General features: G+C 43.2%; 1 protein-coding gene across 1 annotated transcript; it reads right to left on the minus strand.

The window, feature by feature from the left end:
• Positions 1–9,113: 9,113 nt before the first annotated feature.
• Positions 9,114–40,925, minus strand: LOC124788734. Its single transcript, XM_047256017.1, has 2 exons — positions 40,871–40,925; positions 9,114–10,157 (listed from the first exon to the last, which is right to left on the minus strand). Exons 1-2 carry the CDS (start codon positions 40,907–40,909, stop codon positions 9,114–9,116), a joined length of 1,083 nt encoding a protein of 360 aa, XP_047111973.1. The 5' UTR covers positions 40,910–40,925.
• Between the last annotated feature and the right edge of the window lie 31,164 nt (positions 40,926–72,089).

The raw sequence follows: 72,089 nt of genomic DNA on the forward strand, positions 1-72,089 counted from the left end.
GGAGATCCAGGCCTGACAAAACTCTACCATCTGGTGAGCAAGATGTATGAGACAGGCGAAATACCCGCAGACTTCAAGAAGAATATAATAATTCCAATCCAAACGAAAGCAAGTGTTGACAGATGTAAAAATTACCGAACTATCAGTTTAGTAAGCCACGGCTGCTAAATGCTAACACGAATTCTTTACAGACGAATGGAAAAACTGACTGAAGCCGACCTCGGGGAAGATCAGTTTGGATTCCGTAGAAATGCTGGAACACGTGAGGCAATACTTAACCTACGACTTATATTAGAAGATAGATTAAGGAAAGGCAACCGTACGTTTCTAGCATTTGTAGACTTAGAGAAAGCTTTTGACAATTTGGACTGTTATACTCTCTTCCAAATTCTGAAGGTGGTAGGGTCAAAATACAGGTAGCGAAAGGCTATTTACAATTTGCACAGAAACCAGATGGCAGTTATAAGAGTCGAGGGACATGAAAGGGAAGCGGTGGTTGTGAAGGGAGTGAGACAGGGTTGTAGCCTATCCCCGATGTTATTCAACCTGTATATTGAGCAACCAGTAAAGGAAACAGAAGAAAAATTCGCAGTAGGAGTTAAAATCCATGGAGAAGAAATAAAAACTTTGAGGTTCGCCTATGACATTGTAACTCTGTCAGAGACAGCAAAGGACCTGGAAGAGCAACTGAGCGGACTGGACAGTGTCTTGAAATGAGGATATAAGATGAACATCAACAAAAGCAAAACGAGGATAATGGACTGTAGTCGAATTAAATCGGGTGATGCTGCGGCAATTAGATTAGGAAATGAGACGCTTAAAGTAGTAAATGAGTTTTGCTATTTGGGGAGCAAAATAACTGATGATGGTCGAAGTAGAGAGGATATAAAATGTAGACTATCAATGACAAGGAAAGCGTTTCTGAAGAAGCGAAATTTTTTAACATCGTTCATAGATTTAAGTGTCAGGAACTCGTTTCTGAAAGTGTTTGTATGAAGTGTAGCAATGTATGGAAGTGAAACTAGGACGATAACTAGTTTAGTCAAGAAGGGAATAGAAGCTTTCGAAATGTGGTGCTACAGAAGAATGCTGAAGATTAGATGGGTAGATCACATAACTAAAGAGGAGCTATTGAATAGAACTGGAGAGAAGAGAAATTTGTTCAAATGGTTCAAATGTCTCTGAGCACTATGGGATTTAACTTCTGAGGTCATCAGTCCCCTAGAACTTAGAACTACTTAAACCTAAGTAACCTAAGGACATCACACACATCCATGCCCGAGGCAGGATTCGAACCTGCGACCGTAGTGGTCACGCGGTTCCAGAGTGAAGCGCCTAGAACCGCTCGGCCACTCCGGCCGGCAGAGAAATTTGTGGCGCAACTTGAGTAGAAGAAGGGATCGGTTGTTAGGGCATAGTCTGAGGCATCAAGGGATCATTTTTGGAGGGCAGCGTGGAGGATAAAAAACCTAGAGGGAAACCAAGAGATGAAACACTAAACAGTTTCGGAAGGATGTAGGTTGCAGTACGTACTGGGAGATGAAGAAGCTTGTACAGGATAGAGTAGCATTGAGAGCTGCATCAAACCAGTCTCAGGACTGAAGACCACAACAGCAACAAACAATAACTGAGAAGCGTTTATCTATAGAGTGATTTTAGTGACCTATGCAATGTTCGCGAGGAAGGAATATGCGGATCGGTAAATGCCAGTTATTGGAAAAGATGGGAACAACCAGCATGTGTGATTCATGCATCTTGCAGAAATGAGTAAACAGAGGTATTTGAATTAAAAGATTATCAAGAGACGCTCTTTTCAGAGGAGCAGCCTTCAACATTAGCTGGAGTGAAATGTATGCGTTCAGTTTAAGAGAAATTTAATTCTAAAACTAGCTCTCTGTTTTGTGCGGAAGCTATTGATGATGAATTATTTTATAAACAAAAGATAAAACACCATAAATAGGGGCGAAAGGTTTACGGGTTCGATACTTCAGCTGTGTAGTTTGTGTAGTGGAAAGGAGGCTGAATGGGGAGACACCATCCGAACACGTATCTGCTTTCTTGAGAATCTACGTGCTGCAGATGCAAGACATGACGAGGACTGCTATAGAAAGTTCTTTCTAGGCTCAGCGCCTAAATATAGAAAGAAAAGGACGGCTTGCAAGTGAAGGAATTAATGCATTAATGGAGGAAATATTTAATTACACGCAGGGGAATGACGACTATCAGTTCGTGTTAGACAAATTGTTGGAGCAAGTTTCGAGTACATTAACTGATATATATATATATATATATATATATATATATATATATATATATATATATATATATATACAGTCAATGCTAGACCGAGAAAAAGTATGCTGTTTTCAGCACAATCTACACCAGAAAAGATTGTTGTGTGATTTCGTAGTTTGAATGATGCATGGTATTCTTCGAAGTGTGAAGACAAACGAGTAGAACGGGAAAGAATTGCAAAAACAGCTGCCATTATAATCTTGGAAGATATTGAGTCAATGGCAATGATAGTTCTGGTTTCCCATCTTATGACAAATTTTGCAGTAGGACTGAGGAAATTGTATCTCGTACACTCAGTGTCTTCACGGATTGCACTTCAACGCAGAAAAGAGTAAAACAGAAAATTGAAAAGAAGCTGACAACTATATCCCACTCCCTTATTCCTGCCATCGACCGTCGATCATTCATAGCACCTACACTACATGCTGTCACAGTCTTCATCCACAGGAAGTTTGGATCAGAAAATGTGATAGATCTACTTGCTGGTTTAGGATCAGTGGAACGTATTACGAACCACAACAACTGGAGCTACCAATTGTCTGCCACATTAAACAGCCTGCCCCAAGTGGAATATTGTGTCACTATATAATCGATATTGTCGATTTCAACGTCTGCACCATCGATAGCTGGAATACTTTTCACGACATGGAAGGCATCAAATGCATCACCTCAGTTTCATGTCTCCCATCACCTGAAGAGATACAGAAGCTTGAATCGGCTCCCTCTGCCATAGAAGTAGGCCACCTGGGTGTTACGGAATTTCAGGTATTTGAATATCAGCAAGGTCTGAACAAACTCCAGTATACTGCATTCTTAAAAGCTGACGAAGTCAAATCCGGATCTTGCCTCACCGCTTCCAACGACAGTAGCTCCGCTCCAGCAGTCTCTTAGAATTTATTTAAGTCAATATTAATTTTTTGCTTTTATATAAAGCTTCATACAACACTATTTCTTGTTGCTTACTCTACATCTACATCTACATTGATACTCCGCAAGCCACCCAACGGTGTGTGGCGGAGGGCACTTTACGTGCCACTGTCATTACCTCCCTTTCCTGTTCCAGTCGCGTATGGTTCGCGGGAAGAACGACTGTCTGAAAGCCTCCGTGCGCGCTCTAATCTCTCTAATTTTACATTCGTGATCTCCTCGGGAGGTATAAGTAGGGGGAAGCAATATATTCGATACCTCATCCAGAAACGCACCCTCTCGAAACCTGGCGAGCAATCTACACCGCGATGCAGAGCGCCTCTCTTGCAGAGTCTGCCACTTGAGTTTATTAAACATCTCCGTAACGCTTTCACGGTTACCAAATAACCCTGTGACGAAACGCGCCGCTCTTCTTTGGATCTTCTCTATCTCCTCCGTCAGACCGATCTGGTACGGATCCCACACTGATGAGCAATACTCAAGTATAGGTCGAACGAGTGTTTTGTAAGCCACCTCCTTTGTTGATGGACTACATTTTCTAAGGACTCTCCCAATGAATCTCAACCTGGTACCCGCCTTACCAACAATTAATTTTATATGATCATTCCACTTCAAATCGTTCCGCACGCATACTCCCAGATATTTTACAGAAGTAACTGCTACCAGTGTTTGTTCCGCTATCATATAATCACACAATAAAGGATCCTTCTTTCTATGTATTCGCAATACATTACATTTGTCTATGTTAAGGGTCAGTTGCCACTCCCTGCACCAAGTGCCTATCCGCTGCAGATCTTCCTGCATTTCGCTACAATTTTCTAATGCTGCAACTTCTCTGTATACTACAGCATCATCCGCGAAAAGCCGCATGGAACTTCCCACACTATATACTAAGTCATTTATATATATTGTGAAAAGCAATGGTCCCATAACACTCCCCTGTGGCACGCCAGAGGTTACTTTAACGTCTGTAGACGTCTCTCCATTGATAACAACATGCTGTGTTCTGTTTGCTAAAAACTCTTCAATCCAGCCACACAGCTGGTCTGATATTCCGTAGGCTCTTACTTTGTTTATCAGGCGACAGTGCGGAACTGTATCGAACGCCTTCCGGAAGTCAAGAAAAATAGCATCTACCTGGGAGCCTGTATCTAATATTTTCTGGGTCTCATGAACAAATAAAGCGAGTTGGGTCTCACACGATCGCTGTTTCCGGAATCCATGTTGATTCCTACATAGTAGATTCTGGGTTTCCAGAAATGACATGATACGCGAGCAAAAAACCTGTTCTAAAATTCTGCAAGAGGTCGACGTAAGAGATATAGGTCTATAGTTTTGCGCATCTGCTCGACGACCCTTCTTGAAGACTGGGACTATCTGTGCTCTTTTCCAATCATTTGGAACTCTCCGTTCCTCTAGAGACTTGCGGTACACGGCTGTTAGAAGGGGGGCAAGTTCTTTCGCGTACTCTGTGTAGAATCGAATTGGTATCCCGTCAGGTCCAGTGGATTTTCCTCTATTGAGTGATTCCAGTTGCTTTTCTATTCCTTGGACACTTATTTCGATGTCAGCCATTTTTTCGTTTGTGCGAGGATTTAGAGAAGGAACTGCAGTGCGGTCTTCCTCTGTGAAACAGCTTTGGAAAAAGGTGTTTAGTATTTCAGCTTTACGCGTGTCATCCTCTGTTTCAATGCCATCATCATCCCGTAGTGTCTGGATATGCTGTTTCGAGCCACTTACTGATTTAACGTAAGACCAGAACTTCCTAGGATTTTCTGTCAAGTCGGTACATAGAATTTTACTTTCGAATTCAATGAACGCTTCACGCATAGCCCTCCTTACGCTAACTTTGACATCGTTTAGCTTCTGTTTGTCTGAGAGGTTTTGGCTGCGTTTAAACTTGGAGTGGAGCTCTCTTTGCTTTCGCAGTAGTTTCCTAACATTGTTGTTGTACCACGGTGGGTTTTTCCCGTCCCTCACAGTTTTACTCGGCACGTACCTGTCTAAAACGCATTTTACGATTGCCTTGAACTTTTTCCATAAACACTCAACATTGTCAGTGTCGGAACAGAAATTTTCGTTTTGATCTGTTAGGTAGTCTGAAATCTGCCTTCTATTACTCTTGCTAAACAGATAAACCTTCCTCCCTTTTTTTATATTCCTATTAACTTCCATATTCAGGGATGCTGCAACGGCCTTATGATCACTGATTCCCTGTTTGGTTACTTATTTACGGATACAACAATGAATCAATAACTACCTACTGCAGACCGAATGGGACAGAACCGAGGGGAGGGTGGATTGCCCTACCGATGACAACCAAAGATCTAGTACCACCTGTACTGAACAATATCTTTTGCCTATGTTCTGCCGGGTATGGGGGACGCTATGGAGGCCGAAAATCCAGCATTACGTGTTTCATGGTTTGGGGAAAGTGCCGCGGTATTAGTATGAATGATGTACTGTTTCTCGATCTGCAAGATGATGACGATGATGATACAGTTGTTAGCTTTTGACGTGTACCCATTCAAGATATGATGTTACTTCATAATAATTAACGCCGATTTTCTGATATTTGTAAGTTCAATGGGCATTAAACATTTGTTTTATGCCATTAAAACACTGTTTTTACTAATTTGTTATGTTTCTACTCCCTGCAACGCGGAAACTATTAGTTCCAAAGGAAAAAATAGGACCTTTTTTGTAGAAAATTTAATGTAGTACAATTTTTACCTAGAAATGTTTTCGATAGAAGCCACGGTTTCCTGGTAGTTCAAGAAAATCGTAAAAATATAACTTTTAAAGGCACTCCCCACCACCACCCCAACGTTGCACCCCACAGGTGGAGATTTTCAGTATGTTCTTCACGACACTCTCCCCCATCACTGTGCAAAAATTTTCGACTACATGAGGTTTTTTCCCTAATTCTCTTTCCTTGACTTAACTAGCGTGCAACTGTGACAGTTTTTGAAGTAGTACATGCATGTTACAACAGGTGCACGCGAGTGTTTTCAACAAGTGTTTGCATTACGAGTTATTTCGCGCCAGTTTGTGTGTATCCGCTGTATGAGTGCGCTGATAAATGACGTAATTGAACTGAAGCAAATACAAACAGCGACATTTGAGCTTTAGTTTGATATAACAAGTGCTGTTGATACTAAATTCCAGTTGCCACTTGGCATTACGTAACAGGTATTACACGTATTTTCTTTCCTTTTCCAAGTGATTTGTTGTAGTCATATAAAGCATTAATGTCGGTGTAAATCAATGATGCCAGCAGAAGACACGCGACTGGTTGATCTATGCCCAAGGAGGAAGAGAAAAGCCATCAAGAGCTCCAGAAACAGACGAGCAACCGGGAATCAAGACTGCAAACCATTTGGTTGTGTATTGCTTAAGCCTCTTCCTCTGAAACCGTCATGCAACGCCGAAGCAAGACTGGATACTGTTTGAGTATGCGCTGCTCGATTCAGACGAACACTGCACTCTGATTTACACCTAGGTATATTCCATTATATCGAGAAATATGGGAGTGTTACAGAAATTATATAGGATTTGGGCTGGAAATCATTAAAAGACAGGCGTTTTTCGTTGCGACGGAATCTTCTCACGAAATTCCAATCACCAACTTCCTCCTGCGAATGTGAAAATATTTTGTTGGCACCGACCTACATAGGGAGGAACGATCACCGCGATAAAGTAAGGGAAATCAGAGCTCGTACGGAAAGATATAAGTGTTCATTCTTTCCGCGCGCTATACGAGATTGGAATAACAGAGAATTGTGAAGGTGGTTCGATGAACCCTCTGTCAGGCACTCAAATGTGATTTGCAGAGTATCCATGTAGATGTAGATTATGACGCTAATTACTATTATGCTCATGTAAGAGTGGGTACTGAGAAAATGGATAAATTATGTATGTATTGCAATGTCCTCATTTGAGAACGAAACGCCAGGAATGTGCTGTACGGGAGGTAACCTGAAACTGCCACTATTACATTCACCACACTAGCCATTAACAATGTACGTATCAGATGACGAGAGCCCACCAAAATTGTTCTCGGCGAACATGCCCAAGAACAATTGATGTTTTGAAATGACATCGATCGATGTTCGCAATATTGCATACGAGAATCGAGTGACAACATTCAAAGTACAAGAGAAAATTTATCATCGTACAGGATTACCACTCGCACTGACGAACGCGCAGATCTCAAATTCCTTCAAATTTATGTAACGGGGAACACTGATGAATAAATCGATCAACATTATCCGTTCAAAATGGGCAAAAATTTATTATGTACGCACCGGATGGAAAAAAGTATTGTGTATCCAAAAGCACATCATAAACAAAATTTAATTACAAACACTTTCTTCCTGTGAGTGGCATTGCAATACATGCCGGGTATTAGCTGCTCAAATATAAAAGCAAATTTTATGAGAAGTTTAACAATTATTAAAAATAAAATGCAAATGAAACAAAAGAGCTTTAATTCTGTATTTTGTGATTTTATTTGGCATACAAATCAATGAACAGAGGTAAATGGACCATGTATGTACCAGTATGAGTGGACATGAAGACAACGGATTTCGCTGGGAAACGACACTACGATCCAGTTTTTCCAAGCAGATGTGGGATAGAGACTCCTTGCATATTTTCTTCGTTGATCAGAACGGTATTTGCACAACTGGTGAGCCACTGTAACGAACTCAGTAGATTTATGACTTAATATAACACAAAATGTCCGATATATATTGTTATCGGTAAACTAAACAGTAGTCAGGAGATGAATACTTTTATAAACTTGACCATAGTGAGGTTTTAGCATTGGAAAAGAGGTCATTGGACAACAGGAACGAAAGTTGCCAGCAAATTATTCATACTGCGAGACCTGACCGATTGGGTTCAGTGATAAACATAGAGCTAAGTCTACTGAATATGGATGGAGGGTCGCATAATGTGTCAGACTTTGGTTTGAGACTCTATGTGAGGTATCTCAGTGTCTGCTGGTTTGTCACACAGTGCCAGTACAAGGACTATGGCTACCACTTGCAATCATTGCCTCTAATGCCTGCCCGTTATAGATTTGTGCCTTTACACACTAATAAGCCAGTGGCTTGACATGCCTCCTGTGCAAAATGCGCAGCAGTGAACATCGTCAACTACAACATGCATTGTCTAGTAGTCAAACGCACCAATTGTCTCGAACTAATAGCTGAGAGAGATGACCTTGAGATTATTTTGTTTTCTTAATCTTAATATATGACGAAAATACGTTAACTGTTTGGGAATAGGTTTCTTAAAAGGTAAGACCAGCTATCTATCTGTCGTTCAAGCTAGATACTTTTTGTGGAAAGAAAAACTGTTTTAATTACATTGCTAGTGCTGTTGTCTGATTGTCATTACAAATTTCATACTTAGGTACGGGTTTTACAGTTAATGAATGTAATTCATATAAATTAGCTTTTATTGATTGACAGAAAAGCACATCGTTACAAGAAAACACGGCCTTCGTCTTGTTAGTAATTCAGAGTATTGTTACATATATGGCTGCCAACGTGTAGGTATTAACAACTTCATCACTAGAGTGTTATCGATACTGAACTACTAGTAGTGGTAATGAAAGGACGTGCGGAGGTAACAGAGATTATACATGTGGCAAATAGAAATTAATGGTAATTAATATGAACGTATACATTAGAAAGGCCAGCTTGTAAATAGGATCTTCAGAAGAAGCCAGTCTTGAGAAATAGAGCAGAGGGTGATTTGTTTGCTCCAGTGCGATAAATTTGACAAACATATCGCGATAGTAACATTAATCTTATAGCTGTCACAAAAACTATTGTTACTCCACTTGTAATGAAAACTATCCTGCAGGTACGACTTAATGTCTATGGACTTGGCATCTGCAATGTCTCCTTGCGAGAATTCCAGAATGGAATCTGGGCTTCCTCACGTCGTAATGAAAGGCTAGAAACAGAGCGCAGAGGTCGCACTCCAACTTCCCGGTCCATACCGACCAGCCTGCTAGGACACTCGCCCATCAAGCAGCTACCCACGGTGCTATCGAAGTGGCTTCCGTCTGGACACTGACTGTGCGATGCTTGCAGCGTGCTGTCGCAGTAGTAGTACCAGTTGCAGTTCAACGGATCTGCGAAAAAGCCGATGGACGGGCACGTGAAGTGCGAGCTGCTTCCGGGGCAGACTGTTGTGCACTCTCCCTGTAAACACTCTCCAACCGAGCTGTCGAAATGAGTACCACTCGCACACGTAAGCTGCGTCGCTTCCGAAGCATCGCCAACGCAGTAATAGAAAGAGGCACAATCGGCTGGATCTGCAAAAAAGCCCTGCGACGTGCACTGAAACTTGGTGCAGCTGTGGTTGTAACTGATGAAGTATTCGTCAGCGTTGCAGTACGTCGCTTCTGGTGTCGCTCCTGGGCCACTGCAGTAGTAGTAAACGGAACAGTTATTCGTATGTCCGTAATAATAAGTTCCGTTGCATGTAGAGGGCCCAGGCGACTCATTATTGACTGGACAGTCGGGGGCAATACCTATGCAACTGGTCATGTCAACACCGATTGCAGTACCACTAGGACACTTAGTAACAGTTAAGGTCGGTACACTACCAGCGGTACACACAAAGTACACAGACGGATTTTCAGGTGGAAATCCGGCAATGCCATCATTATCACAGGCAAAGGAACAGACGGATGGTTGCTGAGTTTTGCTGCAGTCGCCCTGGCAGGAATCGTAGTAGGTGCCGGCGGGACACGGGCTGACGGTCGACGTGTAGCTGCCGTCGCTGTTCTTCGTGCAGTCCACGTAGTAGCCGCAGTCCGTGGGGTCTGGCAGCCGGCCCTCGGCCCCGCAGATGACTCTCGGTGCAGCCAGTTGGCAGCAGGCGAGCTCTGGAAGTGCCGCCAGCGCCAATAGCTGTTTACGACAGAGAATCTCTTTAGGGACAGCAGGAAATTTCGGAAAAATAAAAGTGCACGGTGACTGGTAAAAGAAGCACAACAACCAATATCACTGTAAGACAAAATTAGCCAAATAACTAAGAATCAACGTAATGGAAGATATAAGGTGCCACTGGAAGCCCAAAGCTCGAACTGCCGTAGCTAAAGTAACTGTCAACAGAAAGAGGAAATTACTATCTGTAAAAGGCAGAAAGAGAACACAGGAGAAAAATACAGAAGTATTTCATCTGGAAGTGGCACTATATCGAGCTGTAAACTGGACATGTGGACAACGAGTAGAAAAAAAGAAAGGAGGTTGGAAGCATTTGAGATGTAGATGTAGAGGAGGCTGGAAAGATTTAGGTAGCTATAAGAGCAAATAAAGACTTACTGGAGAGAGTAGGGGAGAAAAGAAGGCTAATGGAATTTATAAGAGAAAGGAAGAAGAAATCGATTGGTCATGTGTTGCGGTAGGACTGATTCATGGATAAAGCGTTGGAATGATTAATGTGCGGGAGAAGAACGAAAGGACGGAAGGAGATCATACACGATGATAGATGAAATGAAAGGAAATGTAAGCTATGTGGAAATGAGAAGAATAGCAGAAGGCAGAGGAAACCGTGTAAAGACTTCCTTCAGCCAGAACACATTATACTGTTTTACTGTTTATGCTAACAAAAATAAATCATTATTCTCTGGTCTCTAGAATTCATGGAACGAACAGAAAATTGTTTGTACACACATCAAAAAAAGTTCTGCGTCACCTCGGTTCCGAGAGTTCCGGAACCTGTACAGAGATCAACATCATCTCAGCCCTTTTTATTGCTCTTGAATCCCACACATTGCACGGTGTACCACCATACAGCGAGACCTTCAGAGGTGGTGACCCAGACTGCTGTACACACCGGCACCTCTAATACCCAGTAGCACGTTAAGCGCTGTCGGGCTAGGCTAGCACTTGGATGGGTGACCATCCGGTCTGCCGAGCGCTGTTGGCAAGCGGGGTGCACTCAGCTGTTGTGAGGCAGACTGAGGAGCTACTTGATTGAGAAGTAGCGGCTCCAGTCCCGGAAACTGACATATGGCCGGGAGAGTGGTGTGCCGACCACTCCTCCATATCCGCATTCAGTCACGCCTGTGGGCTGGGGATGACACGGCGGCCGGTCGGCGCCTTTGGGCCTTCATGGCCTGTTCGGGAGGAGTTTAGTTTTTTTAATACTTTTTTAAATACGTCAGTGTACCAGACCATAGTATTCTCCCCACTTAAACATAAAATGAACGCATCATGACTTTCCTTGTACTTTTCTCTATGTTCCTTAGTACATACATGTAGATTATTAAATTATTTCTAGCTTTTCAATTAAGCATTAAATTTGTCCTTTAAAAAAGATTCTTGTCGGCAACGGTCTTGCCGCTGTGGATTCACCGGTTCCAGTGAGGTCACCGAAGTTAAGCGCTGTCGGGCGTGGTCGGCACTTGGATGGGAAATCATCCAGGCCGACATGCTCTGTTGCCATTTTTTCGGGGTGGACTCAGCCTCGTGATGCCAATTGAGGATCTACTGACCGAATAGTAGCGGCTTCGGTCAAGAATACCATCATAACGACCAGGAGAGCGGTGTGCTGACCCCACGCCCGTCCTATCCGCATCCTCGACTGAGGATGACACGGCGGTCGGATGGTCCCGGTAGGCCACTCGTGGCCTAAAGACGGGAGTTCTTTAAAGATTCTTGTCAGTTTAATTTTAATATATCAGTGGGTACTCCCATTGAAGTGAGTGCAAAGAGACGTGTCTATTCGACAGGTTGCTTTTATTTTTCAGCATGTTTTAACAAGAGTATCTTGGTCAAGCAAGTGTGCATAAATTTCATATTTTATTTAACTCTGCATAAATTACTAGACATAGAGCAATGTATACGGTCTCAGGGACCCGGGAGCAGTGAGCAACCATGAATCGCTTTAGAGTAGCTCATGGATACGTTTCCTGCAAAGTTTATTTTTAAAACTGATGTATTAATGAGAACTAACACCGAAATTGAACATCCCTTTAAATATTTTGATGATACGAAGAACGGGAAGCGGCTAAGGATGAAACGTGGTATTTCTTGCAACTGCTGCAGCCTTATGATGACCGCCTTTTTAGGACGAAATTTAAATAGACAAATTTATATGTCGTTACCATTTTATTGAAAAATTAAACACAAAAACACAGCATGTCAAATTTACATTGAGGATACAGAAGTCTACAAGACCAATTTTTCTATGAAACTAATCATGCAAACGTCACGCTATAGGTGTATGACTTCTGTCTGCAGCCGCGTTTCCGAACTGTCAACAAAGCCGGAAAATCAACTCAACTGCGCAACTCTTTACAAGCTGAATAGCAGTGTCACAACTTGATTTAACTGCAGTTTCATTAACTGAGTGTCTCTCCTGAAAACAAAAATTTATTTTCATAGTCAAAATGTTGGGAAAATTATTGAGACGTTTATTTCTCTGCTCCCATATGATGAATAATTTCTTCTGTCTTATCGCTTAAAAGCGGACCTTTTTTTTCTTTAAAATAATACTTCTGCATCGGCTACTCGCTGTTCACCTTCCGAATGACAGTAATCTTTGCATAGAATCTATTGTAATGTTGGTGTAAACTGAATTTTTTTCGTTGTGTGCACAATTTTCAAGCATATTAATAGATCACTAAGAATAACAAGACACCACGGCATACAACAAACATATGAACCTGGAATCCTGCGCTGATACGTTGATGTTGACGTGTCTGACCGCTCTGAAACTCGTAACCCGACCATTATATTGGTTTTGATCCTTTTCAAAATAAGTACTCAAAACCGGGGGTGTGGGTCACCAAAAGATGCCAAAGATAATTTATGATTTTATCATCATCATGAAGAACCATCTTTACCTTGGCGTAAACTTAAACTGAGAAAAACAAGTTGCAGGATTTCAAAGAAAATCAACGATATAATTCTCAGCCAGTCGTTGGAAATTTAGTTAATACAATGAAGCCCTGTTCAGTACGATCAAGCCGGCCGGAGTGGCCGAGTGATTCTAGGCGCTACAGTCTGGAACCGCGAGACCACTATGGTTGCAGGTTCGACTCCTGCCTCGGGTATGGATGTGCGTGATGTCCTTAGGTTAGTTAGGCTTAAGTAGTTCTAAGTTCTGTTGGACTGATGACCTCAGAGGTTAAGCCCTGTAGTACTCAGAGCCATTTGAAACATTTTGAGAGTACGATCAACAAGCTCCAAGGAAATAGGCACTGGCTTACAATCAGATAACCCTACCACTGCACCTCCTCAAGAAGACTGTGAGTAGATTTCTATTCAGAAAATTCAAGACTGGCGCGGGGACAGGGAAATAGGCTTTAGCCTTCCCAAGAATACGTTGCACGTAGCGACGGACAGGTCGGAGTATCCTACTTCTGTCCATTGCCTACAGTGTCCCACGCTCCGTGCAAATGTCAACACATTTGCCCTCCGTACAAGTGTCACACCTTGAAAGTGTCACAAACTCGTGTGCACAGGATGACGACTCTCCTACTGGTGATGGGCTGCCCTCTGACGCCACCAGACGAAGCTACGTCTCTCCCCTTCTCTACTTCCCGTCAGCATCTACCCACGGATAACGAACGACTTTCACCCACCTGCGTCTGATGCACTTGCCTCCCTTTCTGTGTCTGACGCTACCTGTGAGCGCACCCCTGATAGTGTTCAACCGAACCGGCCTGGTGAGACGCCTGTCTCGTGGGCGGACTTTCAATGGGGAGCAAGTATACCTTCACGAGATTCACCTTGTATGCATCCCATTCTTTTTCGCCTGTGATGTTATGGACTCAAACGAGCATCGCTTGGTGTGTGATGGTATATACAGCGATGCAAGCCCCTTGATGGAGTCGACTCCCTCCATGTCACAATTATGTGCCCTTCCGAGGATGGCTCCCTGTGCTTCTCTCATGTTTGCATCACCTGTTCTCCTGGTGATGGCAGCGTTCCAGACTTCTCTCATAGCCACGGTCAATGTTAGTATCAGTCAACCCACTTCACAATCTGACCTTACTCTGTGAAATGCTGTATTCTGCGGACGTCAACATCCTCCTTCAGGAGATGGACATTGCAACCTGTTGTGCTCCCCATGGATTTACGGCACACATGTCCCATGCTTCCGCTACAGGTAGTGGGGTGGCGATCCTCTTACATGACAGTATTCATGCTGGTACAGTTGCCTATCTCCCTCATCCGAGAGGTATAGCTCTCACGTTTAGTGGCATCAGGACCACAAAACCTATGCACCATCTGGTTCGGGTCGCTGCTGACTCTCTTCCTGGATCAGCAGGTTGCATTGATCATGCGAGGCGACTTTAACTACACCCAGGCGCCCAAAGACCAGCTGCTGCATCACTCTCTATACGTAGCGCTAACGGCAATTCTCCAGCACCTCAACCTTGTGGACCCTTGAGAGCATTTTCATTGTGATCGTCAAGGGTTTACACGTTTCTCTAGCCACTCTTCCACTAGTCTCGACGAGTTCATATTTCCTGCTGGAGTCTGGCCTGTTGCATTCTCTGACCATGATCCATGTATCTGTACCATGAGTTTCTGTCACCAAAGGGTGTTGCGCGGACAGGACTGTGGAAATTGGACGTGGTTCGTCTTACTTCACTCGAGTGCTGGCAGCTCATCGAGGCCACGTGGATAGCGCGTCGTCTGTCCTGGCGCGGTGGGTCATCTATGCAAAGCCTGCCGTCTGCAAGGTCTTGTTTGGTTACAGAAGGGAGGCCGCGGCGTGGCGGCGACGAACCCAGGATTTCTGCTTGAGGATTTCTACTTCGCCATTCTCTGGGAATGTACTGTGATTCCTTATTAGCTAGAGCGTCAGGCGATGGTGAATTGTGCGAAGGCACAGCTCACGTCCCTCTCTCGACGTCATTTTGAAGGAGCTTTGAGCTTTGGTCAGAATGGGCACACATGATTGGTTAACACAGGGGCGTCCGTCTGTGTACCGTGTGATAGCAGAATGGCGCCACCATCGGTGGACTTTGATTAATGTTCTTACGGTGGCGATTAGATACCCAACGTGGTTTAGGTTCTGCCCTCCATGAACCTTAGGTTATGATGTACTCTGCACTTCATCACCACCATCCCACCATAACGGTACTCTCTCAACTCTCATTTGGGTCGGTTCCTGACGATGAAATGATGAATCTGCTTGCCAGCGTCACAGAGGACGAAATCCATGATGCTATCCAAGCGGCCTTGACGGCCTCGCACTAAATTTTTCCCGTATGTTTCGTACTCTAACTGCTCCATTGGGATCGGAAATTTGTTGGGACCTTACGTCACCTCTGTTGCAGATCTCGACGGTTTCCTTGACGGTATTCCCATCCATAAGTCTCAGGGTACATCAGGGTATATGCGGTTCCCGCCTTGCCGTTATTCGTCAGCGACACGAAGATCTTTACCCCGCTATTGGCCTCACGGCTTAAACGGACGGCCCGGTACGTGGTTTCCCTTGATCAAACTTCTTTAGGAGGTGACAATAACATACGCACTGTTCTCTGTCGCTATCGGGACTGATTCTTATTCACGCTCGTTGTGGGCGTGGACTTGACTTCAGCGAGGCTTTCGATCGGGTCGATCACGACTACTTGGAAGGGGCGCTCCGGATCATAACACCGTCAACGTCGCGATGCGTCTCCTTCGTGGAGCTGCGTCCTGTGTACTCTATGAAGGCCGTCTCACACCTCCCATCTAGATCCGTCGTTCGATGCGTCAAGGCTGCCGGTGCTCTGCACTGTTGTATGTTTTCAGCATGGAACCATTGCTCATCAGTCTCTGTCAACGCCTGTCGGGGACGTCTCTCGGTGGCCATGTAATCAGCTGTACTGCTCATGGAGACGATCTCGTCTTCGTTCTTCATAGTGGTGCTGATTCAGGGAGTGATTGCATAAGTTACCACCAACGGCGAAGTTTCTGGTAGCTGTCTAAACGTCTTAAAATCAAGCGCAATGTCATACTGACGGCGCTGCTCCAATGCGTGTAGCCTCTACTATCTGATGATTAGGACCCGATTTCGCAAGTCACTTGCTGCGCACGATTCCCTTCAGCTTCCGACGCCTACTCAACGTTCACTAGCACTGTGTCTTCTTCAACTGATGCAATATGTAAATGTATATTTGACGTCACGTATTCCCCACGTGGTACAGACACTTCCTGTTCCACCTTTCGTGGCCCACGTCATGAAAGCAGCATTCGTACATATCTTTGCCACGGCTTGCTGTTCAAGATAAAGTACTAGATCCTCACCTCCAACATTGCATGGGCGGTTTAGGTCTCTATTATGTCCCTGACAGAGTAATAGCCCTTTTCGTCAGCTCTGAAATGGTGCTGTGGCGCCGTTCTCTACAGACCTTACCAGCCTGTTGCTGGAGGCCCTTGCAGCACGCTCTCTCTCAGCCCCTGTGAACTTTCAGAGTTCCTTTTACTTCCACCTTTTTTTCCTCGAACTGAGCTACGTCCATACTGTAATATCGCCAATGTGCTTGGCATCCACGAAGGCGATCTATGGCTTCCTTCAGCATCACAGGTTACCGAATCTGTTATAGGGGAAGCATCCTCAGGTCGACTGGCGTGCCGTCTGGCGATCAATATCTGCTCTTATCTTGTCACTGGGGTCCAGTCTGCGTGGTACCTTTCTGACAGTGGGAAATAAGTATGCCGGTCGTGCCTTTACGGGATTCACTTTGTCGCCTGCGATGTTCTGGACACAGACGAGCATCGCCTGGCGTGCGGATCAGCGATAGGTGTCTAGTGTCTAGTTCGTGGGTACGACAGATGCAGGCCCTAGTTACCAGTATGCCACCTACCTCCTCACCTGATCCTCTTTCCGCGGATTTGTGGATACGCAACTCACTACTTGTTTGCTGACGGCGAGAAAAGTCTTTGATTGTTGGCATTTCCTCAATTAACGCCACTGTCTAGTTGTCCGCAATCCCAAATACAGACAATTTTTCTCCAATTTTCGCAGTAGTGCAATAGAGCTGGTATGTTTCAGCAATGAGCAGTTGATGGTGATGATGTTTAGTTTGTGGGGAGCTCAAATGCGCGCTCATCAAAGGCCGTACAAAGCCCCAATTTTTACACAGTCCCTTTTTTCCAAATACAATCTAGTCGCTGTCACGAATGATGATGATGATGATGAAATGGTGAGGGCAACACAAACACCTTGTCCCCGGGCAGAGAAATCCCCAATGCGGCCGAGAATCGAACCCGGGACCCCGTGATCCAGAGACAGTAACATTAGCCACTAGACCACCAACTGCGGACGAGGATTTGACCCATGGCTTTTCCACTCTTAGAACCGCTCAGGTTTCGGGATGTTCTCCCTTGAAACACTATACGTCGTTAGTCTCACCCAGCCGGCAACTTGCCGCGGCCTCCTCATCGCGACGTCGGTTTCCTGCTGTTCGCTGTGCTTTTAATAACAATTAAAAAAGGGAAAAATAAATAAAAAAGCATTGATGTTCTTTGTACCTCCATTCTACATTCCCTACTCTGTCCTTGGTTCCTGGGTGGTGGGAACGGGGAATGGTGACTAGGCCTCGGGTTGCGACTCCTACCCACTTTGCCGCCACCCATCCCTTTGAGCGCCAGGACGGTTCCTTTGACAAAAAAAAAAATCCCAGTTTCGAACTCACCACTGCTCAAATTTCGATTATAAATGATCATCTTTGACGGACGAAGACTTCCGGCATAAGAAGACACACTCACTCTACCAATGGTCTTGTAAAGAGGGCGAAGGAGCGGACAGCGGTTCAGAGCACTCTCTTGCCCTTACGGTGGGAAACTGCATCTAAAGGCGGAAGAATCAGCAATGTTCAACGTCATGAGGATGCAGAAGGAAATGGACACAACTGCTTTCAGGAAACATAATGTGTATCCATAGGACATGCGGCCTGTAGATGAAAAAGTGTTATGATGATCTCTCCTTTGACAAAAGATTCCGGGATAGTGCTCCATTCGGATGTCCTGGACGGGACTGCCAAGGGATAGGTGACCAGGAGGAAAAGGTTGAACGCCAACGAAAGGAAAATGGTCTACGCGGTAGATAATATGAAACGGGAAATGCAAAGATTCAATCTAGATGCAACTGCAGTAGAAGATGATATTACGAGAGTAGTGTTCGTTACGAATAGGAAGGTAGGGCAGAGAGTGTGTTACTATGAACACATTAGTGATAATGTTGATCTCATCATATCAACAGCAGACGAACACCGACAACGACAGTTCAGATACACATTCCGAAGTCGTAAGTTGAAAATGAGGAGACACAGAAAGTATATGAGGATATTTAATGGGTAATTCAAGCTGAAGTTTAAGACATTAGTGTGAAAGAATCGGTACGCAATGAAGTGGGACACCGAAGTATTAAGGAATTACGAGATACGCTTGAAGTTTTCTAATGCCATACATACAGCAATAAGGAATAGCTCAGGAGGCAGTACAGTTGAAGAGGAATGGAAATCTCTGAAAAGGGCAATGCAGAAGTTGGAAGGAAAACGTAGGTACAAAGAAGGTAACTGCGAAGAAACCACTGGTATCAGGAGAAATACTTGAGTTGATCGTTGAACGAAGGAAGTACAAAAATGTTCAGGGAAATTCAGAAGTACAGAAATACAAGTCACTGAGGAAAGACATAAACAGAAAGTGCAGAGACCTTAAGATGGAATGGCCGCATGAAAAATGTGAAGAAATAGAAGAATAATGATTGTTGGAAGGACTGTCTCAGCATACGAGAAAGTCAAAACAGCCTTTGGTGAAACTAAAAGCAAGGGTGGTAACATTAAGAGTGCAACCGGACTTCCACTGTTAAATGCGGAAGAGAGAGTGGATAGGTGGAAAGATTACAGCGAAGGCCTGTATGAGGCGGAAGATTTGTCAGATGTGACAGAAGAAGAAACAGGAGTCGATTTAGAAGAGATGAGGGCTCCAGAATTAGAATCATAATTTAAGAGAGCATTGGAGGACTTAGGATCAAAGAAGGCAGAATTTCTAATATCATTGGAGGAAGTGGAAACAAAACGACTACTCACGTTGATTTATAGAATGTGTGAATCTGGCGCCATGCCAACTGACTTTCGGTAAAATATCATCCACGCAATTCCGAAGTGTGCAAGAGCTGACAGATGCGAGAATTATCGCACACTCAGCTTAACAGCTCATGCATCCAAGTTGCTCACAAGAATAATATACAGAAGAATGGAAAAGAATATTGAGGATGTGCTAGATGACGATCAGTTTGGCTTTAGGAAAGGAAAAGGCACCAGAGAGGCAATTCTGACATTGCGACTGATAACGGAAGCAAGAGTAAAGAAAAATCAAGACACGTTCATAAGATTTGTTTACCGGAGAAGCGTTTGATAATGTAAAATGGTGCAAGATGTTAAATTCGGAGAAAGTTACAGGGCGAGACGGATAATAAACAATATGTACAAGTGTCAAGATGGAATAATAACAGTGGACGACCAAGAACGATTTGCTCGGATTAAAAGGATGTTAGACAGGGATGTAGTCATCCACCCCTATTTTCAATCTGCGTGTAGAAGAAGCAATGAAGAAAATAAAAGAAAGGTTCAGGAGTGGTATTACAATTGAAGGTGAAGGTTCTCTGATGGCATTGCTATCCCGAGTGAAAGTGAAGAATTACAGTATTTGCTGAATGTAGTGATCAGTCTAATGAGTACAGAATACGGATTGAGATTAAATCGAAGGAAGACGAAGGCAATTAGAAGTAGCGGAAATGAGAACAGCGAAAAATTTATGAGGATTCATGCTCACGAAGTGGATGAAGTTAGAGAATTCTGCAGCCAGGCAGCGAAATAATCAACGATAGACGGAGCAAGGAGGACATCAAAAGCAGACTAGCACTAGCCAAAAGGAAATGTCTTGCCAAGAGAAATCTACTAGTACCAAAACGTAGGCCTTAAGTTGAGGAAGAAACTTCTGAGAATGTACTGCTGGAGCACAACATTATATGATTGTGAAACATAGACTGTGGGAAAACTGGAACAGAAGAGAATCGAAGTATTGGGATATGGTGCTACAGGCGAATGTAGAAAATTAAGTGGATTGACAAGGTAAGGGATGAGGAAGTTTTGCGCAGAATCAGAGAGGAAAGGAATATGTGGGAAACACTGACAACGAGAAGGGACAGGATTATAGGACATCTGTTAAGACATCACGGGATTACTGCCATGGTACTAGAGGGAGTTGTAGAGGACTAAAACAGTAGACGAAGACAGAGATTGGAACACATCCAAGAAATATCTGAGGACGTAAGTTGCAAGTGCTACTCTGGGATGAAGAGGTAAACACAGTAGAGGAATTCGTGAACGGCCGCATCAAACCAGTTAGAATACTGATGTCCCCCCCCCCCCCTCCCAAAAAAGAAAAACTCAGTACGTAAACGGGCATGAAAATGTAACAGTCACTCGGGACTGGAATGTGGTTGTGGGGAAGGAGTGAAAGAAAGACTTACGGGAGAACAATGGCTTGGTACAAGCAACGAGAGAGGAGAAAGAATGATCGAGTTCTGCAATAAATTTCAGCTTCTAATAGCGAATACACTGTTCAAGAATCACAAGAGGGTGAGGTATACATGGAAAATGTCGGGAGATACGGGAAGATTTTAGTTAGATTACATCATGATCAGCAGAGACTCCGAAACCAGATACGCGTACACAGGAGCAGATATAGACTCAGATCACAATGTAGTGGTGATGAAGATTAGGCTCCAGTTTAAGACAATAAACAGGAAGAATCAATGCGCAAAGAAATGGGATACCAAGGTCTGAGGAATGAAGAGATACGCTTGAAGTTATCTAAGGCTGTAGATACTGAGATAAGGAATAGCTCAAGAGGCAGTTCAGTTGAAGAGGAATGGACATCATTAAAAAGGGCACTTGCTGACATTGCAGAGAAATACGTAGGTTCGTGGAAGGTAACTGCGAAGAAACCATGGGTTAACAGAAGAAATACTTCAGCTGATGAAAGAATGAAGTACAAAAAAATGTTTTGGGAAACTCAGGAATACAGAAATACAAGTTTATGAATGAAATAAATGGAAAATGCAAGGAAGATAAGGCGAAATAACTACATGAAAAATGTGAAGAAATCGCAAAGGAAATGATTGTTGGAAAAACTGACTCAGCATACAGTAAGGTCAAGTCACCTGTCAAATTAATTAAAAGCAAAGGTGGTAGGTAACATAAGGGATCCAGTATTAGAATTTAAATGAGCGTTGGAAGACTTCACATCGAATAGGGCAGAAGGGAAGGATAACATTCCATCAGAATTTATAGAAGTGGCAATAAAACGACTATTCACGTTGGTGTGTACAGTGTATGAGTCTCGCAATATACTACGTGTCTCACTTTCGAAATATATCATCCATACAGTTCCGAAATGCGCAAGAGCTGACAAGCGCCAGAATTATCGCACCATTAGCTTAACAGTTCATGCATTCAAGTTGCTGACAAGAGTACTGATCAGAAGAATGGAAAAGAAAGTTCAGGATGTGCTAGACGACGATCAGTGTGGTTTTAGGGAAGATTAAGGGACAAGAGAGGCAGTTCTGACGTTGCGTTTGATAATGGAAGCAAGACTAAAGAAAAGTCAACTCACGTTGATAGGATCTGGCGACCTGGTCATATGTGCAAAATGTTTGAAATTCTGAGGAAAATAGGCATGAACTATAGGGAGAGATGGGTAATATACAACATATACAAGAGGGAACAATGAGAGTGGAAGACCAAGAACGAAGTGCTTGGATTAAAAAGCGTGCAACACAGGGACGCAGTCTTTCACCCCAACAGTTCTGTCTATACTCGAAGAAGCCAGTTGGAAATAGAAGAGAGGTTCAAGAGTGGAACTAAAATTGAAGTTGAAAAGATATCAATAAGATTCGTTGACGACATCGCTACCTCCAGTGAAAGTGAAGAAGAATTACAGGATCTGTTGACTGGAATGAACATTCTGATGAGTACAGACTATGGATTGACAGTAAATCGAAGAAAGACGAAAGTAATGAGAAGTAGAAGATACGAGAACAACGAGAAACTTAACATTAGGGTTGACGGTCACGAAGTAGATGATGTGGAGAAATTCTGCGACCTAGGCAGCAAAATAACGTATGATGGACGGAGCAAGGAGGAAATAAAAGGCGGACTAGCACTGACAAAGAGGGAATTCCTGTCAAAGAAAATACTACTAGTATCAAACATAGGCCTTAATTTGAGGAAGAAATTCCTGAGGTTATACGCTTGGAGCAGAGGAACATGGACAGTGGGGAAACCGGATCAGAAGAGAATCGAAGCATTGAGGTGTGGCGCTACAGACGAATGTTGAAAATTAAGTGGACTGGTAAGGAATGAGGAGGTTCTGGGCCGAATCGGAGAGGGAAGGAATGTGTGGAAAACACTGACAAGGAGAAGGGACAGGATGACGGGACTTCTGTTAAGACATCAGGGAATAACTTCCATGGTACTAGACGGAGTTGTAGGGGATAAAAACTATAGAGGAATTCAGAGACTCGAATACATCCAGCAAATAATTTAGGACGTAGGTTGCAAGTGCTACTGTGATGAAGTGGTTGGCACAGGAGAGAAATTTGCAGCAATCCAAATCAGACTAGCAGTGAGACTTACTGTGGTCGCGCTTGCACAGAGCCCTCGGCGTTGTCGGCGTTATCAGCCATATCCATTTTGGTAAATTTGCCTGTCGCGCCAAGTAAAACTAGAGGTGCGGCAGGCGGGCACACGGGTTTACTCTCTCGGATCTCACGTCATTAAAGCTCTGTGTTGTGCATTCATGCAATGGAGAGCTACATACCAAGGAAATTTTGGGAAGATCATTGGGTTTTGGTTAGATCATGGCGGAGGTAAAGGGTTGAACGTCACCTTTATTGATAAAAATAAACACCACCTAGGGAGTGCGGTCGGCAGGCGGGATTTGTGTCAGGTTCTTGTTTCAGTAGACCAGGCAGACAGATGTTTCAGGTTTTAGGTGTAGGATTCGGTGTTGTTTTATTGCGTAATTAGAAAATTTCTTGCTGTTGGCGTGTATGTACTCACCTAGACACGGCTGGCACATTTACTGATCATGAGGTGCGTAATATAGCGATAAGAGTGTGGTCCATTGTCACGTTGACGATTGTATAGAGCCACAGTGGAATTACACTGACCAGCCAGAACATTATGACGACCGACCTACTACAGATATAAAGCCGTCTAGGCGATAGCAGCCTCAACTGGCGAGGAATGACTTCTGGTCAGACACACGCACGGCGTATGTAGAGTCAGTGAGCGTGCTGTCCGTGAGTAGAATGGGGAAGCGCGCTATCTCTCTGAGTTTGACCGAGAGCTGATTGTGATGGCCCGGAGGCTCGGCACGAGCATTTCGGAAACTGCAAGACTTGTCCGGTGTTCGAGAAGTTCTGTGGTGGGTGTGTTTAACACGTGGCGAAACGAAGGTGAAACACGTTAAAATGTCGTGGGATTGGGCGGCCAGCCCTCATTTCTGATGATGGATGTCATAGGCAGACTGGTAAAACGGGACTGGCGGTGAGCTGTAGCAGAAAAAGCATCAGACTTAAATGCTGGGCAGAGTACAAGTGTGTTTGAACACTCAATGCACCGAACTCTCCTTACGTTGGGCCATCGCAGCCGACGACCCATGCATGTGGCCATGTTAACACCGCGATATCGGCATCAACAACTGAAATGCTCACGTGAACATTGCCACTGGACGTTGGCGCAGTGACAGAATGTTGCGTGGTGTGATGAATCCCGACGCCTTCTTCGTCTTTGAGGGGGGCAATTCTTTGACACCTCTACTGCGGGACAAGCTGGCGGCGAATCCATTAGGCTCTAGTGACCATTCATGGGGGCATCCAAGGAGCCAATGGAGCTCGTGCAAGGCCATATGGCGGACAAGAAGTATCATACCCTGGCTGCAGACCACGCGCACCCCTTCATGACTATCATGCTTCCCGGCAGCAGTGGCGTATTTCAGCGAGGTAAGTGCCATGTCACAAAGTAAAGAGTGTGATGGAGTGTTTGAAGGAACAGTTCCAACTGATGCACTGGCGCCCCAACTCGGCAAATCTGATACATATCGAACATACCTTTTATGTGATTAAACGTGGCGTCAGAGCTCATCGCCACCCTTCCCGAAATTTATGGGAATTAGATGACTTGTGAGAGCAGATGTGGTGCCAACTCTCTGCAACGACTTGCCAAGGCATCACTGCTTCCGCGCCACAATCCATCGCCTTGTTACCCGTGCCAAAGATGGACTTACCGCTTGTTAGGCAAGTGGTCGTAATTGTCTAGTTAATAGTTGTAAATAAAGTCCTGCTCATGCAATTTAGAAAGTCTAGTGTTAGTAGTGAAGACACTTTTATTCAAGTTAATGGTTGATTGACTGTAGCTACTGTAAGAGCAGGTAGTGCTTCTGCTGCTCAAGGCTTGAATTTCGATTCTCGTAATGTGACTGGTTATCGAAATTATCATATTAGCGAGGTAGCGGATGAAGATTTTGCTTGCACTGCCAGAAGCAATTATCGCTCCTGCAGACTCATACCGGATGCCAACTTCCTGTGCGCTTAACGTTATCAGCGTTGCACAACGGCAACCGGTTTAGTGAATGTGCCTGCCACGTCTAGTAGAATATATACAGGCCGACAACGAGAAACGTTCTATGTCCGAATGGCGCTGAGACACGACCGGCTCCAGACCTCAAAAATGGAACATTCTTTGAGACGCGTAACTGATACAGTAAATGGCTCACAATAATGTCATGTAGCGCGAGACACGTCCGCCGACCCTACTCCTTATACTCCTTACGTGAGACACCCAGTTCCGTTGAATGATTTCTTTAGTCGATCGTCTACTAATCGTATCAATTCTATCCCGAAAAAGATGCCACGTTTACCAAGAGACAACTTCCTAGGATGTCTACGACTGTGTGCATGAGCAGGACTTTATTTCATTCCATTACGACTCTAGAAATATACCAACATGACAATGGATCCCATCCTTACCTCTGTCCTATTTCAACTCACGATCAACAAATGTACCTGCTGTGTCTATTAAAATATATCCACTCCAGCACCCAATTTTCTAAACACGATAAACGATAAAGAAGCACAGAATTCTACACCTAAAAAATGAAACATCTCCCTGCTGCGTATAGTAAAACTAGAGAAGTGGCAGATCACACGGATCATCGAGTGTTCTTGGGGTGGGCTCAGAAAAATTTTTTCGCAAGGTCCCCCTATCCATTCTCAATGCGCTGAGGTCTGGTGCTGGAAGCCAGTCGAGAAAAAAAATTCCATTCCGTTCTGCAAACCACTTTCGAATATGATATGTTCGCTGGACACATGCTACTGTAAACAGATGCACCCCTTAGGATATTCACTGCCTGAGAAGAAGAGTGAAGTAACCAGAAGACACGGTCGCATGTCATTGTGGCTTCGCGTACCTAAACACCTACGTAAACGGTTAGAGTTACAGTTCTCTGTCATAGATATAATGGCCACCAGAGTACATTAGTGCTGTTCATTTTAAATGGATCCTGGTAGGATGTATAAGGGGCGTGAAGAGGATGAAATGTTGAGTGATCACACTGTAGGACGCGAAGAAGCCACGTACCCGTGTGAGAACGTGTATCAGTCTTAAAAGCGGCTCGGGATGGGTATCCCTTTGGCTGACTGGTCGAAACGTACAGTATCCAGATTTTTGGGGCACAGGGATGTGACAGTGGCCCAGTAAGGACCACATAGGAACGCGAGGGCAAGCATACTCGTCGCCAAAGTACCGGTCGTCCGTGTCTGCCCACCGCAATGGAGGCTCGCCATATTGGGCACCAAGCACAGACGGATGCCATAATCCTTGACTTCCGGCAAGCGTTTGACTCGGTGCCTCACTGCAGACTCCTAACTAAGGTACGAGCATCTGGGATTGGTTCCCAAACATGTGAGTGGCTCGAAGACTTCTGAAGTAACAGAACCCAGTCCGTTGTCCTCGATGGTGAGTGTTCATCGGAGGTGAGGGTATCATTTGGAGTGCCTCAGGGAAGTGTGGTAGGTCCGCTCTTGTTTTCTATCTACATAAATGAGTGAATAGCAATGTGCGGCTGTTTGCTGATGATGCTGTGGTGTACGGGAAGGTACGGCGTTGAGTGACTGTAGGAGGATACGAGATGACTTGGACAGTATTCGTGATTGGTGTAAACAATGGCAGCTAACTCTAAATATAGATAAATGTAAATTAATGCAGATGAATAGGAAAAAGAATCCCGTAATGTTTGAATACTCCATTAGTAGCGTAGCGCTTGACACAGTCACGTAGTCACGTCGGTTAAATATTTGGGCGTAACATTGCAGAGCGATATGAAGTGGGACAAGCATGTAATTGCAGTTGTGGGGAAGGCGGATAGTCGTCTTCGGTTCATTGGTAGAATTTTGGGAAGATGTGGTTCATCTATAAAGGAGACCGCTTATAAAACACTAATACGACCGATTCTTGAATACTGCTCGAGCGTTTGGGATCCCTATCAGGTCGGATTGAGGGAGGACATAGAAGCAATTCAGAGGCGGGCTGCTAGATTTGTTACTGGTAGGTTTGATCATCACGCGAGTGTTACGGAAATGCTTCAGGAACTCGGGTGGGAGTCTCTGGAGGAAAGGAGGCGTTCTTTTCGTGAATCGCTACTGAGGAAATTTAGAGAACCAGCATTTGAGGCTGACTGCAGTATAGTTTTACTGCCGCCAACTTATATTTCGCGGAAAGACCACAAAGATAAGAGAGATTAGGGCTCGTACAGAGTCATATAGGCAGTCATTTTTCCCTCGTTCTGTTTGGGAGTGGAACAGGGAGAGGAGATGCTAGTTGTGGTACGAGGTACCCTCCGCCACGCACCGTATGGTGGAATGCGGAGTATGTATGTAGATGTAGATGTAGATGCACATCATAACCTCTTCACATGTGCACCTGCCATCCGAGAACCAAGTAATGAACTCCCTGGAACTTAGTGTGTCAGCCTGAAACATTGGTCAGAAACTAGCAGCAGCCATATCGCGAAATGCATAGGCTGATGTTAAGTCCACAACGCAAACAGATGCTTGGAGAGTGGTGTCACGACTGGGAACCATGGACTTCTCAAGAGTGACATCGCACTGTGTTCAACAATGAATTGCGGTTCTGTGCTAATCCGATGACCATCGTCGACGGGTATGACGGTGACCTGGGGAAAAATCTCGTCCTTCCAATGTTTTGAAGAGGCAGAGCAGGTATTACTTCACGTCACGGTTGGTAGTGACCGAGGGAACTCTGATGGCAAAACAATACGTAACGGATATCCTGCATCCTGACGTGTTACCTCTCATGTGACAGTATGGTAGTGTCATTTTTCAACAGGATAATGTTCATCCACATACAGTACGTGTTTCCATGAAATATCTGTGTGAAGCCGAGGTACTAAACTTGTCATTAGCAAGATTGCCAGAAATGTTCCCGACAGAGCATGTGTGAGACCAACTCGGACGTCAGCGCCGGTATCCAGACATCAAGGAACGAATTACAACAGTTGTGAGCGGGCCAGCTTGCCTCAGAACTATAAACCGAAACAGTGCATGCATCCAGGCCAGAGGTGGTGCATCGACATAATGATAATTGTTCTAATACGGCCAAGCTCTTCGTAATTTTGTCTCGATTTTGTAATCACTGGTATAACATAACATACCCTCTCAGTACATGAAGTTTCAGTTCTTTTCTTTCTTCCCTTCTCGTTGTTTTACTTTTTTTGTCAAGAAGCGTAGTTGGGGAACAGATGGAAGCATAACATTACCAATTACGTGAGTATAATAACCAGCTGCACTTGAACCCAACCAGCCCGAAGGTATCACCGACACACGGCCACTGAGATATGTTACACGGGGGTACTGGAGGTCGAAACAGACAGCCTGCGGCCTAGATACATGTGCTGAACATTAAATTCTCTGTGTAAAACAGTGATTAGTCAGGAAATATTACTTTCGCCCAGTCGTGATGTATATTTCACTCAGAAAAAGTTAATCGGTAGAGTCTATAATCATCATGAAACTTCCCGTTGACAGTCGCGCATTTGCTCTATAGTGAAGCCTTCTGAAATTCGGGCTGAACTGTGTCCACCGACCTGGGAAACGCAAAAGTATGGTTCAACTGCAATGTGTTAAAAAGTTTCTGCAGTGGTGTATTCACAAGTTCAATATCGTGTACTGGTGTTGTTACACGCCAGCTTCAAGTTTCCGCAATCCTACTTTTTTCTGCAGTATTCGTCTTTTCAGAGTGTAATCAGGAAGGTATGCTCCAGCCCCCAACACTGTCACATTATCTACTTGCACAAGAACAATGACACTGTCACGAATAGCCCGTTGACGATGAAACATCGCTCATGAACAAAAAGGTAGGACTCAGAGTGAAGTGGTCGAGTATCTCAGTTCGAAGCGTGTACCGTCGTTGTCTGTTATATAATAATTATAATAGCCTTCCGGTGTGGCCGAGCGGTTCTAGGCGCTTCGGTCTGGAACCGCGAGACCGCTACGGTCGTAGGTCCGAATCCTGCCTCGGGTATGGGTGTGTGTGAAGTCCTTAGGTTAGTTATGTTTAAGTAGTTCTAAGTTCTACGGGACTGATGACCTCCGGTGATAAGTCCTATAGTGCTCAGAGCCATTTGAACCATTTGAATAATTATAATATCATTACAGTAATACAGGTCAGATAAAGCAAATTCATAAAGCATTTCATTTGTTACTATCACTCAGGCATTAACTAATTACGTATAGATGCTTTTTCATAAATATAATCCAAGTACTTACAGTCTAACGTAGAAGTGAATCTTTTCCCTTTACAAAGAAAGCCTACAGATTGATCATTCAGCTACAAATTGTGAGCTATATTTCAAATGGTTCAAATGGCTCTAAGCACCTTGGGACTTAACATGTGATGTCATCAGTCCCCTAGTCTTAGAACTACTTAAACCTAACTAACCTAAAAACATCACACACATCCATGCCCGAGGCAGGATTCGAACCTACGACCATAGCAGCTGCGGTGTTCCGGACTGAAGAGCAATATTTCAAGAAGTCACTTCTCTTCCTTGTGTTTTCAATTTTATCCGGAAAAATTACATATTGCATTTCATTCTCACGTGTGCTGTGCCGCATTGCCTGCGATTTTGCACCTCTACATTTCGTACTGGCAAGTGTACATATGGCGGAAAGTTACGTGGCTTAGGAGCAGAAAATATGTTCACGATACGGAAGACAGAGTAACAGATTTGATAGAACCCTCAATAAATTTAATTTGATCTCACTTGTTATTATCTCTACGTTAAAGTTAATCTTCTCATGATCTCACGATATAATGCGGATGATAAAATCTTAATCGTAGAAGAGCTGACGGGTAATCAGCGAAGCAAAGTTACACAAACATCCCATCGAGTTCAGCAGTAAAGGTCAGAAAATGACGAATACACTGAGGTGACAAACGTCATGGGATGCCTCCTGATATAGTACCGGACCTCCTTTTGTCTGGCATAGTGAAGCAACTCAACGTGGGATGGACTCAACAAGTCGTTCGAAATTCCGTGTAGAAAAACTGAGCCATGCTGCCTCTATAGCCGTCCATAAGTGCGAAAGTGTTGTAAGGATTTTGTACAGGATTTTGTGCACGAACTGACCTCTTGATCATGCCGCGAAAATATTCGATGAGAGGCACGTCGGACGCTCTGGGTGGCCAGATAATTTACTCGAAGTGTCCACAATGTTGTGACATGGCACTTTGTGATCCATAAAATTTCCATCGTTTTTTGGGAACATGAAGTGCGTAAATGGCTGCAGATGGTCTCCGAGTGTAATCACTCCCAGTCAAAGACCCGATCGTACAGTGCCTTCTTGACATCTTGAATCCATGGCTTCGTGGGATCAGCGCCACACTCGCACCCTACCATCAGCTCTAACCAACTGCAATCGGATCTCATCTGAGGAGACCACGGTTTTCCAGTCGTGTAGGGTCCAACTGATATGGTCACGAGCTCAGGAGAGGTGCAGCAGGCGATGTCGTTCTGTTAACAAAGGCGCTAACATAGGTCCTCTGCTGACGTAGCCCATTAACACCAAATTTCTCCGCATTGTCAAAAAAAAAAAAGGTTGAAATGGCTCTGAGCACTATGGGACTTAACATCTGTGGCCATCAGTCCTCTAGAACTTAGAACTACTTAAACCTAACTAACCTAAGGACATCACAGACATCCATGCCCGAGGCAGGATTCGAACCTGCAACCGTAGCGGTCACGCAGTTCCAGACTGAAGCGCCTAGAACCGCACGGCCACACCGGCCGGCCTCCGCATTGTCCTGACGGACACGTTCATCGTACGTCCCACATCTTTTTCTGCGGTTATTTCACCTAGTATAGCTCTTTTGTTAGCACTGATAACTCTACGCAATTGCCGCTGCTATTGGTCGTTAAGTGAAGGCTGCCGGACACTGCGTTGCACGTGGTGAAAGGTAATGCCTCAAGTGTTGTATTCTCAGCACACTCTTGCCGCTGTGGAACTCTGAATACTGAATTCCCTAATGATTTTCCGAAATGGAATGTCCCATGCGTCTAGCTCCAACTATCATTCGGCGTTGAAAGTCTATTAATTCCCGTCGTGCGGCCCGAATCACGTTGGAAACCTTTTCATATGAATCAACTGAGTACACATGACAGCTTCACCACTGCATTGAAGTTTTTTTAACTTGTGTACGCGGTACTACAGCCATCCGTGTGTGCGCATTTCGGTATCCCATGACTTTGTTTCACCTCAGTGTATACAACATATGTGCAAATACTGCATACTGGAAAATGGTTGAACGGTGAATATCACAGTGGACCCGATGGAGGAAATGCAGAACAAGCAGATACACCGCATAAAGTAGCAGTGATTGTTTGGCATAGAAAACAAGAAGAAGCTACACGAAAATAATGGAACAAAAGAAATGTGAGATCAAATCATTATATCATGCAACCTTTTTCCTACAGAAGCTACGGTGTTTTCAGACGGATAAAGGAGCATTTTAATTTTCACCGAGCGAGGTGGCGCAGTGGTTTGCACACTGGACTCACATTCGGTGAGGGGGGGGGGGGGGGGGGGGGACGGTTACAATCCGCATCCGACCATCCTGATTTAGGTTTTCCTTCATTTCCCTAAATGGCTTCCGGGAAATTCTGGAAGGACACTGCCGATTTCCTTCCATATCCTTGAAACAATCCGAGCTTGTGGTCCGTCACTGATGGCCTCGTTGTCCACCGTACGTTAAACAATAATCTTTCTTCCTTCATTTCCAATTTGGAATGTGGTCCTTATCATAATCGACTGTCGGTTATGTGCATGTAGTCTCCCACAAGTTGTGTACAAAAACTCGCTATTTTATCAAACTGATTAAAAAATACGTTATCTGAAAAAACAGCCATGGAAGGTAAATAAAAAGAAATCGTGGTCAGACATAAATATCTAGATGAGATCACTTGTGTCGTGAATGAATTTCAGGCGAAAATTAACCAACCATGCAAAAAAAAAAAAAAAAAAAAAAAAAATGGTTCAAATGGCTTTGAGCACTATGGGAATTCACATCTGTGGTCATCAGTCCCCTAGAACTTAGAACTACTTAAACCTAACTAACCTAAGGACATCACACACATCCATGCCCGATGCAGGACTCGAACCTGCGACCGTAGCGGTCACGCGGTTCCAGACTGAAGTGCCCGCATGGCCACACCGGCCGGCAACCAGCCATGCACAGCGATGATGAAAGCACATAATTTGAATAGAAAATTCTTTACCTGGGAAATATAAATCAAGTGCCCTTTAGTATCAGTAACAAAATAAAACAAGAGACACCAAATTCGAATATCGGTGCTGTATAGAGGTTTAATTCCACAGCTTTGATTGTGGCTGGAATGGCACCAGCTCATATATTTCTGCTAATTTAATAGACTTATGAAGCTACTTTAGGTTGGATCTGAAGGTATTACTTTTCGTGGAATCGTGAAGATGATTATACATGACATCATGGAGAATCGCAAAGGTTTTCTGTGGAGGATATGGTAGATAATTTTTAAAATGCTAACACGTAACTATCTCAAACACAACCATGTTCTCTTTTTGCTTTCCAATTTAGAATTCTAGGCAAGCACACAGCTGAGCCTTTCATTAAAATGCAAGATAATAGAAAACTTCAGGCATCAAAATTTTGTTGCAAGACGACATTAGGTGAGGAAATCATTAAAAGGTTTAGTTTTATCAGCAACGTAACCTGCATATAAGAAGGATGCATTCGATCTGTAAAAGAGGATATTGAACACTACAAGGCGAGACACCAGAACAGGATGGCATGTGTTTTGTCATAATTTAAGACACATTTGCATTCTGCATCCAATACGAGTATCCCTGTTACTCGTCTGATTAGACCATAGATTATCCCTCCTATAACCCAGTATCGTTCGTGAACAAACTGTGTTTAGTGGTAGAATACTAATCACTTTCGTTTCCCGTGCGAGTGGCGATTGGTAGAGACAGCATTTTCTACCAAGGAATGAGATTCTACAATAAGATGTCCAAGGAGAATTGCATTTTAATTTTTTTAGTAATCTGTTTAAACGCATGTTACATTCTATACCGTGAAGATTTACGTAGATAACACAGACTTGGCGTTTGGTAAAAATGTAATACAAGAAATTTATAATGAGAATAATAATAAAAAATTTGCAGTTTTTTCTTTAATTTTTACAGTGTCTGTTCCTTCAGGCATGCATGTCTGTTGCAACAGACAATATAAAAATTAAACCAATATTCCAAACGCCTGATGGGCGAGAACGACGATAATGGCACTGATCCTAATGTCATGTATTCTCATTGTCATCTTATGGGATTCACTTAATGTGGGAGCATTGAGGGATGTAGACACTGAGTGGCATATGAAAGTTTAGATTGGTCAGCAGAGTGGCCACTGATAGCCGAGGTGTCTCACTCGCGGCCCATTGCTGAGCCTATGTTGACTTGCGGTGCGGTGCGGTGCGTGATGTAGCGACCTGGTTACATAAGCAAGTGTTACTATACTTGTACACTGCGTTCCTAGAGCAGCCATCTAGCTTATAAGTGGTGGCACTTTCTGTTCATCGGCTCTGTGTACTGCTCATGAAGCAGAGGTACCGCTTCGTAACTATAAATCATTTTTATCGATTCGACCGGGAGAAGTACTTTGGTAAGAATACAAGGCATGTACAAACTACGGCTTTGGCAATTCATGACTGGCTGCGTGTTAATTTAAGTATTTCTGGTGCTAATACTGAGTTCATCAAATAAATAGTGAGAAATAGTTTGTTTTTGCTAAATTGCACGGTTCTGTTGCGGTAGACAGAATATTACTGAAACCCAGGGCAACTTTGAATTCCGTCATCGTGATGATTCTCTCAGTACCGTTGACATACACTTAGCAGCCAAAACGTTATGACCACTGGGCACTGCAAAGGGTGGATGCCACCTGGCGGCGTTGTGGGCACGTGACTCAACAGAAAGCCATGTGAGCGGAGCAAAGACGGATGGGGAATTACCTTAGCGAAGATAAGCGCTGAAAATGGAGAAATCCACTGAAATAAGCGACTTTGCCAAAGAACAGATTTTTACTACGCAGAACCAGCGAACGAATACCTCTAAAACAGCGATGCTGGTCGAATGCTCACGTGTTCCTGTCATTAGAATCTACGGAAAGTGGTAGAAGGGCAGTGATGCTACCATTAGGCGTTTAGTGGTTTGACGTCCACGGCTCTACACAGAGTGTGGGGTCTGGAGGCTTGACTGCTGTGTAATCTAGGATAGATGGCGATCTGTGGCACCAATGGCGAAAGAGCACAGCGCTAATGGGCACACATGTATTTCAGAGCTCAGGAATCAGCGCACACTGTTGAACAAGGGGCTCCGCAGCAGATGACGCTGCGCGTTCACATGTTGGTTCAACGACTTCGTTACTTACGGCTGCAGTGGACTCGGGATCATTGAGATCGGACATTGTATCCCTGGAAACGTGTCGGCTCGCCGGACGAATCACATTTTTGCTTCACCAGGCCGATGGTCGTCTCCACAAACTCCGTCATGCAGGCGAACGGCGGCTCGAAACGTGCACCGCGCCACGGAAGCAGGCTGGTGGGGGTAGTATTAAGGTATGAGAGACATTCCCTGCGCTTGCATGGGATCTGTGGCACTTATCTAACACACCATGTCAGCTGTAGACCACCTGCATCACTTCATGCTTGATGTCTTCCCTAACGCCGATGTCATCTTTCAACAGTGTAACTGTCCGTGTCTCGAAGCCAGAATGATGCTACAGTGGTTCGAGGAGCATGATAGTGAAATTACTTTAATGTCATTCGCCTGATGTGAATCCGATAGTTCCGTTTGCGCCGCTATCGAGCGCCATCATTGCGGTTAGTCGGTTGGTTGGTTTGAGAAAGGGGACCGACCACACAATGAGGTTCTTGGTCCCATCGGATTAGGGAAGGATGAGGGAGGAATTCGGCCGTGCTATTTCAAAGGAACCATCCCGACATTTGGTTGAAGCGATTTAGGGAAATCATAGAAAACCTAAAGCCGGCCGAAGTGGCCGTGCGTTTCTAGGCGCTGCAGTCTGGAACCGCGAGACCGCTACGGTCGCAGGTTAGAATCCTGCCTCGGGCATGGATGTGTGTGATGTTCTTAGGTTAGTTAGGTTTAACTAGTTCTAAGTTCTAGGGGACTCATGACCTCAGAAGTCGAGTCCCATAGTGCTCAGAGCCATTTGAACCATAGAAAACCTAAAACAGGATGGCCGGACGCGGGTTAGAACCGTCGTCCTCCCGAATGCGAGTCCAGTGTGCCGACCACGGCGCCACCTCGATCGGTCAGTTATATACAGGGAATTACATGAATTATGTGTACACACCTGGTGCCACGAAACTCCACAAATCTACCAACGAACTGTAGAATCGATGATACCCAGAATCGGCACAGATACCTAGAAAACAGAAGTCCGACAACATTACATTGATACAGGGTTGATCCGAAATGGAAACGGGAAAGCATGAGGAAACGGTTGTTCCCCAGTCCCAACAATCATACATGGCGAGCCCCTTGAGCCGTCCACAGCAGGATTGTTAACATCAACCGATGCAGGAAACAACACGTCAGGAAACAACACAAGAACAGCTGAGAGAAACTCAAGCAGCTACTGAAACATGTAAACAGGGAAGTACAGTTTGCCACAGAATACAAAAAACTCTCAGGAAAGGGCGCGGAGGTAAGGAACAACAACCAGAAGGCTACAAAACCTCAAGTTGTTGCGAAGATACCACGCGAGAAAGTCAAATAGAGTCGAAATGTGACAAGTAGAAAAAGTAGGAAAAATTCGGAAAGAGAATACGAAGATGACGAGAATGGAGGAACAGAAAGTGAACCTACTGGGAATGACTCTGGTTCAGAAATTAAATTGGGGCATAACAAGGAAAATGAAAACTGAAAAATAAGTTTGCAATGGACAGTACTATAGTGCTGACTCTCCTGAAGCTTCGATGTTACAATGAAAGTAGATTAGCTGCAGTAACAATCATTGGCAACGACACGCCTGTAAAATGTAGAAAACAACTTAACCTGGTCACAGGATCTTGAATTGTTGGACGTGAGCATGCAGTCATTTCAAATAGCGACTGTCAACATCAATCGAATTCAATCAGACGTAAAATTAAAATTGGTAACCCTTTATTTATATTCTTAGGATGTAGACGTAGTTCTTGGCCAAGAAGTGATCACACCAAATATTTATGACGTATTTGAATTTGATGAGATACTCAGTATTGGTGAAGTATCTGGAACGCCGATTCTATACAGAAAGGGTGGTATATAATGTGTGGTTCAAGCGTACGTAGAGTCAGGAAGAGGCATTGCTGCCCTGCCATGGGGATGTGCGCCTTCTCACCATATGCGCTTCAACGAGTACAGATGGTAGGAGAGCGAGAAGTGAGTTATTTCGACACGAAATCAGAGTCATTACTGATGTATGTTACATATATACTGAGTGATCAAAAGTATCCGGACACTTCCCTAAACCTACGTTTATCATATTAGGTGGATTGTGCTGCTCCATATCAGCGACCTCAGTAGTCATTAGACATCTTGATAGAGCAGTATGGCGAAATCTGCGGAACTCACGGACTTCGAACGTGCGTCAGGTGATTGTGTGTCACTTGTTCCACACACCTGTACCCGAGATTTCCACACTCCTAAACATCCCTATCTCGACAGTTTCCGATGTAATTGTGAATTGGAAACGTGAAGGGACATGTAGAGCACAAATGCGTACAGGCCGACATCGTCTGTTGACTGACAGAGACCGCCGACAATTGAAGAGGGTCGTAATGTGTAGCAGGCAGACATCTATCCAGACTATCACACAGGAATTCCAGACTGCATCAGGATCCACTGCAAGTACTATGACACGCCGGCCTCGGTAGCCGAGCGGTTCTAGGTGCTTCAGTCCGGAACCACGCGGCTGCTACGGTCGCAGGTTGGAATCCTGCCTCGGGCACGGATGTGTGTGACGTCGTTAGGTTAGTTGGGTTTAGTAGCTCTAAGTCTAGGGGACTGACGATCTGAGATGTTAAATCCCATAGTCCTTAGAGCAATTTGAACCATTTTTGAAGTACTATGACAGTTAGGCAGGACGTGTGAAAACTTGGATTTCATGGTCGAGCGGCTGCTCATAAGCCACACAACACCCGGTAAATGCCAAACGACGCCTCACTTGGTGTAAGGAGAGTAAACATTGGACGATTGAACAGTGAAGAAACGTTGTGTGGAGTGACGAATCAAGGTACACAATGTGGCGATCCGATGGCTGGGTGTGGGTACGGCGAATGCCCGGTGAACGTCGTCTGCCAACGTGTGTAGTACTAACAGTAAAATTCGGAAGCGGTGGTGTTATGGTGTGGTCCTGTTTTCATGGAGGGGACTTGCATCCCTTGTTGTTCCGTGTGGCACTATCACAGTACAGTCCTACACTGATTTTCTAAGCATCTTCTTGCATCTCACTGTTGAAGAGCATTTCGGGGATGGCGACTGCATCTTTCAACACGATCGAGCACCTGTTGATAATGCGCGGCCTGTGGCGGAGTGGTTACAAGGCAATAACATCGCTGTAATGGACTGGCCTCCAGAGAGTCCTGACCTGAATCCTATAGAACACCTTTGGGATGTTTTGGAACGCAGATTCGTGGCAGGCCTCACCGACCGACATCGATACCTCTCCTAAGTACAGCACTCCGTGAAGAATGGGCTGCCATTCCCCAAGAAACCTTCCAGTACCTGACTGAACGTATGCCTGCGAGAGTGGAAGCTACCATCAAGGATAAGGGTGGTCCAACACCACGTTGAATTCCAGCGTTACCGATGGAGTGCACCACGAACTTAAATTTTCAGCCAAGTGTCCGGATATTTTTGATCACATAGTGTAACAGTCGGAGACTTCTATTAAGTGATAGGGAAATAAGATCAGATCATGAGCTGTAAATTCTGCCCATAGTTAAAAACTTTAACAGATGGCTTAGAGCTTTAAGGCACCTGGATGTACCCAGACTTTAATGTTACATGCTACACGTACGTCAATAGCCAGTCTGCCAGTAGACTAAACAGAATTTACTTCTCCAAAGCTACGTTAAATAACCTACGAGATTCTGAGGCCGCTCATCTTTGCCGACCATTGCACTTGCCATGTAACCGTTACGTACACCAGACAGAAAATTTTCTAGGGCGTGGCGCATGGCAGTTGAGTGTGTCGCTACTTGGCGATAACATATTAAGGCAGGAAATTCAAGACATTTGGGAGCATATGTTTCGATAGACGAACAGGCATCGACAAAGAGTGCTGCAGTGGACGGACTGGGCAAAGACGCAAATAAAGAAATGTATCATCCAGTTTGTACAGAATAAATCATACTGGAGGAGAAATACTGTCATCTTACTTTACAATTTCACAAGAACTGTGCGATCGACCGGATGCTCTAAGGCCCCCCCCCCCCCCCTTAAAAAAGAGGAATTAAATAGCAAATAACAGCAGCAGTTCGCGAAAGTTTACCTGTTATTAAAGTACGGGCTCCAGATATCAATGACATCAATCATGAAATTGCATCCTTCTATCACATAATAAGCTTCTAGATTATGATGGAAATGAATATTTTCAACAAAGCACGATCAAGGAATACGCTGTGAAATATTATAAGGATCTCTACTCAGCACCGAATGTAGAAGAGACATCGACAGATTACTTTTTGAACAGTATCACTACGTGTTCTGAATCAAGAGATAACGAAGAACTAATCGCTAGGATAACAAATCAGGATGTCAAACGTATCATCATCGACGCTCCGAAGAGGGAAGCTGCTGGATTACAACGTTTGCCTATCGAATGTTATGAACAGTTTTAGAAGGAAGGAAGGAAGACTGAGTTTAATGTCCTGTGGACACCTAGGTTATGAGAGACGGAGCACAATTTCGGATTGTGTCATGGATGAAGAAGGATATCAACTGTGCCCTTTTAAAGGAACAATTGCGGCATTTGTCTTGAGCGACTTAGAGAAATCACGGAAAACCTAAATCTGGAGGGCTGGACGCGGGTTTGAACCGTTGTCCTCCCGAATGGTTCGAAAATGGTTCAAATGGCTCTGAGCATTATGGGATTTAACAACGGAGGTCATCAGTCCCCTGGAGCTTAGAACTACTTAAGCCTAACTAACCTAAAGACATCACACACATCTATGCCCGAGGCAGGATTCGAACCTGCGACCGTAGCGGTCGCGCGATTTCAGAATGAAACGCCTAGAACCGCTCGGCCGCTCAGGCCGGTTGTCCTCCCGAATGCAAGTCCATTGTGCTAACCTCTGCGCCACCTCGCTCGGTGAACAGTTTTGGGATATGGTAGTTGAGGAACTCACCGAAATGTACGATGAAATCTTAGTAAATATCGTCTTCCTCCGGCAATTTACGAGGGAATCATTATCATATGAAAGACTGCACAGAGTAATAGGACGAAAATTCCCGTCCTCTTACGTTGCTCAACGCCGACTTAAAAAATTTAACAAACGTTATAAACAACAGAGTAAAGCAAGTAATAGGTAAAGTAATTGGACCGTACCAAATATTCTAGACAAATACAGAGGTATAGTAGATTTAACATGGATATACAAAACGAGATTGAATATGCATGACAACATTAACAACAGCTTTTCTAGATTTTAATAAAGGATTTGTCAGGGCTTATCACCAGGTTTTATTTCAAACTATGGGTCAAATAGGTTTTGGTGATCCGCTTACAAAGCTGATAAAAATGCATAACTGAAATAGGATAGAGACTGAAGATTAATGGGCAGCTGACAGCTTCAGTAACGATTAAACAATGTCGCTGCTCGCCACAGCAGTAGAACATTTATTGAAAAAATTTCATAGTACCCTGCAAAGTCTTGAGACACTTAACATAAGAACAGTTTGCCAAGCTTATGCAGATGACGTGAGTGTGATCGTCAGTTCCAGGGAAGACGTTGACACAATCAAACGAATAATAAAGAAGTTTGAAGATGCAACTGGAGCAAAACTTTTGGGAGCGGTTCCAACACATCAAAAATACGGCTTCTAGGTTCCCAAACCGATTACATGGACTAAACCTAGCTACAGCCACGAAAGAGATTAAACGTCTAGGGATCACGCTGACCCATAGTCCAAAGTATATGGTCAAAATGATTTGATAAATGAAACTTTCCGCACTACGGAATCCTATCAAAGATCACATCTAGCGTAATTTTAATTGAACACAGAGAGTAACCTTTCTCCATGCGCACTTATTGTATTTAGTAGAATATAACACATAGCTGCGATATTTCCCATTATAACAAATTAGGAACTACAGAATAATGCTGAAGATTAGGTGGGTAGACCACGTAAGTAATGAGAGGGTACTGAATGTTACGCTGTTTTAAAAAGGCCGACCTGTATTCGGAAGGATGGAGGTTCCAGTCTTCATCTGGCTATTCTAATTCATGTTTTTCGTAGTAAATTACTTCAAGCAAATTTCCACTATATGGACTCAACCTTCTGTCTGTCCTATCTTTGTCCTGTGGGGCCGGCCGAAGTGGCCGTGCGGTTAAAGGCGCTGCAGTCTGGAACCGCAAGACCGCTACGGTCGCAGGTTCGAATCCTGCCTCGGGCATGGATGTTTGTGATGTCTTTAGGTTAGTTAGGTTTAACTAGTTCTAAGTTCTAGGGGACTAATGACCTCAGCAGTTGAGCCCCATAGTGCTCAGAGCCATTTGTCCTGTGGGTATGTAAATATCTGTATATGTCTTTTTTTCTTGTCATGAAATTGTAATATCTTGACATGTTCAGTATCTTTGTTAAAGTGATATGCGGCTCGGCAGAATTACTACTACTACTACTAATGCATCGAACCTCCTCCCACGCATACACACTGACTCAAATACTGGGTCAAGCACATTAACGTAGATAACTCAATATAACTTACGGCAAAAACTTCTAGTCCAACAAACTTTCGTCGTTCCATTATTACGAGCACAGAGCAACACGTTATGTTCGCGAGCCTCACACGTAACTACTGAGATTCTGAGGAAGCTAGTTAACAGATAAAAGGCGGACGCAAACAACAACTCAAGTACTTTTATCAATTTAGTTGCAATCTTTGACCCAGGTATCAGATGTGTTGCCAGTCGGGATTATCTCTATACTGAAGAGAGCATAGACTGATATAAATTAATTGTATTCATTGAACTCTGCTAAAATCCTTGTATTAAGATAACTCGTGTTCTCACACTCCCGTTGTCAGTAGTGGCGATAAAATCTAGACAACAAAGTTCTTTAGAAAGAACAAATAAATCATAGTGTAAGACCATATACAAGTACAAATATATTCTAATAGGTATTTCTGGTGTACACAAAACCTAATTTTACTTTCACAGCATCGTTCAGCATCTCAGAACTACTTCAAAATAAATAGTTTTTCTCATTCGGATTTAACATTTGAAAGCCCTTGTATCTGTATTATGTGACACAGTAGTTGTGTCTGGTCATTGCGAGCAATACTGCGTTTTATAAACCACTACGCTTGTCTTTCGTGGCACGTTACTTTTCAGTTCATCTCAGTGCAATCATGTACTCTTTCTGTTCCAATTTTAGATAACGCATTACACCGATATGTCTCAAAACTTTACTGTAGCACTTGACGTTTAGAATATTAAACGTTTATAAAACATAAAGTACCAGAGTTTGAAGATAGTGAGAGTATCACACTATGCCGCGGTATCTTGGAAAATAAATATTACACCGTCATACAGACATGATTTGCTTCTGCTACTGTTGCACCTATTTATAGTGCTCACGACGCACAGCAATTCATGTCAAAATCACTTCACGTAAACGTAAAGCTGCTACACATACGAATCGAACAAGCCTCGAAAACTCGAAATTTGAGCACAGGTCGGGACTTTCTATTTATATAGTATGACAATATATAATAAATTTATCAAGCTTATTCCTGTCTCATTTGCATCAGAAGAATTATACACGCACTCGTTACAGAAAAATAGACTGAGAAATATACCCCATAAAATCATGTTAGTATTCAGTGTTTAAGGTTCACATCTGGCAATACACCTTGGTCTTTCATAAATAACCGTTAATACGTTGGTACGTAAGGCAAACAGCAAGTGCTGGCAGGCACCAGTAAACTCATGCACACACACACACACACACACACACACACACACACACACAGAAAACCCATAGAAAAGGAGCGACTCTGCGGACGAAAGAGAAACTTGAAACGTTGCTACACGGGCAACCAATCGATTCGTTCTTGCTAGCGTTTACGAATTGCCTTTATCTACCAGTGCATTAAATAGTGTTCAGAAAAGCCGAAGGCAGACTGCAAAATGTGAACACAATCAGTCTTTAACCCTAAATACTAATAAGATCATAAAGAAAGAATACAATTAAATTGAAATAAGGAATTGTTGTGCTTTTCGTATCTAGTCTGACTGTTTCTTATGTCTTGAGTAATTTCGAAGGGAGTTGTTAAGGGAAATTACTTTCGTATTTCATTTCGTATCAGTAAGCAATTCCGTCGAAGGTAGGTGCTGTGTTTGTGAGGGAGTCCACCAAGTGAATTGACTAGTTCGGCAGTCACAGTGTAATAGAATAGGTGATGCACGGTTCAAGGTACAACATAAAACTACTGCAATACTTCAGCACAAAAACGGATTCGTTGGTTTTCGCCGAACTGAAATTAGTGACTGTGTTAATCACACTAAACTATCCTGATACAGAAGTGTAGAGAACTGCGTCACTACTGTGTGTCGCCGGAATCATAATATACTGCCAAGCAGCAAAACGCAGTAAACTCTTATTTCTTCCAACAATATGGTATCGTTCTTTCCATCTGGGACAGATTGTGACCCGGACTCTCAGTGATAGTTACACATTGCATAGCATGAAAGTTATCATACACAAAACAATTCACCCAAAGTTAATTGACACACTGAATATTACTGTAGCTTTTTTGTAAAGAATATTAGAGAAAATGTTACTCACTGCCAAGTGAGGACAGGTACATGCCCAGTAGACTCACAGCGCTGTATTTCGTACAACATAGTTAGATATCCTTGTGCAAAACAGAACATTTAGGATGAAAGAAATGCACTCATTCACGACGGCGCACATACAGTACAATTACGCTTCGTTATCGGAAAACCAGAAATACATATTACAGCAATTAGAACAAACAATGCCAACTACGCTAACTACGTGTGTGCAATGTACTGTCATTATGCAATTCATTATTTCAAATGCAAACTGCCGGGAACAATGATCGGTGGTTCTACTAAATATGTATATACAGGGTGTTACAAAAAGGTACGGCCAAACTTTCAGGAAACATTCCTCACACACAAATAAAGAAAAGATGTTATGTGGACATGTGTCCGGAAACGCTTAATTTCCATGTTAGAGCTCATTTTAGTTTCGTCAGTACGTACTGTACTTCCTCGATTCACCGCCAGTTGGCCCAATTGATGGAAGGTAATGTTGACTTCGGTGCTTGTGTTGACATGCGACTCATTGCTCTACAGCATCAAGCACATCAGTACGCAGCATCAACAGTGTATTCGCCCTCAACACACAGCACGCAGATCTCATCCTATATCACAGACTTCATGTTGGGAGCAACCCGGTCAGGATCAGGGTCAGGGTCGGTCAGGACAGCCCATGGTCTTTTCCACTGCTATGAGTGTGAATCCTGAGTCGCTCCTGGTCATCACGAACGTGGTTTTGCAGTAAGTGCAATGTTTACAAATTGCGGAGTTGGCAGATGCCCATTTGATGTATGGAATAGCACGGGACAATAGCCGTGGCGCGGTACGTTTGTATCGAGACAGATTTCCAGAACGAAGGTGTCCCGACAGGAAGACGTTCGAAGTAATTGATGGGCGTCTTAGGGAGCACGGAACATTCCAGCCTATGACTAGCGACTGGGGAAGACCTAGAACGACGAGGACACTTGGAATGGACGAAGCAATTCTTGGTGCAGTTGACGATAACCCTAATGTCAGCGTCAGAGAAGTTGATGCTGTACAAGGTAACGTTGACCACGTCAATGTATGGAGAGTGCTACGGGAGAACCAGTTGTTTCCGTACCATGTACAGCGTGTGCAGGCACTATCAGCAGCTGATTGGCCTCCGCGGGTACACTTCTACGAATGGTTCATCCAACAATGTGTCAATCCTCATTTCAGTGCAAATGTTCTCTTTACGGATGAGGCTTCATTCCAGCGTTATCAAATTGTAAAATTTCACAATCAACATGTGTGAGCTGACGAGAATCCGCACGCAATTGTGCAATCACGTCATCAACACAGATTTTCTGTGAACGTTTGGGCAGGCATTGTTGGTGATGTCTTGTTTGTACCCCATGTTCTTCCACCTACGCTCAATGGAGCACGTTATCATGATTTCATACGGGATACTCTACCTGTGCTGCTAGAACATGTGCCTTTACAGGTACGACACAACATGTGGCTCTTGCACGATGGAGCTCCTGCACATTTCAGTCGAAGTGTTCGTATGCTTCTCAACAACAGATTCGGTGACCGATGGATTGGTAGAGGCGGACCAATTCCATGGCCTCCACGCTCTCCTGACCTCAACCCTCTTGACTTTCATTTATGGGGGCATTTGAAAGCTCTTGTCTACGCAACCCTGGTACCAAACGTAGAGCCCGCATCTCGTGGTCGTGCGGTAGCGTTCTCGCTTCCCACGCCCGGGTTCCCGGGTTCGATTCCCGGCGGGGTCAGGGATTTTCTCTGCCTCGTGATGGCTGGGTGTTGTGTGATGTCCTTAGGTTAGTTAGGTTTAAGTAGTTCTAAGTTCTAGGGGACTGATGACCATAGATGTTAAGTCCCATAGGGCTCAGAGCCATTTGAACCATTTGAACCAAACGTAGAGACTCTTCGTGCTCGTATTGTGGACGGCTGTGATACAATACGCCATTCTCCAGGGCTGCATCAGCGCATCAGGGATTCCATGCGACGGAGGGTGGATGCATGTATCCTCGCTAACGGAGGACTTCTGAACATTTCCTGTAACAAAGTGTTTGAAGTCACGCTGGTACGTTCTGTTGCTGTGTGTTTCCATTCCATGATTAATGTGATTTGAAGAAAAATATTAAAATTAGCTCTAACATGGAAAGTAAGCGTTTCCGGACACATGTCCACGTAACATATTTTCTTTCTTTGTGTGTGAGGAATGTTTCCTGAAAGTTTGGCCGTACCTTTTTGTAACACCCTGTATATTTAGAACCAGTGAACATATGTGCAAGTTCTTTGTAACGTTTCATTTAAATGGTAACAAGGAAGGTTCATGCAAACTGCTACAGTTCAAGAGGCAGCTTTTACTTGGGACAAGGTAATATTTACTGACCAACAAAGTTAAATTTGACTGAACTCATTTCTAGCTACTGAAACGACATGTAATGAACTACTTTGCCGAGGGAGTACCGTCGGTACCTCAGTTTATAAGAAGCATTCCTCCATCGGCGTCAACTGCCGTTGGCAAAACCGTATTCGATGACTTGTTTGTTGTGGACTGTGGCGGAATGTAACATTAAACGGACGGGCCACAATGCAGCCAAGCACTAACTAGTACAGTGCTGGAGAGCAACAACCAGTGGGCAATGAGAATTCTACACACACTGCTCCATAAAGAAGCATCAACCTCAAAGTGTGTCACGTTCTGAGATGGATGGCTATTGAAGCTGAACAGTCGTTAGGGCACAACTTCTGATGCATTTGCTGCACCCCACTTGTGTAAGACTTAATGCGCGATTCTCAATGAGGTTATATAATTTGTGATTCGACACGTTGCAACAAAGAACGCTCTAAGCGACATTGTACATCTACATCTACATGGATACTCTGCAAATCACATTTAAGTGCCTGACAGAGGGTTCATCGAACCACCTTTATAATTTTCGATTATTCCAGTCTCGCATAGCGCGCGGAAAGTACGGACACCTATATCTTTTCGTACGAGCTCTGATTTCCCGTATTTTATCGTGGTGATCGTTCCGCCATATGTAGGTCGGTGTTAACAAAATATTTTCGCATTCGAAGCAGAAAGTTGGCGATTGGAATTTCGTGAGAAGATTCCGTCGCAACGAAAAACGCCTTTCTTTTAATGATGTCCAGCCGAAATTCTGTATCATTTCAGTGACGATCTCTCCCATATTTCGCGATAATACAAAACGTGCTGCCCTTCTTTGAACTTTTTCGATGTACTCCGTCATTTCTATCCGGTAAGGAACCCACACCGCGCAGCAGTATTCTAAAAGAGGACGGACAAGCGTAGTGTAGGCAGTCTCCTTGGTAGATCTTTTACATTACGCAGTCTTTGGTTAGCCTTTCCCTCAACATTTTCGATGTGTTCCTTCGAATTTAAGTTGTTCGTAAATGTAATTCCTAGGTATTTAGTTGAGTTTAAGGCCTGTAGATTTGACTGATTTATCGTGTAACCGAAGTTAAACGAATTCGTTTTAGCATTCGTGTTTATGACCTCACATTTTTCGTTATTTAGGGTCAACAGACAATTTTCGCTGCCGCGCGGGATTAGCCGAGCGGTTTAAGGCGCTGCAGTCATGGATTGTGTGGCTGGTACCGGCGGAGGTTCGAATCCTCTTTCGGGCATGGGTGTGTGTGTTTGTCCTTAGGATAATTTTGGTTAAGCAGTGTGTAAGCTTAGGAACTGACGACTTAGCAGTTAAGTCCTATAAGATTTCACACACATTTGAACATCTGAACAATTTTCACACCATTCAGATATCTTTTCTAAATCGTTCTGCAATTTTTTTGATCTTCTGTCGATAAACAACAGCGTCATCTTCAAACAACATAAGACGACTGCTCAGATCTTCTCCCAAATTGTTTATATAGATAAGGAACAGCAAAGGACCTGTAACACTACCTTGGGGAACGCCAGAAATCACTTCTATGTTATTTGATGACTTTCCATCAAATACTACGAACTGTGAGCTCTCAGACAGGAAGTCACAAATCCAGTCACATAACTGAGACGATATTCCATAAGCACGCAATTTCGCTACAAGTCGCTTGTGTGGTACAGTGTCAAAAGCCTTCCGGAACTCCAGAAATACGGAATCGGTCTGAAACTAAATACTTCATTCGAAGAAAGAGCTAGTTGTGTTTCACAAGATCGATGTTTTCTAAACCCATGTTGACTGTGTGTCAGTAGACCGTTTTCTTCGAGGTAACACAACCTTCGAACACATTATATGTTCCAAAATTCTGCTGCATGTCGACGTTAATGATGTGGGCCTGTAATTACTCCTACCACCATTCTTGAATATTGATGTGATCTGTGCAACATTGCAGTCTTTGGGTATGCATCTTTCGTCGAGCGAACGGTTGTATACGATTGTTAAGTATGGAGCTAATGCATCAGCATACTCTGAAAGGAACCTAATTGGTATACAAGCTGGATAAGAAGATTTTCTTATTTTAAGTGATTTAAGTTGATTGAGATTAAATTGCTTCACTACTCCGAGGATATTTACTTCTACGTTACTCATATTGGCAGCTGTTCTTGATTCCAATTCTGGAATAATTACTTCTTCTTCTTTTGTGAAGGCATTTCAGAAGGCTGTGTTTAGTAACTCCGCTTTGGCAGCACTGTCTTCGACAGTATCTCCACTGCTATCGCGCAGAGAAGGCATTGATTGTTTCTTGCCGCTAACATACTTCTCATACGACCAGAGTATCTTTGGATTTTCTGCAAGGTTACGAGACAAACTTTCGCTGTGGAAACTGTTATAAGTATCTCTCACTGAAGTCCGCGCTAAATTTCGTGCTTCTGTAAAAGATCGCAAATCTTGGGGATTTTACGTCTGTTTTAATTTTGCATGCTTGTTCCGTTGTTTCTGCAACAGTGTTCAGATCCGTTTTGTGTACCAAGGAGGATCAACTCCGTCGTTTGTCAATTTTTTTGGAATAAATCTCTCAATTGCTACTGATACTATGTCTCTGAATTAAAGCCACATCAGGTCTACACTTATATTATTAATTTGGAAGAAGTGTAGATTCTCTCTCAGGAAGGCGTCATGTGAATGTTTATCTGATTTTTTGAATAGGTATATTTTTCGTTTATTTTTGGAGGATTTGGGGGTTACACTATTCAGACTCGCAACGACAACCCTGTGTTCACTGATCCCTGCATCCGTTTTGATGCTCGTTATTAACCCAGTATTATTTGTTGCTAAGAGGTCCAGTGTGTTTTCATCGGTGCGGCGCTAGCCTTCTCACTGGTAGGATATAATAGGCGATACTATGGGCGATGCGACTTGCAATACGACAACCAACACAACTGCACGAATCACGTCCCTATTTCAGTTTCAACTGCAATCATGAGTTCCTCTGAGCAGAAAGCTTTTGTGGCTTATCATTATTTAAAGCCCAAGAAACTGAAAAAGAAAATGAAGTATTCGGTCGACCCTTACAATGCTACAAATATCAAACATCGTTCGCCTGTGGTTTCTCGTCAGGACTCTCAGCAAGTACACAAACTCCACAAATTCTGCAGAACAAGTCTAGACAGTTTAGAGCAAGAAAATATCAGCCGCTCTGACAAAGCAGGACATAGATCTTCGACTTGCTGTTCGAGGTAGTCATTACAATAGGATAAGTTGGAGAAAGTAAGTGAATGAATGCCATCATGAAAAGTTTATCTTCACTTAGAGCACCTAGTATTGTACCTTATTCGGTGAATATATAACTAATGTTTACAAGTTAATGATGCTGGGATAGTAATTCTACCAATGTTTAATTTCACAAAGGAGAATATGATTGAGCTTGAGAACCCTTCACAAGAGCCGCTGCATTGAGTGGAGTCAAAGAAAGTTTTCGATGGAGCTGAACCACTATCATGCAATATTGTGTATCCTGCAATTATCTTCTCTACTGTCTAGATTTCGTCTTTTATCCCGTTATCGAATACAATGCTGAAAGTTCTTACACCATTAACACGTATCTGTCAAGACTGTTGAAAGAGGGTAAACAAGACTTATTTACCTGCGTTGAGTGCCTTAACGGATATGGCACGTTAATGGTCCAAGAACTGTTAACATTGTACTCGATAATGGCATAAAAGCCAAAATATACATTACAGAAAAGAGATACGGTAACACAATCAAAGGGCGCTTTATTCTTTTTTTTTATGAAAGAAACAATGTGATCTGTCACCATCGGAGGTGTAGCAATGAGTGGTGAACTTTGTGAAGGGGTAGACAATGTGTTTATGGAAAGGGAAGAAAGTCATGATGTTGAGGAAAATCCTGGCATGTCCTTCTCGGCTCTGTCCAGCTGCTCATTCAAAAGTAACAGGAATTTAGCTCTCAGTTCCCTTTTATGCCTGTCACAAAATTTCCAGAAATCAGGGAACATAGACTGAAAAAAACACTGAGTCAGCATCATGAGCTGACTCCCCGTCTCTTTTCAAACAGTAAGGTTTTCGTTTCCATCTTTGGTTTGGATCGGCAGCGTATGAAAAACAGGAACATGAGTCAGCTCCGCAGTCTGAAAAGTAGGTCATAGAAGGCGACGATAGTCTCAGGTGTGGCGGGTAGCTGCCAACCTCGTCACGGACAACCTTCATTACATCTCATGTGTTTTCCCGAGAATGTTATGAGATATCGCTCTCCTTTCACGGTTGAAAACAATTTGCAGGAATGCATGACATAAAACCCACCAAACTTAAATTAGCCACCGACTACAGCCTTCAACGTAAACGTTTCAAAACATGTCCGATAGTGTACCTATTTGCGAAGCACCGCAATAACCATGGGCAAAATAACAAGAAAATCAGTTCATTATTAGTCTGCGATGTGAAAAGATTAATTTTTTTGCCGAAGAATTTCTTAAGAATGAAAAATATTATAACAATAAACTTTATGGCTCACAAGTTGAGCATATTTACATTATTTAACACAGAGGTCTGTGATTGATTTCACACGGGTTTTACCCGTTAGTATGTGGTATCGGACACAACGTTTTCCACAGAGTTCACATACGCATATCGAGTCTGGGTCATGTTATGTCTTCGTCCTGCAGATTATGTGATCGTAGCCGTGGACCGCCATGGAATTTATGAAGTGTCCAGCTCCTGGTTTGTGCCGGTCCATGCTCTGTTCATCACGGCCTCTGAAAAGTAGAACTCTCGCTATATCTCTTTCTTTTTCTTCTCCTTCTCTAGCCGCAGTTTCTTCCAGTTGCCTGTGTAGGGCAAGTTGAATTTCCATCTCAGGTCCTCTACTAGAAATGTTTCTCTCCCGAGTTCGTACGCTAATCATGACTTGGCGTACTTGGAAATTTCGAGGCTTCCTTCAGGAATTAGGCTTTCGCTTTTTCCATTCGAAGTAGGTCTCCATAGCTTAGCTTTTCCCATGTTATCTCTGTTCCATATGTTAGAATAGGAACGATTTTGGCTTCGAAGAGGGCCAAAGCTGTATCCAGGGATAGTTTGCTTAATGACTTGATGTCGTAGATAGCTTTGTTTGCGGCTGCTGCTCGTTGTGTGGTGTGGATTCTGTATGAGTGTGCTGTTGTCTGAACCGTTACGCCCAGATGTTTGAAGCTGTTCGTAGTTTGTAGAGGTTCTTGTTTGAGGTATATTTTGTCCGTGGATAGGCGTCCTCCTTTCCTGAAGACCATGTGTACAGAACGAATGGAAAAACTGGTAGAAGCTGACCTCGGTGAAGATCAGTTTGGATTCCGTAGAAATGTTGGAACACGTGAGGCAATACTGACCCTACGACTTATCTTAGAAGAAAGATTAAGGAAAGGCAAACCTACGTTTCTAGCATTTGTAGACTTAGAGAAAGCTTTTGACAATGTTGACTGGAATACTCTCTTCCAAATTCTGAAGGTGGCAGGGGTAAAATACAGGGAGCGAAAGGCTATTTACAATTTGTGCAGATACCAGATGGCAGTTATAAGAGTCGAGGGACATGAAAGGGAAGCAGTGGTTGGGAAGGGAGTGAGACAGGGTTGTAGCCTCTCCCCGATGCTATTCAATCTGTATAATGAGCAAGCAGTAAAGGAAACAAAAGAAAAGTTCGAAGTAGGTATTAAAATCCATGGATAAGAAATAAAAACTTTGAGGTTTGCCGATGACATTTTAATTCTGTCAGAGACAGCAAAGGACTTGGAAGAGCAGTTGAACGGAATGGACAGTGTCTTGAAAGGAGGATATAAGATGAACATCAACAAAAGCAAAACGAGGATAACGGAATGTAGTCGAATTAAATCGGGTGATGCTGAGGGAATTAGAATAGGAAATGAGACACTTAAAGTAGTAAATAAGTTTTGCTATTTGGGGAGCAAAATAACAGATGATGGTCGAAGTAGAGATGATATAAAATGTAGACTGGCAATGGCAAGGAAAGCGTTTCTGAAGAAGAGAAATTTGTTTACCTTGAGTATAGATTTAAGTGTCAGGAAGTCGTTTCTGAAAGTATTTGTATGGAGTGTAGCCATGTATGGAAGTGAAACATGGACGAAAAATAGTTTAGACAAGAAGAGAATAGAAGCTTTCGAAATGTGGTGCTACAGAAGAATGCTGAAGATTAGATGGGTGGATCACATAACTAATGATGAGGTATTGAACGAAATTGGGGAGAAGAGGAGTTTGTGGCAGAACTTGACTGGAAGAAGGGATCGGTTGGTAGGACATGTTCTGAGGCATCAAGGGATCACCAATTTGGTACTGGAGGGCAGTGTGGGGGATAAAAATCGTAGAGAGAGACCAAGAGATGAATACACTAAGCAGGTTCAGAGGGATGTAGGCTGCAGTAGGTACTGGGATATGAAGAAGCTTGCACAGGATAGAGTAGCATGGAGGGCTGCATCAAACCAGTCTCAGGACTGAAGACCACAACAACAACATGTTTACAGACTTTTCAGCGTTTATCTGCAGTCCGTTGTGTTCAGCCCATGTTCCAACAGCATTTATTCCTTTCTGTAGTTCATTTGTATCGTGTGACCCTACCATCAAGTCGTCTGCAAATATATGGATCTTGAGGGTCGGAGCCGAAGTTCTTATTACTAGGACCACGTCGTGTGTGGCTACGTTGAACAGAAGGGACTGAGGGGGTCTCCTTGTAACACTCCATTTGTCTGTGTAATTTATTTCGAGGTTATTACCTTGTCTGATATTAAGATGGCGTTTTTTCTTAGGATGCTGTTTGTCAAGAGCTTAGTTCCTTGTTTTGTTCCTCCATATGTGGGGCTTGTTATGGTCCTGTTGAGATTGTCAAACGCCTTTGTGAAATGGACGAATACTGTGTGGAATTTTCCTTTCGGGAGTCTTATTTTCTCTTCCGCGTCATGTATGAGGGTTTTGACTGCGTGTAGCGTGCTTTGGCATTTCCTGAATCCAAATTGTTTCTCTGGAATCTTGTTGTCGATTTCTTCTCTTAGTCTTATCTTCATTAGGATCCTCGGTATTTTGAGGAGGTTGTAGTCTAGTGCGAATCCCCTGTACGAGTTTGGGTCATGTGGCTCTCCTTTCCTCTTGTCCAGCATTCTGGTTGTCGCGGTTTTCCATCTATCCGGGAGTCATCCAGTGTGCAGACGTAAGTTCATCATGTCCGTGAGTGCTGGAATTAAAACTTCCGGGGCTGCCTTGATGTGTTCGCTGAATATCCCGTCTGGCCCTGCTGCCTTCTTGGTCTTCAGTGCTAATACAATGTTTTTAATAGCCTCTGCCGTGAATCTTCTGATGTCTTCGTACCGTATTGTTGTTTCATGAGCTTCGTTGACTATTTGTTGATTTAGGATGTTGGTGAAGTGGTCCTCCCCCAGACTGGCGGCTCTTTTTTCCACATTGTCTGTGATTGACGTGGCTTTAGAGCTGTGTAGGGATTTCCTTCTGCTTCTTCCACCATTCTTCTAGCCTCGAGTTCTGTGGAATCGTCTCGTTTTTTCTTTAGGAGGTTCTTGCATTATTTTCTGAGTCTACTATATCTGATCAGGTAGTCCTGTTTTTGTGTGCATTTGGCCATGTGGAGGGCTAATAAGACTCTCTTTCTCTCTGTGTAGCATTGTTGATCGAACCATTTCTTTGCCTTTCTCTCGTTGGTTGAGGTGGTTGCAGTTTTAATTATGTCTTCTAGTGCTGTAGCTGCAGCATCTGGGTCGTTTTCCTGTATTTTGTTTTCAAATACGGTAAACTTGTCTCCATTTTCGAGTATTTCACTATCGTCTATCTTTCTGGAGGTTTTTCTCATGTGCTTTCTTTTCTGTTGTGATGCATTTAGATTCATACATTTTGAAGGTAGCTGTCACTGAGCAGTGTTTCTTTATTGGTGTCTTCGCGGTGGAATATATCACCTTGCGGTCCGTTACTTCAAGATCGTTGCCTTTGTAAAGGCTTATGTCTATGGTGCTGCTACCACTGTGTGTGAATTATGTGTCGTTTTCTCTCTTGTTAACCAGTGTGAATCGCTCTTCAGCCATCATCTGTAGTAGTTCCCTAATTCGGCAGTTGCGCTTATCTAGTCTGCAGTTTAGGTCTCCCACTAGAACAATAATTTTTCCAGGGGCTGTCTTTCCTAGAGTGGTCATCACGCTTGCTATGACGTCCTCAATCGGGGTCAGGGGTTCGATGTAGAGACCTGTGAAAGTCACTCTCTCAGTCTCCATTATTATGGTGTCTTCTTGTTCATAGACGTAAGATGCTATTGCTATCGTTGGTTTGTAGATGCAGGATATTCCTTTTGTAGGTCTTACTCTCGGTCCTTTTTTCGCAGGAATGTGTTTTGAGTAGAAACTGGGGATTTCTGTATTGTCCGTCGCCAATGTCTTTGTCGGGATGAGTATGTCATGGCGTCTTGGAAGCTCGCCTTCCGTCAAAACTAAGGCGCTTCTTAGCCTTTCTACGTTCCAAAGAAGTAGGTTCACTTCGAGTTAGGCACCTCGGCTTGCGGGGTGATAAAACCGGTATCTTGTAATTAGGGCCGCTTCAGACCATTTTTTTTTGTTTTGGGTCTGTGATATTGTGAAGCTCGTTTAGTGGTTTGCCTACTTTGTAGGCTTTTAGTGTTCCTCAGGATTTTATTTCCTCGCATTCTATTATTTCCATCACCTTCAGTTTTCCGAGGTGTCAGATAAGTTTTTTCGGCGTGGAGTTGCAGTGTAGCCGTCCTAAGTAGAGCCTGGAGTGCGCCGTCTGTGGAGTCCGCTTCTTGTTGGGGTTGTTGCTGCGTGCCCACGGCTATTGAGGTCATCGTCTGTTGATTCCTTTGGCGGTTCCTTCACGCGACATCAATCCATGCTTGATTACTTTCGTCGCCGGTTGTTTCGACGTAGTCTGCTTTCCTTTTGCCGTTCCGTGGTGTGGCCTCCTCGTCTTTCTTGTCGTTGTTTGTGACTCCTTGTGTAGTTGGCGGGTTGGGGACTTTTCGCGTTCTTTTGGTTTGGTTCCGCTTGGTACGGTTTCAGCTGTCGCTTTTTCTGTGGCACCGGACCCTGCTAAGTGTGTTATTTCGGTTCTGATGTTTTCTTAGATTGTTGGTGAGATGCTCCATCATGGCCTCCGTATTTCGTGTTAGTTTTTGTGAAATTTTTTCTTCTATTTTGTCTTCGTCTTCTCTTTCCAACTCGTTTGTTTTCGCTGGTTGTTGAGTATCACGCCGTATCTTCTTGCTTTCTTTGCTGAATGGGTTGCCCTGGTGGTCGCTAGGTGTCGGCACTGCTAGGTTGCTGCCCGACGGTTGGTGTGTGTGTGGCTACTTGGTGTCGCCTCTTGTTTGCTGTGAGTGCTCCGCTGTGTTTCACGTGTCGCTGTCATCTGATTTCCGTACGCTGTTTCTTGCTTCGGGTCACTAGATGCCGCTAGTTGTCCTTTTGAGTAACTGTCGTCTTCCTCTATATCAATTTTTTTTAATTTACACGTCAAGTTCCTTAGGAACATATTGAGGAGCAAATCTCCAGGGTCATGGGACGTGTCAGTACATGAAATTACAACATAAAAGTAATAACACATAATAATAAATGTTTATGAACCTGAAAACAATCAAACCATAAGTTTAAGTAAACGCAATCACCAATAAGAAACAGCTTAATTTTTCAAGGAACTCCTCGACGGAACAGAAGCAGTGACCCATGATGAAACTCTTCTGTTTCGATTTGAAGCGCGTGGATTACTGCTAAGATTTTTGATTTCGATTGGTAGCTTATTGAAAACTGATGCAACTGTATACTGCACACTTTTCGACGCAAGAGTTAAGGAAGTCTGATCCAAATGCAGGTTTGATTTCTGCCTAATATTAACCGAGTGAAAGCTACGTATTCTTGGGAATAAGGTAATATTGTTAACAAGAAATGACAGTAAAGAATATATAAATATATTTACAGGCCAATGTCAAAATTCCCAGACTCGTGAACAGGGGTCGAAAAGAGGTTCGTGGACTTACACCACTTATTGCCCGGACCGGCCGTTTCTGAGCCAAAATGGAAATCAGCGTAAGGCATGGTGGGCAGGGAGTCCGCCATGTGGAGAAGTTCGGTCGCCGAGGGCAAGTACTCATTGCATTCGATGCCACATCGGGCGACTTGTGCGTCGGAGATGGGGATGAAATGATGATGAGGACAATACATCATTCAGTCCCTGAGAGGAGAAAATCTCCTGCCCCAGCCGGTAATCGAACCCGGCCCGTTGGCGTTGAGCCAAAAATATCCTTTTAGAATGGAAGACTTACCCCAATATATAATACCATACGACCTAATCAAATGAAAATAACACAAGTAGACTAATTTTGGTGTCGAGCAATCACTCACTTCAGATGCCGTTCGAATAGTAAAAATGGCAGTATTTAGTCTTTGAACAAGATTCTGAACCTGAGATTTCCACATCTGAACTAGAAATCTGAACTGTTCAGTTCCACTAAATATATGCCCGTTCTGTGATATTAAAACATAAGGTTTAGTTGAGTGTTAGAAACTGTAAAAACTGAGTCTTACTGTGATTTTGCGTTAGTTTAGTTTCTACAAGCAATGAACTTTGCCCATGTACTGCACTATTTGAAACCGAGCCAATGTTGTACACAAGTTCCTTTATCGCAAAGCTAGTGTCATCAGCAAACAGAAATATTTCAGAGTTACCTGTAATAAATAAGGAACAGGAGTGGCCCCAACACTGGTCCCTGGGGCACCTGTGAGCTAATCCCTGTATTCCGCAATGGTCAAACCTCTGCAGCAATATTTTGTAATTAACACAATCAAATGCTTAGTTAAATCAAAAAACATACCAAGTGTTCGAAACCTTTTGTTTAACCAATCCCGTACCTCACAGAGAAAAGAGAATATAGCATTTTGAGTTGTTAAACGACCTCTATAGCAAATCGTGTGATATAAAATGATCAATTATCCTTAAATACAAAGCCTTTTCAATAACTTTTACAAACACTAATGGCATAGAAACAGGTCTAAAATTTTCTACATGATCCCTTTCTCCCTTTTTATAAAGCGGCTTTACTAATGAGTACTTTAATCGTTGAGGAAACCGACCATTCCTGAAGGAAAAATTACAAATATGGCTAAATACAGTGCTAAATGTGTAGCATAGTACTTTAATCTTCTGCTACACACTCCATCATAACCATGAGAATTCTTAGTCTTCAGTGATTTAATTATTGACTCAATCGCTCTCTTGTGTGTATCACATAGGAGCATTTCAGAAATCAATCTCGGAAAGGCATTTGCCAAGAAAGTTGTACGATTCCCTGTAGGAACTAAATTTTTATTTAATTAACCTGCAGTGCTCAGAAAATGATTGTTAAAAACTGTACATATACCTGATTTATCACTAACAGAAATAGTTTTACTGTGAACTTGCTTTATATCATCGACCTTTTAATAACAGTATAGCGTACAGTACCACTGTTGTTACTGACTTTTGTTTGTTTTGGTTAGTGTAGCTCAGTGTCGGTTGGACCATAAGTGAGAGAGCACCTTTAGTTCCTGCTGCTAATAAGCTGAGTGCACTGTTCGTTTGTTACATATTTTTACGAGCTTCAGAGAGGAGTGACTTCTGTAATGGATAGGAACTGTGACTGCTGTGTACAGATGCGAGCTGAGTTGGTGACCCTTCGCTCATAGCTCCGGGCATTGTTGGCTTCCATCACACAGCATGAGGCTGCTGTCAAGGAGCTTCACTGTGGGGGATCGGACGCTGGCATGCAGGGAATGTCGAGCAGGTCCAACATGTCTCCTGATGGGTCCACTGCTGTGGCCACCCCGGGTATTGCCTGCACTGACGTTGACCCCTCACCCATGGTCGAGTGGGAGATCATTCAGGCAGTGAAGGACCTTCCAAGGGGCCAATCGTAGTGCCTCCCCAGTGCGTTTGGCGAACAGGGTTTGGGCGTTATCTGTGGCTGACGAAGTCTCTAGGCTGGATGCAGTCGTCCACCCTGTTCCAGAGGAAGCTTCTCGGCCCGCAAGGTCTGGACATTCGCAGAGCGTGGGTTTGCTGGTAGTTAAGAGCTCAAACATTAGGCGCCTATGGGGCCCTTTAGGAAAATGGCTGCCAAGAAGGGGAAGGAATTCAGTGTGCATTCCATGTGCATATCGGGAAGAGTCATTATGGATGTGGGAAGAATGCTTCCGAATCCCATGAAGAGTACGAGGTGCAGCCAATTGCAGGTGTTGGCTCATGTCAGTACCAATGACGTGTGTCACTTTGGATCGGAGGAGATTCTCTCTGATTTCAGGCGGCTAGTAGAAATGGTAAAGACTGCCAGTATTGCTCACAAGATTAAGGTGGAGCGATCCATCTGCAGCATCGTGGATACACCCAACTGTTGTCCTTTGGTGCAGAGCCGAGAGGAGGGTCTGAATCAGAGACTAAGGCGGTTTGGTGACCGTGTAGGTAGCAGATTCCTTGATTTGCGCCATTGGGTGGTGGGTTTCCAGGTTCTGCTTAATAGGTCAGAACTCCACTAGACACAGGAGGCGGCTACAAGGGTAGCGGGGGCTGTGTGGAAGGGACTGGGCGGTTTTAGGTTAGAGGGTCTCAGGAAACCACAGAAAGGGCAGACAAAGCATAGTAAGGTACTTGTAGCATCAATCGGTATTGTAGTTGTAAGTTGTCGTAGCTGTGTTGGGAAAGAACCAGAGCTCCAAGCCCCAATAGAAATCACTAAAGCTCAAATAGTTACGGGTATGGAAAGCTGCTAAAGCTGAAAATACGCTCAGCTGAAAGTTTTGCAAACGACCTAAGAGTGCTCAGAAAGGATAGATTAAATACAGTTGGTGGTGTAGTACTAATTGCTGTCAGAAGTAATTTGCCTTGTAGTGAAACTGAAGTGGATAGTTCCTGCGAAATAGTATGGCTAGAGGCTATGCTTGATAATCGGACTAAACTATCAACTGGATCGTTGTACCGATCCCGACTCATAGTTACTGGACAGATCAAAGAAAACTTGAGTCTCATTTCAAATAGGTAATTCACTCATAAAGTTACAGTCGGTGGTGACTTCAGTCTACACTAAATCTGCTGGAAAAATTATACGTTTATAGCCGGCGGTAGGTATAAAACGTCATCCGAAATTATACTGAATACTTTCCCACAAAATTATTTTGAACAATTAGTTCATGAGCCCACTCGAAGCGTAAATGGTTGCGAAAGCTTACTTGACCTCCTAGAACAAATAACCTGGAGAAATAGGGAGTATCATAACGGATATAGGGATTAACGACCACAAGGCAGTTGCTGTTAGGCTGAATACCGTAACACCTGCAACCATCAAAAAGCAACGCAAAGTACATCTACTTAAAAAAGCTCATAAAAATGCTCTTAACGCCTTTTTAAGAGACAGTCTCCACTCCTTCCGGTCTCATAATGTAAGCGTAGAAAAGATGTGGAATGATTTCTAAGAGATAGTATCGACAGCAATTGAGAGATATATATCACATAAATTAATAAGTGATGGTACTGGTCCCCCATGGTACAGAAGATGGGTCAAATCGCTGTTGCAGAAGCTACGAAAAAAGCACGACATGTATAAAATAATGCAAAATCCCAAGGTTGGCAAAGTTTTGCAGATGTTCGAAATATAGCGCGCACTTCAATGCGAGATGCTTTTAATAATTTACACAACCAGACTCTGTATCGGAAACTGGCAGAAAACTTAGAGAGATTCTGGTTATACATAAAGCGCAACAGTGCCAAGACACAATCAATACCTCCACTATGTGATAACAACAGTGAAGTCACTGATGACAGTGACACGAAAACAGAGTTATTAAACACAGTTTCCCGAAACTCCTTCACCAAAGAAGACGAAGTAAATATTCCTGAATTCCAATCAAGAACAGCTCCCTAGAGGAACAGCGTAAGATATCCTCGGTGTAGGAATGCAGCTTAAATCACTTAATAAAGGCAAGGCCTCCGGTCCAGCAGTCAGGTTCCTTTCAAAATATGCTGATACAATAGCTCCATAATTTAGCAACTATATACAGCCGCTCGCTCATAGAAAGATCCGTACCTAAAGACTGGAAAATAGTTCAAGTCACACCAATACCCGGAAAAGGAAATAGGAGTAATCTGATGAATTACAGGCCCATATCACTAACGTCGATTTGCAGTAAGGTTTTAGAACATATACTGTGTTCCAGCACTATGAATTACCTCGAAGAAAAAAAAAAAAATGATTTATCGACACATAGTCAGCACGGATTAAAAAAATATCGTTCTTGTGAAACACAACTAACTCTTTATACTCATGAAGTAATGAGCACTATAGACAGGAGATGTCAAATTGATTCCATATTTTTAGATTTCCAGAAGGCTTTCGACACAGTTCCTCACAAGCGTCCTCTAACCAAACTGCGTGCCTATGGAATATCGTCTCAGTTGTGCGACTGTATTCGTGATTTCCTGTCAGAAAGGTCACAGTTCGTAGTAACAGACGGAAAGTCATCGAGGAAAACAGAAGTTATATACGGCGTTCCACAAGGACGAGTTATGGGCTCTCTGTTGTTCCTGATTTATATTCACGACATAGGAGACAACCTGAGTAGCCGTCTTAGATTGTCTGCAGATGATGGTGTCATTTACCGGCTTGTAAAGTCATCACATGACCGAAACGAATTGCAAAACGATTTAGATAAAATGTCTGTATGGTGCGAAAACTGGCAATTGACCGTGAATAAAGAAAAGTGTGAAGTTATTCACATGAGTGTTGAAAGAAATCCGCTAAATTTCGATTACACGATAACTCACACAAATGTGAAGGCTGTAAATTCAGCTAAGTACTTAGGGATTACAGTTACAAATTACCTAAATAGGAACAGTCACATAGATAATGTTGTGGGTAGAGCAAACCAAAGACTGCGATTCATTGGCAGAACACTTAGATGGTGAAACAGGTCTACTAAAGAGACTGCTTACACCATTCTTGTTCACCCTATCCTGGAGTACTGCTGTGCGGTGTGAGATTGCCATCATGTGGAACTGACGGATCACATCGAAGAAGTTCAAAGAAGGGCAGCTCGTTTTGTATTACTGCGAAATAGGGAAGATAGTGCCACACACATGATACGTGAATTGGAATGGCAATCATTATAACAAAGGCGTTTTTCGTTGCGATTGGATCTTCTCATGAAATTCAAGTCACCAGTTTTCTCCTCCGATTGCGAAAACATTCTGTTGGCACCTACGCACGAGAAATAATCATCACAATAAAAGAAGGGAAATTAGGGCTCGCACAGAAAGATTTATGTGTTGGCTTTTCCCGCGCGCCATTCGAGAGTGGAACGGTAGAGAGACAGCTTGAAGGTGGTTCATTGAACCCATGGACAGGCACTTTATTGTGAACAGCAGAATAACCATGTAGATGTAGATGTACATGAATATTGCTACATTCCATCCTGGATTTTCCGTAGAATTGGGTGCAACAAAGGAAGACCACAAGGGAATCAAAAAATCCTGGTTTGTAACTTTGTACGCAAAAATTAAAAGTTTGACTGGGCAAGTAAGTGGAGAGAGGGACGCAGAAATTTTTTTCGAGCTACTTTTTTTCGTCATCAGTCTTCTGACTGGTTTGATATGTACCTCCGCGCATTCCTCTCCCGTGGCAACCTCTTCATCTCAGAGCAGCACTTGGAACCTACGTCATCAATTATTTGCTGGCTATATTTCAGTCTCTGTCTTCCTCTATAGTCTTTGCTCTCTATGGATCCATCTAGTACCATGGAAGTCATTTCCTAATGTCTTGTCGGATGTCCTGTCATCCTGCCCTTTCTCCTTGTCAGTGCTTTTACACATGTTCCTTTCCTCTCCGATTCTGTGCAGACCTCCTCGTTCCTCACCATATCCGTCCACCTAATTTTCAACATTCACCTGTAGCACCTCATCTCTTCTGTTCCGGTTTCCCCACAGTCCATGTTTCACTGCCAAACCATACTGTGCTGCAGATGCACTTTCTCAGACATTTCTTCCCCAAATTAAGGCCTAGTTTGATACTAGCAGATTTCTCTTGGCCAGGAAAGCTCTTTTTTCCAGTGCTAGTTTGCTTTTGATGTCCACTTTGTTCCGTCCGTCATTGATTATTTTGCTGCCTAGGTAGCAGTATTCCTTAACTTCATGTACTTCGTGACCATCAGTTCTTATGTTAAGTTTCACGCTATTCTCTTTTCCGCTGCTTCTCAATACTTTCGTCTTTCTTCGATTTACTCCCAGTCCATATTCAATATCATTCGACTATTCATACCCTTCAGCAGATCAAAAAATTCTTCTTTGCTTTCAGTCAGGATAGCAATCTCATCAGCGAGTCTTATCATTGATATCCTTTCAGCTTGATTTTTAAATCCAGTCTTGAATCTTTCTTGTAATTCCATCATTGCTTCTTCGATGTACGAATTGAACAGGAGGGAGAAAGACTGCGTCACTGAAGGCTGCCTCGCTGTCTTATACCCTTTTTAATCGGAGCCCTTCTTTCTTGATCGTCCACACTCGTTTTTTCCTCTTGGATCTTGTACATATTGTACATTACGCGTCTCTCCCTATAGATTTCTTCTGTTTTCCTCAGAATTTCGAACATCTTGCACCTTTTTACACTGTCGAACGCTTTTTCCAGATCGAGAAATCCTAGGAACGTGTCTTGATTTTTCCTCAGTCTTGCTTCTATTATCAACCGCAACGTCAGAATTGCCTCTGTAATGCCTTTACCTTTTCTAAACCCAAACTGATCGCCATCTAGCACATCCTAAATTTTCTTTTCCATTCTTCTGTATATTATTCTTGTGAGCAACTTGAATGCTTGAGCTGTTAAGCTGATTGTGCGACAATTCTCGCACATGTCAGCTCTCGCAGTCTTCGGAACTGCGTGGATGATATTTCTCCGAAAGTGAGACGGTATGTCGCCAGATTCATTCATTCTAGACACCAACATGGATAGTCGTTTCGTTGCCACGTCTCCCAATGATATTACAAATTTTGATGGAATTTTATCTACCCTTCTGCCATATTTGGTCTTATGTCCTCCAAAGCTCTCTTAAAATCCGATTCCAATACTGGATTCCTATCTCCTTTAATTCGAGTCCTTTTTCTTCTTCTATCACATTCGAAAAATCTTCCTCAGCGTAGAGGCCTTCAAAGTACTCTCTCTATGTATCCATCCTGTCCTCTGCATTTACCAGTGGAATTCTGGTTGGACTCTTAATGTTACCACCCTTTCTTTTAATGTCACCGAAGGTTGTTTCGGCTGTCCTGTACGCTGAATCAGTCCTTCCGACGATTATTTCTTTTTTCGATTTCTTCGCATTTTTCTTGCAGTCATTCCGTTCAAACTTCCCTGCACTTCCTAGTTATTTCATTCTCCAGCGATTTACATTTCTGTGTTACTGAATTTCCCTGAACGTGTTTGTACTTCCTTCTTTCATTGATCGACTGAAGTATTTCTTCCGCTACCCATGATTCCTTCGCAGTTATCTTCTTTGTACCTATGTTTTTCTTTCCAATTTCTGTGATTGCCCTTTTTAGACATGTCCATTCGTCTTCAACTGGACTGCCTACTGAGCTATTCCATACTGATGTATCTATAGCCTTAAAGAACTTCAAGCATGTCTCGTCATCCCTTAATATTTCTGTATCCCACTTCTTTGCTTATTGATTCTTCCTGACTAATCTCTTTCACTTCAGTCTACTCTTCAGCCTAATGTCTGAGCATGATGTAATCTAGCTGAAATATCTCCGTATCATCAAGTCTTTTCGAAGTATACCTCCTTCTCTTGCGATTCTTGAACAGAATATTGGCTATTACTAGCTGAAATTTAACACAAAACTCAATTAGTCTTTCTCCTCTCTCATTCCTCGTCCCAAGCCCATAGTCTGCTGTAACCCTTTCTTCATCTCCTTCCCCTACAGCTGCTTTCAAGTCCCCGATGGCTATTAGATTTGCACCACCCTTTATGTACTGTATGACCCTTTCAATATCCTCACGTACTTCCTCTATCACTTCATCTTCAGCTTGCGACGTCAGAATGTATACCTGAACTGTCGTTCTTTTCTGTCGATTACGACAAGGCTAACTCTACCACTGAAGTGTTATTGTAACAAACTCTTCGCCCTACCTTTGTATTCATAACGAATCCTACTCCCGTTATACCATTTTCTGCTTCTGTTGATATTACCCTACACTCATCTGACAAGAAATCCCTGTCTTATTTCCACTTCTTTCACTGAGTCCTACTGTATCTAGATTGAGCCTTTGCATATCCATTTTCACATGTTCTAGGTTCCCTACTTCTTGTGAGTCGTAATTTGCATCGTACGGTACAGGTCCGTGGAGCAGCGCAGCAAGTTCTGTTGACCCGGGCGAAGGGTAGGTGTATGTGTCGGTGTCGTACCGCGTTCGAGTCGCATCGCATATCACATCAGTGGGAACCCCGCATTACCGAGGCAAGGGAGACCCTGTCTGTGTGGGTCCTTAATTAACTTGCTGCTTTTAGGAGACCAATTTATCTACATGGCCAGAAGTCCGAATGGTGCATTGGGTAATGTTAACACCTAAACAACAATAAGATCACGAAGCTGCCATTACCTTAGCAGAAATCAAAGCCAGCATACGAACCTGCAAGTGTACCTGCAGAAGCAAACAGGGTGAAGAAACAGAAAACTAGATTGCTACAAAGTTGGAAAGACAGATAAGAAACAAACGTAGAAAAGGCAGCTCAAAATCTAACTGGCCCTCAGTCTACCGTTTACCATCACCCACGAAGTGAAAAGAGGTGGGGAAAAAGCGATAAATGTCGTTAAAAGGTTGTCCTAGGCGCTATCAAATGTGATGCTGCAATAAGTAACTGTCGAGGACCTAGATGCTCACAGTGTCCGTGACATGCTAAAGCCGCACTTGCCTGCTTTGCCGTGCCAACTGGCGGATACCTCTGGCGGTTCCGTCACTGCGCACTGGGCACGTGTTCGGCGAAACCGGCGTTCACGAGTTAGAGATTGTTGAACATTATCAGTCCTCAAAACCGCAAGCTTCAGCAACGCAGCGGTGGAACGTTGAGCCTCACACGGAGCAGGGATCTTGGCTTTACAACCTGGACCACATGATCCACTTGCCGCACTTACTTGTATGAGGCTTGCCCAGAAAAGACATGCATGCATGTCCGCAGGAATTTTGCTTTATACTTCTGGACAGTCCAGACACTGCAATATCATATTTATCCGCCGAAACTGGGCAATCGACTTTCGACTTAAATGTGTCCCCTGTACGGGAATATACATAATGAGTGTAGGAGTACAGGTTGTAGAGGCATGGTTGACGGCATATGACAGTTTGGGTTTGGCCGTGAGTCGTGCATGGACAGCCAAATCTAAGTCGACCGCTCGCAAAAAAGCGGGAAATTGGAGGTTCGAGTCCGGGTCCAGCACTAATTTTCATTATTGTCATTCCATTATACAGTTGATGATTGTCTACTTTCACAACTGCGAATACATTTCATGTACCTAAGAGAAAAGCAGTTGTCATCGTACTTTTCAACTTCATCTGGGGGGCTCGACAGTCTCCCGACTCCCAGAGGAAAGTCGTTACAAGTCGCCTCCCTGTTCTTTAAATCTGTGAAGGAGCAAAAATCCGAATTTAGTCATCGCTGTGTCACATTTACTAGCTCCGCAAACTGGAACTGATTGTCAACCATCTCCATTCTTGAAAACGGCTATACAACGGGCGTTCTACCTAGACATCTAACTAATAAGTGCGTTTATAGAGTAGGCCTGTAGTACTAACATCCACCGTGATTCAGAGCCGTCTTCCCGCCTCTGTAGGATACTTCCATGTTCTTTTAAATACCGATTCGGAGACGACGTCTCTGACCAATCGAACAAGGAAACCGTCTCCCTAATGGCAGTGTGCTAGTGAACTATCTTTAAACTCCAGAATGAGATTTTCACTCTGCAGCGGAGCATGCGCTGATATGAAACTTCCTGGCAGATTAAAACTGTGTGCTGGACCGAGACTCGAACTCGGTCCCGAGTTCGAGTCTCGGTCCTGCACACAGTTTTAATCTGCCAAGAAGTATCTTTAAACTGTTAGGCGTGCTGCATCACGAGGCAGTTTGGCTGAGCATCGTGCATTTAAAGCCAATACTGTACCATGTTCTACGATGTGGCTCGTGAAACGCCACTTAACGTTAGGCAGCGACTCTTCCAGCCGCAACAAGCGCATAAAACAATATCAGTTCCAAAGAAGCATACCTAACTTACCGTTGCTCTTTGACAAATGGAATGACTTTTCAGTTATCTATTGTAAGTAACGAAACCTTTTGAGATTCTTCCGTTTTAGAATGAATGTAGGTGGTTTTAAAGTTTTACATCCTGGTCAAAACGGCCGGCCGGTGTGGCCGTGCGGTTAAAGGCGCTTCAGTCTGGAACCGCGTGACCGCTACGGTCGCAGGTTCGAATCCTGCCTCGGGCATGGATGTGTGTGATGTCCTTAGGTTAGTTAGGTTTAATTAGTTCTAAGTTCTAGGCAACTGATGACCTCAGAAGTTAAGTCGCATAGTGCTCAGAGCCATTTGACCCATTTTGAACTGGTCAAAACAGATCTCCACGTTGGCTTCTAAAGAGGTACCGAATTATTTTAGATTACGACAAACTTTTATAGGAAAGCACTCCAGTTTTAACTTTTAAGTTTGTTTATTGTATCATTTCACAGAGGTGTCACGGTCTCAATACAGTACACACCGATGGTTTGAAGTAAGTCTTTGCGATTCAAGTTCCCAATTGATACATTGCATTTAGTGCAGAACTACGTGCGGTTCTGAACGTGCTGTAGCTGATGGGGTGTGTCCTTCACGTATTGCAGCAAAGTAGTGCAGTGGCGTCAATGGCACAAATATACAGGACACATTCTTCTTCTCCAGCAGCAGGAGAAGCATGAGTCAGTCTTCTAAGAACCGGACATACGAAAGTCTGGGAAAACGAGCCAGCCAGTCAGATAAATAGACATGGGGAGCACACAATATGGTACAATGTGCAGTACTCCTACGGACTGTCATCTCACATTACACTACCATGTAACTGCGAGAGGAGGATTGACTGATTGTTGGCGAAGCCAGTCACCCAGCCGTTGCATACGTCATTTCACTGACTCCGACGGGACACAGTCTCTCTGACCGGCATCAGAATGGTTTGTAGTTCATTAACGCAGTATTTCGGCTGCAGAATATAGTTACGGCGAAGGTTTAGTGAGTTGCAAAGTGGCTGGATCATACACTTTTTATTTCAGTGAACAGCCAGCCACATTTGTCCGTTATTCCATATTAGATGCTGATGCTGAGTAAGTGTTGAAGACCAAACAATGATGGTCGTCAGTCTGCTATTCACCCCGCACGACAGAAGCTGTATACTCAATCTGTCTCAATCTGTCCGTGTATAGAGTAAATTCTGTGTCGTGCACGTATGAAAAAGTGTTTTACATGTTTGCACAGCACGTATCTGAGGCAGAACATGGGAATGAACCCGGTATTCCCCTTCTGGGATGTGGGAAACAGCCTAAAAAGAAAATCAAAGCTTGCCAGCATACTGTCACCTTAATGTTAATCGTCTGGACGGATTCGATCCGAGGTCGGCATGCCTTCCTGTTATCAGAAGTGACCCATTAACATGTACGGCTACCCAGGCAGGAGATCCGTATCAGCTCTTCTCATTGACTGTTTCAGAAAAATGGAAGAAAACAATGTTTTAGGATTCCACTGTGTACGTGTGTGTGTGTGTGTGTGTGTGTGTGTGTGTGTGTGTGTGTGCGTGTATGCATGTAAGGGCTTGCGCAAGTGCGTGCATGTGCGCGTGGAGGCTGTTTACATATGGCGTCCTACATAGTACACCAAGCATGTAGGGCCTTCTGTGTTCCTAATTCGCCACCATTCACCTCTGTTACCCAACAACCACTGGAACGTTGGTTCGACAACAATACACAGATAACACGACTATTTGGGATCAATGCAAGGTAGAGCCTTAAGGTTAATAGGTTGATGCAATAGTGCTCAAAGCCAGGAATGGATTAGGTGGCCGCGCGGGATTAGCCGAGCGGTCTGGGCGCTGCAGTCATGGACCGTGCGGCTGGTCCCGGCGGTGGCTCGAGCCCTCCCTCGGGCATGGGTGTGTGTGTTTGTCCTTAGGATAATTTAGGTCAAGTAGTGTATAAGCTTAGGGACTGATGACCTTGGCTGTTAAGTCCCATACGATTTCACACACATTTGCACATATGGATTAGGTGGTCCCTTCGTTAAGTAAGAGGCACAAGTTAATTTCAGAACTGAAGCTACACAGGAAGCCCAAAACCTAGACGACATTTAAAAAATTTGATGAAGTTTTCAAGCTACGCCCGGATTTTATTTGTGTTTACAGTAGTGGGTCTATGTAGGGTTTTATCTGTGGTTCATTCGTGTTATGTGAATGTATCTTCAACGTAGTGCTTTCAGAGCAGCTTTCTATCCACTATGCAGAAATGTTCGCTATCCTGAGAGCAATCAAACAAGTGCAACAACATCATGGGAAGAATATCGTCATCTGTTCTCATTCCCAAATTGCTCCTGTCGATTATCCATTTGTTTGATTAAAATACCATCGTTATATTAATTATTATTGTTGACGATGGCATCTCCGAGACACGCAGAGGCAAATTATTTATTCTGTGAAAGGTTACACACTTCCTCAGGCTCAACTCTGATGCTGTTAATTGTTCATATAAAATACTTGATCGATTTCAGAACTTACATTCCATCACCAGATGTATCTGTGAATCCAGCCACATATCGATTCAGTGAAATACGTCCATGCGTGGAAAGCCGATAACCATCACCACGTTACCACATAGATAAAATCACTTAAAGTTGCGTAACAACTTTTCTTTTGGTTTAGAGCACATACGAATCCCAACCTGACTGCGGAGGGTACCAACCGAAACTGAGGTCCAACAAAAGGGGCACGTGCCACATGTGGCGTATGAAAGGGAACGTAATTTTGTATAACCTAATTAGCGATTTTACGAACGTGCTGAAGTGGTCATATAAAACTGACTGGCTTCTCAAACGATCAGATGATTCAATGACTGTTCAAAAATGTATCATGTACATTGTATTAATTATCGACATAAATAAAGTACAGCTTCAGGAAGTCTGTAATTCTTCACATTATTAAATCTTATTATTGTTATGGGTCACCATTTCGAACTTTTCTTATCTGTTCTATGAATAATTAAAGAAAGTAGTTTCTTGCTACCTTTAGTATCTATTCAGTTGGCTACAATATCATTGTCAGGTAGTAGATAGCTCATTGGCAAGGTCAGATATGATGGTGGAAGTGTTCCAACCTAAGCTGACTTGAGAGTGATCAGCAGGCTGGTGAAGCTTGTTTACGGCTCCACTTCAGGAAGGTCAGTTTCCACACCAGCTTAGTGTAACTTCTGCACGGCTCATAAAAGAGTGTGCAGCTGTGGTATTTGATTGAAATCGTACTAACGGTGCGTTGGTGAAGCACGGGTTTGTTAATCCCACGTCTGGCTGCCCAACATCCTAGCCACAGTGATAATACCAGTCCCCATCAGATCACCAAAGTTAAGCGCTGTTAGGCTCAGCTAGCTCTTGGATGGGTCACTATATGGGTCTGCTGAGAGCTGTTGACAAGTAGGGTGCACTCAGCCTTTGCGAGGCCATTTGAAGAGCTACTTCATTGAGGAGCAGCTGCGCTGGTCACGAGAACTGAAAATAGCTGAGAGAGCAGTGTGCTGACCACATGCCCCTCTGCATCCGCATCCGGTACAGCCTAAGGGCTAACAATGATGCAGCAGCCGGTTAGTCCATTGGGCCTTAAAGGCCTGTGTGGACAGTGTTTTGTTTCTTTGTACGTGTCACTGCCGCATATGAAGGAGCGGCTGCAGTGGAGTTGGTAGTGGCAATAGCAACCATAGCCTCATGTATGGAGAAGATTCGGTTGGTCTTCTCAGTTACATAAAGTGCTATCATCAGCTGCATTTATTAATGAAAACGCTCCCTGTCGGAACTGTAAGCACCACTTTTGTGGGCATGGAGGTTACTGCTATTGTGAGGCTACAAGTCGTATGCCTAGAACCACATCAGAGAAAATTGAGCTGTCTGTTGTGACGCAATTTTCTGCTGAAGGAATCAGACCCCTACATCGGTGCTGGGTATTGTCAGTGGCAGGACTCTGTTGTTACTACTCTGGTGGGAGCTGATGCCTAATAGCTCCCACTACATCAGTGTTTGCGTTCACAGTGGTTAAGCTGGTTTTGGTTCAGGCATGTTTTGCCATTGGGAGTTTCCACCACACATAATCTGTGGCCATGAGTGTGGGAGACTAAGGCTGGAACCCACACAGGGCGGCAACGGAAAGTGGTGGTCAAAAATCTTAAGCCCATTGGAAACTATGCTGGAATTTGTTGCCTTCTGTCCTGAAAACATTGATGTATGTGCAAATTTTAGAATGTTTAACTTAAAAGACCACAAAAAGTTAAATATTGTAGTTTCAGTGTGTATGTATGTATTCAGACTGAAGCAGCTAATGAGAATTTGTACGAAACCCTGGATTGGGATCTGGGTCTCCTGCTCTCTAGGCAGATGAGCTAACCACTACATGACACTAGCACGGAGGTTCTGTGCAACTACACAGAGTACCCTAACACACCTTGCACTTTGGTCCAAATTCTCATTTATGCCTCAGCACATTACGTATTCCCCATAAACCCAAACAATATTGCTGTGGTGTGAATGGGATTTTGGACTGAGGTGGGAGTTGTGTTAGGGTAGTCTGTGTAGTTGTGCAAAGCCACTGTGCCGGGATGGTTTACTGGTTAGCGCATATGCCAGTGAGCAGGAGACTCAGCCTCTAATCGAAGCCTTGGTACAAATTATCATTCGCCAGTTCAATGTACATACATACATACATATGAGATTCTTGAAACTTGAAAAGGTCTCTGGAACAAAACAGTTTCTTTTGATTTATTGTGGGGGACATGGCAGATTATATATATATATATATATATATATATATATATATATATATATATATATATATAAAATTTTTCTAAGAAGCAAATATACTCAGAAATTGCTCTGTTTGTCTGTGACCTCGCTGTGCAGTAGCTCTTCAATGGCAAATACACTTCTGACTGCTAAAATTGACATGACATACTGGCAGCATGCAATAAATATGAAGTTGGATGATGTGGATTGTACGCTTGCATACCCAAATCATTGATATTTCAGTGCACCTGTACAAAGCTGATAGTAACAACATTATATGCATTACACTATACAGTCTGCTTCACATTCAGAAATCGCTGAGAATGTTGTTCATGACAATATTCTGATATGCCTCATAAAAGAAGGAGAATCACAGGAGTTCGATAGTATAAATAATGTATAATAAATGTATAATATTTCATTCACAAACGATAAGTTATTAAACTTCTTAATTAGACCTACATATTCAATTGGTTCAGATGAACAACATGAATTTTGTTGGCTTAGTTGTTACTGATACCTTTTTACCATACAAGCTCTGAGATAATTCTAAATTCAAACCATTACAGTATGGATATATTATTGCTCCATCAACATCTGTGTGTTCTAAACCTAATCCACAACAGATTTCACAAAACAAACTTCAAATATATTGGTTTTATCTTTTGGTGTATTTCTGTCAATCTCAAAGTACCACAACTCCTCATCATCCATACATATTTCTAAAAGATCATTAAGCATAGATAAAAAAGACCTTGTGACAAGATACATTACCTTATCCATCTAGATTCTTTGGACAATGGTGACCATATACTTCATAATTATGTACCTGTCATTCATTTGTAATCAAAAAATCAGTATTATTGTCATCTTGATGAAATTGAATGTCAGTATTCTTTTGCCATAACGAAAATGCTGCATTTGTTACTTGTAATACCTTTTTAGTTGCACCTTTATAATACCATTTTATATATTTTTTATTCTTTTTACATATAGTAATTCTATAAGCAGTATTTATGTTTTTTTACACCACATTGAGGTTCGACCATAAAATTTAAAGTTTCTAAATTCGACTCACCAGTAATTTCAAGAACATATGTCTCCTGAAAAATCATTGATGCTTCTCCAGACTGTATGTGTAGTCTTCTGACTGATTCAGGATCTCATTGCTTTATTTCTGTCATTTGTAACTGCTATTTTCATATACTACCACAGTAGAATTAAATTAATTTATGTATAATTAAAATATTATTACAATTTTTAACTAGGGTTAACTTAAAAATGAAGAGTGGTTGACAATTATTATTTGATTAAATTTGAAACCGACATAATTGGTTTACATTAATTCTGTTAATTACTCATAGTGGAATAGAAGACAAAAATTATTCTCCCCATGAATGATGATGACTTATAAATGAAACAATATTATCCTTCTTTGAAAGAAGGGAAATATATTTGGATATGTAACTGATCAATCCAAAATGAGGATTAACTGGTTAAATATGAAATAAAGATAAATTAATTTTAAGGGTGAATGAATTTTTAATCAACTTCTTTGATATGAAGGTTAGTAAATTAACTTTAAAACGGACTTACTTGGTTAAATTTTAAAGAAAATGA

Source organism: Schistocerca piceifrons, chromosome 3, assembly GCF_021461385.2.
Source record: "Schistocerca piceifrons isolate TAMUIC-IGC-003096 chromosome 3, iqSchPice1.1, whole genome shotgun sequence".
Classification (NCBI taxonomy): domain Eukaryota; kingdom Metazoa; phylum Arthropoda; class Insecta; order Orthoptera; family Acrididae; genus Schistocerca; species Schistocerca piceifrons.

What these genes read in the sequence shown, in the direction of transcription:
- LOC124788734 (XM_047256017.1), bottom strand. Translation starts at nt 40,909, where the DNA reads ATGGAACGACGAAAGTTTGTTGGACTAGAAGTTTTTGCC. An exon ending in TTGGACTAGAAGTTTTTGCC is followed by an intron (nt 10,158 to 40,870) that starts GTAAGTTATATT and finishes TGTCGTAAACAG; the next exon opens with CTATTGGCGCTGGCGGCACT.